This window comes from Callionymus lyra, chromosome 10 (genome assembly GCF_982586985.1).
Source record: "Callionymus lyra chromosome 10, fCalLyr1.hap1.1, whole genome shotgun sequence".
Lineage (NCBI taxonomy): Eukaryota > Metazoa > Chordata > Actinopteri > Syngnathiformes > Callionymidae > Callionymus > Callionymus lyra.
The window spans coordinates 18,774,739-18,829,246 of NC_141827.1; the positions used below are offsets into that span (position 1 = coordinate 18,774,739).

The following is a 54,508-nucleotide window of genomic DNA, read 5'->3' on the forward strand; positions in this document are numbered from 1 at the left end:
ATTTGCTTATTTCGGGTACAAATATTTACACAAGATTTTGTTTGCTGGTCTCCATAGTTACCAGTTTCTGTCCGGCTCGCGTCAACCTGCTTCTAAAAGTGATGTTGTTGCGCCCCTTGTGGCTGATCACAGAAATGCATTTATTGTAAAGAAGCATTTATCAGAACCAGAATCACAAAACTTTATCTCCAGTAATGTAAACACAACATAGGATGTTTTTGTATATTGTAATGGAGAAAAAAAAAAGATTTAAACATAATAAAACTACAACTTCACGATAAACAAACGTGAAATCAAAAGGAAAATATTGATACTCCTGTTGTGTTATCAGTTTTATCTTGCCCTTTAAGTATATACTTTATTGAATATTGTTTTGATTGTTTAAGCGCTTTGTGACCCTGGTCTGGAAAAGCGCTATACAAATAAAAAATACTTACTTACGTACTTACATTTGAATCGATTAAAAAATTTTTTTTGTTAGTTTAATCCTGATTTGTGGAAAAAAGAGACATGAATGAAGTAATTTTACTAGTAAATGTTTTAAGAGAAAACTAAATAAACCTAGTTAAACTATTGCCCAACTCAACTCGAAGTTTATTAATTTAGATTAAAGGCTTTTCGCTAAACTTGTTGTACTTTAGTTTTCTATTGACACTCTTTTCAATGAACTTTCTAAGTAACGTCAGCGTCAGGACTGCAGCGCCATCTGTCGACAGATGATGGTCAAGGTAACACCAGACTTGAGGGACAAAAGGCTCCATCATGAGAGAACTTTTTTAAGCGTCATCTGTGAAGCTCGATCTCCAGCAGAGCAACAGCCTGGATCACTTCTGTCACAGTCAATCATCAACCTGGATTCATCTCCAGTTAATCCTCTGTCTGCAGGACACAAGATGCTGTCAATCATCGCTGAAGCCAAACCACGGTTAAAGCCAGCACACAATCTGTCGTGCGCGCATACTTTGCTTTATACGGCAATGCGAACATTTTACAAATGATTTGATTTTTACAAATTATATTTCCATTAATTAAATTGAAAGATAATCTGTCACATAATTTCACAATAAAAGCCATTTGAAAGTGTTCCTTTGAATCTCAATGCGCGCAGTATTCATGATATTCTGATGTGTACTTTCAGAATAAAAGCCATTTGAAAACACTCGTTCAATTGAAATTCATGCTGTTTTTAAATGTTTGTATAGAAAAAAAACTAGTTTGGCATGGCTGAAATGAATGTAGACTGAAGTAGACTACTTGGAGAATGGACTCAGGAAGTTTCATGACATTCTGATATGTACGTTCAGAATAAAAGCGCTTTGAAAATACATTTGAAATTTATGCTGTTTTTAAACGTTTGTATAGAAAAAAAACTAGTTTGGCATGGAGGAAATGTGTGTAGATTGAAGTAGACTACCTGAAGAATAGACTCAGGAAGTTTAATGACGTTCTGATGTGTACTTTCAGGATAAAAGCCCTTTGAAAATACTCGTTCAATTGAAATTTATGCTGTTTTTTAATGTTTGTATAGAAAAAACTAGTTTGGCATGGCGGAAATGTATGTAGACTGAAGTTGACTACCTGAAGAATAGACTCAGGAAGTTTAATGACATTCTGATTTGTACTTTCAGGATAAAAGCCCTTTGAAAATACTCGTTCGTTCGAAATGTATGCTGTTTTTAAATGTTTGAATAGAAAAAAATAGTTTGGCATGGCTGAAATTTATGTAGACTGAAGTAGACTACCCGAAGAATAGATTCAGGAAGTTTAATGAAATTCTGATGTGTACTTTCAGAATAAAAGCCCGTTGAAAATACTCGTTCAATTGAAATTTATGCGGTTTTTAAATGTTTGTTTGTTTTTAAATGTTAAACTAGTTTGGCATGGCTGAAATGTATGTAGACTGAAGTAGACTACGTAGAGAATGGACTCCTGTCGCTCTTCAACAATCTTTGTGTTGTAAAATGACAAACAACCCATTTTTACATCTGAAACTGTTTAAGTTACGTCAGAGATTCAATAACCTTTTTAATGAGTTTATAGGAAGAAAAAAAAGTGCCATAAAGAGAAGAAAAGAATCAAGAATGATTTTCAACAGAACTTTCATCAGCATCAGGTAAGAAATGATGACGACACATTATTGTTTGACCCAAAATGACACGTTTTAATGTCAGCATCACAGTCATCCTCCGGATATAAACAACCAAAATAAAAAGCGCATGAAAAATCCATCTCAGTATAGCGTTGCATCAGTGATTCCTAAAACCGGTTCTTGTGCAACAACGTGGTCCCATAGAGTATTGTTGTTTTGCTAATTTTCACTAGTTCACAGGTTTATTTTTTAGAGTAAACCTGACTGAACGAGCGTGTAAGAGTCACAAGATTATGTTACTTTGGAGAAAATCTGAATAGTTTAAAATAAGACGGTAACAATCCATGAAACATAAATTCTATTATTATCTGTACTGTGGCCTGGTATCTAATGGACACCGTAGACGAGTCTCATAATCTGGTCTCTGCGTCCGTCGTCTTCTCCTCCGGGAGACATCTGCCGCACACTGTGATGGAGTTGAAATCCTGGGAGATCTGCAGCAGCGTCTTGCCTTTGGTCTCGGGCAGCAGGAAGAAGATGTACAGAGAACCCAGCAGGCAGTTGCAGGCGAAGATGATGAAGCAGAGCGAGTCCAGAGCGTTCTGATCAGACCAGTGTTAGATTACCCATCAGCCTTTGAGCTGCTGCTTACTTTTACACACTATTCTACAAGATCATGTCAGACCTGATGTTGAAGACAGTTTGTTAAATCTATATTTTTCTGCCAGTTTCTTAAAGTATAAAAGATGTTGGCTCCTTTTGGACTCAGTTTGACAATTTTTTTTTATTTTTCTGTTTTCTTCTTCTCTAAACGTCCCAGTGATACACTCTTATATCTTGTCTTGTTCTTCAACAGGGACAAAATGTATTTTATAAAAAAGCTGGTATAATTTATACCATTGTATTTACAGTATACAGAAATATGAAGGAAAAATGTAAAAAGAAAAATGAGTAAATGAGTAACAATAACATTTTTATGTTTACTTATATTGAAAAACCTGAGAATAAAATATATATTTACCCGTTTTTCCCTTCAATAAACATGAGGCAAAAAAATCATTAAAAATGTTGGGATAATTCTGCCAATCTATTTATTATTTTATATACACTTATTATTTTAGTTTTGGAATTTATGTGTTTGTCATTTCGTTCAAAAAAATAATAAAGAAAGAAAAAAAAGTTAGGATTTAAAAAAATAAAGGATTATGAATACCAATCGATACAAAATCAATGAAAGTGTTGTTTTTTTTTAGAATTCTTTTAAATAATATTAAATCAGAAATAACTTGACTGAAGTCTTCAAACTACCATATCACAACAAATATTTCTACATATTTCAACTGTCCTAATGAGCTTCTCCTTTTCTCTTTGTCTCCACCTGCCTGCACTCTCTTCTTCGCCTCCTTCACTACTCTGGATCAATGACTCCAGATTGTTTTCGCACTTTATAATTCTCCTCCTTGAACTTGACTTACATTTAACTAAGTGTGACATTTCAACAGTGACTGCTTCCCCACAAAAGCTCCGTTTTACTCACGAACATGAATGGAAAGACGAAGCCCATCACACCGGAGGTCACCCAGCGCTCGATCCCGACGACCACGAAGGCAGACAGGCGGTCGGACTGGAGGAAGATCTCGCTGAAGAGAGCCGGCGTGACGGTCGCTGTGTGAAGCAAGAACAAGAAGCTGAAGCACGTGTTTTGACACGTGTCTGTGAACTTGCGGATCATACAGGGGCCTCCGCAGAAGAAGACGACGAGCAGGAAGATCAAAGCTCCACTCAGGTACGAGATCCAGGGGTCGGACCCCTGCGAAGTAAAAGTGTCACATGACTCTCTTCTCCTGGGAATCCATCTGACTAAAGCTGATTTTGAGCAGTTTTTATTTACATTTTTAGCATTGAACATCAGATTTACTCTCCAGAGGATTTTTTTGTTGTTGTTGAGAATATTAAATGAATTAAAATTACAGACGTATGGAGGTATTTGGATGTTTTTAAGTGTCTTTTTGGACAAAGATGAAGACGAAGACAAGTGAGCTCCAGTCGCTACATTAACCTTGAGGAAGAACGGAGAAGAGCAAAATCCATCGAGCAAAATCCAGGAGTCTGGACGAGGTGGAACCTCCCCAAGAGATCCATCACATGGAGTGAACTGTGGCGGCTGGAGTCCTTCTTGATATCCTTTCTACTCCGAGCAGTGGATGACACCTTACTGACCCCAGTACATTTGCACGGGTGTGGGATGAGGGAGGACTCCGGGTGCAAGGTAGACAGAGGTGCCGCCATGACAAAGTGTTGGCAGTGCTTGCAGATATCCTAGAGCAAGAGAGGAGGAAGAAGCAACCAAAGCAAGACCACTGCTGGGCACCATCACCCTCGTGAAAGCAGGTCAAAGACCTGTTGTCCAGAGCCAAGCCAGGCAAAACCTCCTGCAATCAGCACAGCGATAGGAAATGGAGGTTGACCTTGGGAAGAAACTTTCCCAGAGGCTTGACTCTCCACCACTCTAAGACCATGTGGTCTCCAGAGGGGAAGAAGATCATCCCGGTGGAGTTGACGGTGCCGTGGGAGGAGGGCTGTGAGGAAGCTGCAGAGAGGAAAAAAGCTAAATACCAGCAACTTGTCCAAGACTGCCGGGATAAGGAGTGGACAGCATGGCTGATGACGATGGAAGTGGGATGCCGAGGGTTGGATCTATTGACCAAGGTTGGACTGAAGAAAAGCAGGAGTTTGCAGGCTTGGAGAAGCGTCCGAAAGAGCCACCTGTTGGCTCTGGCACAAAAGAGAGGGCACAAGCTGGAAGCCTGGGGAGAGGGGCAGTGACTTGGCCAGTCACTGCAGACCCACCAACTGGAGTGCGTTGTGGTTAAGGGTCGAAACGCCCAGAGAAGGTTGGGGACCACCTGATGACCTCTCTCCCAGGCCAAGGCTTCACCCATTAGAAATGGATGTATACTAGCATCGCAGAAGTATAATTTAACTGAACATATAGTTTCAACTAAAACTCTCAAAAGAACAGATTTCTCTGGAAAAAATCCCAACCCTTAGTTGAAAATGGATGAATGAATTTTGGGTGAACTACACTTTAAGTTTGGTCAAGGTTATGTCGGTTGACATCATGACCTATGAATATAACAGCATTTAATGAAATTAAATATATATTTAATATATGTTTGACATTTTATTCATAAACCCTCACCAGTGACAAAGAGAGAAAAAATAAAGCTATTCCATTTTTCAAAAATAGTAACTGAGGTAAATACTTTCTTATCATATTATTTTATTTTATTTATATCTAATATATGATCAAATAATATAGTATTTTGACATGAAACTTAATCACGAATAATTAATCAGGAATCACGCATGAACGTGATCAATTCCAGAAAGGACGAGATCGTCTGTGTTTATCTGTTGAAAATGAACAGATCCAAATGTTCTACTATAACTTTTGGAAGTATAAAGAATTGTTGCAGTGCACTCTGGGTGTTTCTCACCTGTATGTTGAGCAGGATGGTGAAAACCACCCAGATGGCAGACAGGACACCGTAGCCCCCGCACAACAGAGGCTTTCTCCCAGTTTTTTCGATGAGCAGGCCCTGGAGAGAATCACAAAATTTATGCGTTCGTGTCCTGAGAAGTTAATGAGAAGCACATTGACCTGATAACACCAGGTTAAACATTTTTATAAAATATAACACTTAGTGTTCTGTATATTAACTCGGGTTCAAGTTGTTATCAGGAGGTAGAATTTTAATGAGATTAAATTGTGCTCTTCTCACAGTTGAAAACAGATTCAGAAACAACAACAAAACATGACAGAATACCTTTTTTTCTTTTTTGAAATTTTTTAAATATTTATTATGAAAAGGCTCTATTAATCTCCTTTTAATATTATTAATTCGGTGCCTAAAATAAAAAAACACTGTATGACTTTGATTTAAATTAAATGAAAGTGCAATTGTGGAAAAATGGAAGCAACTGTAAATGAATAGTCGGTGGACCTGGAATGGAATGAATGATTATTGGAGGGGAAACGATGAGTCACGGTGAGGTGTTCAGGTCGACTCACGCTACTGACGGAGGTGCAAATCTCAGACACTCCCAGTCCAAGAGTAGCGTAGCGAATCTTGTCTTTGGGAATCCCGGCCTTCAGGAAGATGTCGTAGGAGAAGGTGCTGACCTGAGGAGGAGAGACGCTCTTGAAGGGGATCTTTGTGAGGACGGTCCGAGGACGGAAGCTCACCACAGGCATGCCCGACAACTGGTTACACAGCACGATGACCAGGACTGTGATCAGCTGCCATCGCACCGTGCGGTCCCTCAGCAGGCGCAGAGGACTCTTTGACTTGGCGAAGTCGATGGCGGCCTGCTCCAGCAGCATCTCGTCCATCTCCTGCTTGAAGTTCCCTTTCCCCCACAGACTCTGCAGCGCTGACAGATCCAAATGACTTGTGGTTTGTGGCTGCAGCGTGTGACGCCTCACCTCTCCTGCAGCCCTCCTCGTCGCCCTTCTCTATGAAGAGGTACCTGGGAGCTTCAGGGATGAAAGGCAGCAGCAGCAGGGAGAGAACCGAGAAGCACGCCGGGACTGCCATCAGGACGTTCCACAGATGCTCCTGACCCAGTATCTCGCTGCAGATCAGATCAGACGTTAATTTTCCATTCTCTCTGTTGTGTGTCCACTTCAAGATGTTCACACACATGGGCTGGAGGGTTTTGTCTGCATGTGTGGTCTCTGGGTCAAGGTCAATGACCTCCCTGGCTTCCATAGATACATATACAGTGGTGGAGGTCGTTCACCTTGACCCAGAGACACCACAAGGGATACCACAAACACATTTATTTGCAGACACATTGAGTCACCACTGAGATAACGCAAGGGTTAAAGCCGTACTATGTAACATTTTAACGTTACTTTTTTTTCCCCTTTAATGCTTGATTTTGATTATTTAAAGGACGCACTTTACTACAGAACTTGGTTTAAATGACCAGTCCAGTGTCTGCTGTCTACACTGGGAACTCCCGCGAGACTTGGAGTGTTTTCCTTCTTTGTAGCATGTTAGCCTTTTTAGCTTCTGCTACAAACAGGCTTAAAATATTCATTAATCATTCACCCATTTATTTTGTGCCGCTTATTCCCTTATGGGGGTCGCGGGTGGCTGGAGCCTATCCCATTTCTTCGTGCGAGAGGCGAGGGACACCCCTGGACAGGATGCTAGTTTTTTGCAGGGCACACTAAAACACAACCATTCACACACACTTACAAACTCCAAACAGAAGGTTCACAAGTTGGCTCCCTCCCGCCTTGGAAGCGAACTGACATGTACCACCGTCCCAGCCACTTATATGTAATTAATTCTTTCAATGTTTCAGTTTCTGGCCTTGGTAACCCTGATTTTTAATTTTCAGTTTTTGGGTAAATCATTTGCATTTAGGTGTTTCCCTTTTTTGTAACTTAAAGAAAGTTTATCCCTTATCTTAACTGCCCTTAATCTGGTCTCTCCACTAGAGACATGCAAGGTTCAGTTCACCATGAGCGTTGATGGAAGCCTGCACACCTGAGTCCAAAGAGTTGTCCCGCCAGCTTTCCAATACTCATGAAGGTCGAGGACGTCATCGTCACGTTCCCTCTGATGCGTCGCGGCGACATCTCGCTGAGGTACATCTGGTGACAGTACATCCCCAAACCTGCAGGTCAAAAAAGAGTTTGCAAAAACGCTTCTCGGCTCGGTCACGACGGCTCCGTCAGAGCTTACTTGACGAGAATCCGTACAGGATCCTCGCCGCGATGATCATCTCGAAAGACTCGACTGTTCGACTCAGCAGCACCACGGCTCCGGCCGTGATGGACACCAGGCAGCAGCTGATCATCCCCTTCTTCCTGGTGAGGAAAGACAGAAAAAGCACTGACAGAGAACGAAAAGAGAAGTGGTTTCTTTCTTTCCGGTTTTACCTTCCAAACACGCCTGTGACGAACTTGATGCTGACCGCGCCGAGAAGTCCGCCCACGGCGTACAGGGAGACGATGAGGGACCAGATGGTGGTGATGGTCTGCTGGTGAGGAACCTCATGGTATCGCTGGTACCAGCTGCTGTTGATAAAGTTCTGTATGAACTGGAGTGAAAGATTTGGGACAGTTCATCGTCATGCAGCTTCTGCTCGCGAGGTCAAGGGTGAACCTCACTTTCAAAACCCATGGAACCACAGAGAGTGAGGTGACGGCAAAACAATCCAGAAGAGTCTCACCGGGGTGGGCGAGCTCAGGCTGGTCAGCTGAAACCCGGCTTGGAAGGTTCCTCCCATCCCCAAGATGACCATGAACAGCAGAGCCTTTCCACGAGTCTGCGCCACAAAAAAACAAACTTTCTCGGTTTTAATCTGGTGAATAATAATTTAATGTATAAAATATATAAAAACACAAAAAAAAGAATCCGTTGTAAAACTGGATCAAAATATCAGGTATTATACTAAATGTGATCAATTAATCATGATGGAATATTTAAGCAAAATAACGCTTAATATTAACAGAATATTAAACATTTTGACACTTACTTAAATAATCTAAAAGTTATTTTTAATATTTGTTGATAGTTTGGAGCCTGACCATGAATAGATCTGAAAGTAAGAACAAGAATTTTAAAATGGATCCTGAAAGAAACTGGCAGCCAGTGAAGAGTTTTAAGGATCAGGGAAATGTGAGTTATTATATTATTATAGAATGACATTTTGCGGACACACAGGAAAAATATTAATACATTTAAATTACTTTTGTCTTAAATATTACTTCAGTACTCCAGTGATATGTTTATGATAAGAGTCAAAAGGAGAATATTTATGGAAGAATAGCAGTGCAATCAGAATATTGAACGGTTGACTTTAAGATTTTCAAATGTCGTAACGTTGAATTTATCAAAATGTTGAATTTGTTATTTGCTTTTGAATTACTTGTTTTATACAATTTAATATTTTTTCACACAAAGAGTTGGTGTTCTAATTCCATCAATGCAAAAATACATTTTTGAATAAAAGTACAATAAGTAGCTCGGTGCTGTTTGGATATTGTCTGGTGGGCACTGCTATACCAGCATTTATATTGAATTTGAAAGGCCACAAATTAAAAAATATTGAATCTAGGTAATATTTTTTTAATGAATGGAATTACAATATAAAACTATGTTTAAAAAAAGGCAATTCATTTTGAAAATATTCATGTTCATGAATTCAATGATTAAATCCGAACAAATACAACAATTCAATGTTCAAATTATTAAATTCAATATTTAATTTAAATACGGAAAAACTACAATATCAAAAAAAGAAAGATTAAGTTAAACCATTCTGATGTCTACTTCCATACATACTAAAAACGACAAACAAAAAAAACAAAATCTCCAAAAGTCCAGACCAGCAGCTCAACTAGATCAACCTACACTGTGAAGGTAAAGTCAGTCACTTATAATCATGGAAGATTTTTGTTACTTGACTGTATCTGGTGTTTTATGTAGTCTTGTGAAATTAGGTCCTGGGTTTTTCGCTGTCTCTGTGTTTTTCCAGCTATACAATTGTTCACAACTGTACTCGTATACATGTTAAGAAACATACTGTACATGTATATTATCTGAGGGGAATTAATGGCAGCTGTGTTGTGTAAAAGTCACTAACAGAAGTTATGATGAGCTAGTGAAATGGGCAAGGATGAAGATAAAAACCCTCAAAATCAAGAAGCCTCTCATAACTAATAAAGGAAAAACTAATCATATCTACGTTGCTGGAGGCGAGCAAATCCCTCTCCTGGCCAACACGCACATCCAAAGCCTAGGGAGGCAGTACAACGCGGATCTGTCGGACAATCACGCAGACAAGGCAGCACGGAAGCAACTCTCCGAAGGCCTGGCAAACATCAACAAAAGTCAGCTCCTTGGAAAGTATAAATTGTGTTGCTACAACTTCACATTGTACCAAAGGGTTAGGTGGCCACTAAAGATGTGCGAAATTCCACACTCAACAGCAAACGCAATGGACAGCCTAGCCAACTCCTACATACGAAAGTGGCTGGGCCTGAATTGTTGCTTCTCTGTCACAGGGATGTTCAGGGCAACTTCGCTGCAGCTGCCGATCCGGTCCATCACCTTGAGCTATAAGCAGGAAAAGGAGCTGAATGAATTCTCTGACCCTACAGTGAGGAATGCATCTTTACTAGACCGAATGGGCCACAAGTGGCAAGCAGAGCCAGAGGTTTCGAAGGCCATCAGCAGGCTCCAGCATTAGGAGATAGTTGGAAGGGTGCAATTTGGGAGAGCAGGGCTGGATTGGAACAGTTCTCCACGCCTCTGGTCCAAGGTCACAAAGAGGGAACGGAAAGCCATGGTTGTGGAAGAGGTGTCAAAAGTAAACCAGGAGCAATATTCCATCAAGGCCATATCACAAGGCCGCAATGAAAGGTGGACCACTTGGGAAGGAACCATTAGGAGACTCATCAGCTGAGTCGACCTGTGGAAGATGCCCCAAACTAGAACCAGCTTTCTGCTCAGGGCAAGCTTGCCATGTCCAAGAAAACTCCACCAGTGGTTCGGCAAGGAGGAGAGCTGTACTCTATGCAGTGCACCCAAAGAAAGCCTACAGCACTTGTTGTCAGACTGCAGATTTGCTCTGATGCAGGGCAGATGGCGCCATGACCAAGTCCTAATGAAACTAACCGAAATCCTAGAGAACTGCAGACAACAACCAACCCAAAGACAAACCGCTTCCTGTCAGGTTTGTGAGATCAGGGGAAAGCAGAAGTGACACCAGCCGACAAAGCCCTTGGTGCGTCCTTTCTCTGGCAAGAGACTAGAGCATGAAGGTCGACGTCGGCAAACAGCTACAGTTTCCCCACAAAATTACCACCAACTCACTCCAGCAAGACATCGCTTTTGGTCTGCTGCTGCAACGACTGCCATGCTTATAGAGCTCACCATCCCTTGGGGAGAGGGAATCCAAGCCGCCCACGAGCATAAAGTAGTTAAGTACGCCGAGCTAGCTGCACAGTGCAGAGAGGCGGGTTGGTCCACTACCACCTACCCGGTTGAAGTAGGCTGTAGGGGCTTTGTCCGAGCCTCAGCAACAAGGCTGCTTGGGGACATGGGAACAACCGGGGCTAAGCTTGGAAGGGAAACCAATCTCACTCACCCTGAGGAAGCAGAAGACACAAGCTTCTGGCTCTGGCTGAGAGAAAAGGACAATAATTGGGGGGTCAAGACAATAACATCAGCTCCGCCAAAAGAGCGACACTCAAATGAGTGGTGGTCCCCGGCTGATGACTCTGCAGCTGACCCAAGGCGCTGCAGGAGCCGGTCAGGCAAATTTGCCCAGCACATATAACACCACATCTGTAAAGTAAACTAAAGTCAGAGCATCGGTTTATTTTCCACCAGAAAGTTGTCCAACTATTTAAAGGATCATCATGACAGAGACTGAAATATTTAAAAACATTCTTCAGAGTTTTAAGTGGCACGACCTTCCTGTGTTGTTGTTTGTGTGGTTGTTTTGTACAATGTAGTCTTTGCTGTTAAAGCGTGTTATCATTAACGACTGTTGACTTTTTATTCTTACAGAAAATAAGAGTAAACACACAAACTTTGACCGACACAAAAGTCATTGAAGCTCCTGCTAGCTAAAGGACTTGATGTCAGACATTTTACAATAAAGATTCTTGACATGAATTAAAACTTTATTAACCTTTTTAAACACTTACAATAGTCAAAATAAACATACAGAGAATGACTGTTAAGCTGGTGAAAATATACAGAAATTGTATCGATTTATTCTGACCTACTGTTGTCATGTGCGCTGACTCGTCTAAATCTAAACTGATCTAAAACTCGTTTTTTCACAAGAACAGAAAAGTACTGTAACCAAAAAAGAAAAAAAAGTATTGATCTTACCAGCTGATGCAGCAAAGACTCCATTCTGTCCTCCGCTAGGACTCTACAGTCCGGGGTCCTTGGACCCTTTTATGCATCAAAGCTGCTTATCATTAACTTCCCAAAACATTTTAACTACAGGAGCGAGCTACGTGCGGTCAACATGTATCGCCCTCGTTCAACATTGTGTTCTTGTTAGCAGAAGAATCTTGTCAACACACAGTTCAGGAGACATGCCTAAAGAACATAAGGGTGTGTATTCACTTTTATTCACCAATAATGCAAAAACTGTTGAGATAAAAACAGAAATATTGTAATAAGAGTTACATTTCATACCTTTTTTTTAAAAACTGAAATAATTATCAACACACGGTTTTACTTCTACTTCACTCTTCACCGTTCACTCCTAATTCTCATTCATTCTTAATCAGATTGTATATCAATTATTATTATTATAATTAATTATATATAAATATTTTAAAGGGGAAAAATATCTATACATATTTCATATATTTTACAATTTACATAAAATACACATAATGAAAATAAATGGTTATTATGCCATTAAAAAAAACATATAATGTTTAATTTGACATACATTTAATTTACTAAAATAAAATATTAAGCACGACGAAAAAAAACAAAAAAAAAACAATACTTAATAAATGGTCAAATAAAAGGAACATGTATAATTTTTGTATAATTTTGATCTCATGAGGGCCACATAGATGGAGTCCCAGGGCCGTGTGTGGCCCCCGAGCACCACTTTGCCAAGGCTTATTAGCTGATGAAAAATTACAACATTTAATTAAATTAAAATTACAAAAAAACTTTGACCGACACAAAAGTCATTGAAGCTCCTGCTAGCTAAAGGACTTGATGTCAGACATTTTACAATAAAGATTCTTGACTTGAATTAAAAAAGTGCTCAACATAAAACATTTTATATTTAGAAGGATTCAACTAAAATTCAAATTATAAAACGAGCTAATCTATGAAATAAAATAGGTTATCGACATTTCAAACCATCGTGCCAAAGAAAAGGGGATTTTTGTTGTTCTTTATTCATTTCATTTATTTCATAACCGTCTACCGGTGTCATGTAACGTCCCTCTGACGTCATTTCTGCCGTTTCCTGTCAAGTTACTCCTCTGACTCCGGGCTAATATAGGTGTAATTTTAACTCCAGCCGCTAGAGGTCAGTAGGTAAACTGCAGAAAGGCGGTGTCTCTTTTCCGCTGCTCGTTGACGCTCCAGCGGAAACTACATTGCGCTGTTTTCCGTAGTCATCGCAGAGTAGCACACAAAGAAAGACTTACCTTTTTTCAAGCACTTGCCATATTTGAACCAAAATGCCGCTTGAGAACCTAGAAGAAGAGGGTCTGCCCAAGAACCCTGACCTGAGGATAGCACAGCTGAAGTTCCTGCTGACCATGGACGGACACCGGGAAGACGTTAAAGTCAAGACGGAGCTCATGGATGCTATCAAGGCTAACAGTGAGTAAGCGCTTCCCCGCGACATCCACACTCGGACCGATTGTATGACATTTTCAAAATATGTACAGGTTTGTGTTTCGCATTGAAAGAGCAGGACGATCATAGTGTTAACGTCGACATAACTCAACCCGCTTTTATTATTAAATCGAACATTGATATTAATTCGCTTTTAACATGTCGCAAGTGAAGCTAGTTGACACGTCGCTTGTACATTTCGTTCATCTCAGGATATGTATGTCATTCGTACCTGGACCATTATAATGTGAATTATACACCTTAAGATACGTTCTGACGTCACAATTTTAGGAATCTGGTGTAGATTCAGTAGATTTTCGCCTTCACGACAGTATGGTGTTTTTTATTTTTTATTTAGTTGAGCTAAGCTATCTGAAACATGCCACAAATAATGAAAACATGATTTAAGTGTCTATTTAATATATCTTGGACCTCTATTGTACAACATTTAAGATTAAATCTTGTTTACAATTACCACGAATTACCCTCCGATGTGATTGGTCAGTCCTGGAATTTTCCACTTCCAAAGGAATCGTTGTATAAACAAAGTGGTGAGATTACAGCCGGCGGGAGGAGGAGTAAAGACGATTATGTCTGTCATAATGGACTTGCTGAGATTTCAGACTGGGGAGAACTTTATAAAGTAAAAACATTTAATAAAGATTGTCATGATGAGGGTCTTACCAAGACTGTATTTTAAGATGGTTTGTAGCGGAAGCTCCCATTTCCTCAGGGTAAACGTTACATGCGCACTGACACCGGCAGAGCCAAGCAAGCGCAAAGTAAAGACTTGTTAATGATTTTGAACAATTTCCCATGTCAAGGCTTCAATACAAGATGGACGTTGCAGGCACGCTGTGCCCATATCTGGTCTGACCACTTTGTTTAAAAAAAACCTTGTTTTTATGTTAAACTGATCTAAATGTACAGATTAATTGAAATGTCTCTCCATTTCATATTACAGCCATCAGTTTGAATCTAATTTGAAAGAGTACAATACATTTTAAGTTTTTTTTCCGTAGACATGGCGCCGTACTACGAGACGCTGTGCAAGGATCTGAAGTGGCAGCTGGACAGTGACCTGCTCACTAAAATGAAAAAGGCCAACGAGGAGGAGATTAAGCGGCTGGACGATGTGTTGGAAGATGCTGAGAAGAGCCTGGGAGAGAGCGAGATCAGAGATGCAATGATGGCCAAAGCAGAGTATCTGATCCGAATCGGAGACAAGGTAAGGCATGATTTGTGCTCGTCCAGTCTTGTCAGATGTTCTCCCTCCCATGGTCAACATTAAACAGGTGGTCTAACAACTTGATAACAAAACATTTGATGAAACGAGATTATTTATATAATATATGGCTGCTTGATATATCTGAAAAATATGGATATCGCGTCCGATATCGCGGCGCAGCTTGCTAGGCTCGTTTGCTATTGCGAGGCGGAGAAATATTGGAAGAACTTTACATCACGCTGTTTTCAGCGTTCTTATAAGATCGTGGAACTTCCAAACAAGTGTAAACCTGTCCATCTTGCTATATGCTAATGAGCTAAGTTGTTACCATCATGTACCATCAATATCAATATGGCACTCATTTCTAATATGCAGTCCTAAGATAATATACATTTTATTAACTTAAAAATGTATTTAGTCTGTTCATACCTATTCTCAAATGAAGCTCTAGTGGTCCGCTGGTTGCTGACCGTAATGACCTGGACAATTCTTCTCCACAGGAGGGCGCTCTGACAGCATTTAGAAAAACCTATGACAAGACCGTGGCTTTGGGTCACAGACTGGACATCGTCTTCTACCTGCTGAGGATCGGCCTCTTCTACATGGACAGCGACCTGATCACGCAGAACTCTGAGAAAGCCAAGAGGTAAACATCCTCGGCCTCTAAAGAAAGCCAGAGATAATCATGTCAACTCTCCGCAGCCTGATCGAGGAGGGGGGTGACTGGGACCGGAGGAACCGTCTGAAGGTGTACCAGGGTCTCTACTGCGTGGCCATCCGGGACTTCAAACAAGCCGCCGAGCTGTTTCTGGACACAGTTTCTACCTTTACGTCCTACGAGCTGATGGACTACAAGACATTTGTTACCTACACCGTCTACGTCTGCATGATCGCCCTCAAAAGACCTGACCTGCGCGAGAAGGTAGGTGGAGACAAAGTGACATATTGTAGTCCTAGTGATTAACAGTCTAGTGTTCTACAGGTTATCAAGGGCGCAGAGATCCTGGAGGTCCTGCACAGTCTGCCGTCGGTCCGTCAGTATCTGTTCTCCCTCTACGAGTGTCGCTACTCCACCTTCTTCCAGAGTCTGGGTGAGACACAACACACAAGCACTTTGTTGTGGAGTGTTATTGACCCTGTCCATGCGTCCACAGCGAAAGTGGAGCAGGAGATGAAGAAGGACTGGCTCTTCGCACCCCACTACCGCTACTACGTCAGGGAGATGAGGATCCAGGCCTACAGCCAGCTGCTGGAGTCGTACCGCTCACTCACGCTCGGATACATGGCTGAGGCGTTCGGGGTCAGCACAGAGTTCATCGACCAGTGAGTTTCTCTATTCCTTCTCAAATTATGCAGACAACCTGGATACATTTTTAAGCAAAAAGAGTCAACAAGCTGTAATCATCAGTAGCAGAGATCCCAGTTCTGATGAATTTTGGCTACTTTTTAAATCCCCCCCAAAAATTCATTTTATCAGTAAAATGTTGCATATACTGTGGAAGTAATGATACGTTTTTGGTAGATTCAAAAAAATCATAGACATGGTACAGAAGACTCCCTTTTCTCTTCTTTTCACATTTGAAAGTACTTGATGCATGTTATACTTCTGGGTTAAGTCTACATCTTCTAGAAGAGATCTCTGGCTGTCGTTGATGGTAACTTGGGACCACATGCTTGAGTCACAGCTAAAATATTAATTTCTCCAGTAAAATGTTAATGTTATTTCAAATCTTAAACCTTCCATTTCATTTTTTGGGTGAAAAATTAAATTAGTTTTAAATAATCAATAGAAATGGCTAATGATCTAATACATGATAATAAACATTAAACGTTTTAAACAGTCAAGAGTATGATCGTGATAATGGAGACGGAACATTGCGCCGCTTTTATTTTGAAAGCCATTTTATTTCCTCTTTCTTAACGCTGTTTTGGGGGATTTATCGTAACGTTTAGCGAGAACCTTAGATTATCCATGCGACACTGTTGCTTAATAACTACGACTGGATTACTCACCGTAGTCTGTACCTGAGTGAGTAGTGCGTTAATGAAAGATGGACCCGCCTCTTGTTGCTTCTGATTGGTTAATATTACGTAGCATCTGTGATTGGCTGTATTTCCGCAATAAGGACAAACGAAGTGTGGCGCGAGACTTGTTCTCAAACCAGTTAAGCAGTTTTATATGGAAAATACCTGGAAAAACTGCATATCTAGGATCCCCGTGGAAGACGATCAAGTGTGTTGTGAGAGCCGATCATGTGTTCATCTGGTTCTTCCTTCAGGGAACTGTCGCGGTTCATCGCTGCCGGACGTCTGCACTGCAAAATTGACAAAGTCAACGAGATCGTTGAAACCAACAGGTGAGGGTTGACGACCACTAGGTGTCGCTGGCTTCACACAAAGCTCTAACATCTTGTTCTTTCAGGCCCGACAGCAAAAACTGGCAGTACCAGGAGACCATCAAGAAGGGAGATCTGCTGCTCAACAGAGTCCAGAAGCTTTCCAGAGTTATAAACATGTAACCACGACGACAGCCTTCATGTTCTTCTGTGTGTGTAAATAATAAACTTTGTCTAACAGCCGCTCGTCTCATCAAGAACCAGTCGGAGGCAGAGTTTCGTATAAATAACAGTATAAATTATTTTATTTACACAAAGTTGTTATAAAACAAATATACTATACAATCTTTCTTAAATATTAATTCTAACATGTTTGTTCATGAACTACATAGCAGCCAACGCACGTCGAGCTGAAGAGGGTTTTCTGACAAACAAATCTACAACGATGGATTCCAGCTCGCTGACACGTGAGCTGCGTCTCCCTATCGTCACGTTCCCACGTCGTGATGTCGCGTCCCAATAAAGTCTGCGGGTAAACAAAATGTCCCGGAAAATGGCCGCCGTCACGCGTCTCCTCCGGGCAGTTCTGGTTTGGTAGTCAATTTAAACTCTAAAACATTCAAGTAATAAGATTTGAACACAAACCGTTGGGATGACGCTAATTCAGGCACTTTCTTATTTTTGAGATTTGAAATGAAAGTATCGAAGCGGCTGACTGACGCTCTCGGATCACAAACCCGCTCTCCAAATCCTCTGAAACCCAATCGGGTCACAAGTTGTTGATGTGTAGGCAAGATGTACTAAAATGCACCTTTTTAAAAAGAAAAAAGTTCCTCCCGTCTTCGTGCATCGACTCTAGAGATGCTTTCGGACTGTTTGTCGTCGACTTGGCAGTGAAACACTTCGAACCCACGTTTTTCTGGTTTACTAAATAACGACTTTCCGCTCTGTTGTACCAAAACACCTGTAGGAAAATTGCCTGTGCAAAAATACATATCGACTATTTACAATTAACAAAATAATTCTCTCAATACTCTCCATAAATATATAATGATATATGTGTAGACTTGTGTACACAGACGCTCGCGCCAGAGAAGCCAGATCCCTTCACCTCCACAGGTACTGACATCAGTTGAGGCTTCTCTCTTTTTTTCCTCCGTTTCCTGCTTCAATGAGCCCATGAAACATACCTTTGAGCACAAACGTCCACAGGAGTCTTCAAAAATGAGTTTGATCGATCGCGTCTTACAATCTGTCAATAAAGCCAACGTTACATTGAGTGTCGGCGTTCAGATTCTGTTAAATGTCGAAAGAATGTTTTTAAAAAGACAGTCAACGGCGCCAAAGAAAAGATACATGATACTGAAATATGGGTTCCGCTCTGTACCATGTCCGCCGGCCGAACAGACGCGTGTCACTTCCTGTGCCGTGCTCAAAAGTGTGTTTCAACGGCCCGGGTCTGCAGTAGAATGCTCTGGTATCGGCTCAGAAAAACAACATCCTCGTGGGACAGAAGGGAAGCTTTCAAGATTTGGGATGCTTGGACATCCTCGGCGGCGGTCAGAACTTGATGATGCATGGATCCATCGTCACGGCAACTCTGCTTATTCAGTCAAACATGCGACATAAAAAGGTGATTGATATTGATGTATAAAAATCACCACATCCATGGGTCATTTACGACTGGATACATTATTAAAACTATTTTCAGGATAAAAAGGAAAAATTAAAATACGAAGCCTCGTGAATTCATGGTTAAACGTAGAATGGAACTGACTGATTAGTTTGGCGTCCCCAGTTTCTGCATTACTTACTTTATCTTAGCTTCTCACTTCAATTCATTTAAACATGATTTCAACATTTTTTGAATATTTTCTGTATCTATTTGTCAGACGTAGGCGAATACTGGTTCATATTTATCATTTTGATTATGAAAACCTTCAGAAACTGTGCTAATGTGTGGAGTGGTATTGTTTGGACCCTTCGTTATTTGAAGACCACTCCTCCTGTGTCTTTAGAATATTATTGTTAATCGAATTATTGTGAAATGTAGATGGGACACCATGCAGTTCTGACCCTAATTTGATTCAAAACTCTTCTTTTTTCACGAAGCCTTCACATGTCGGCGATCCTTGAATCACGGGAGAGTTGCCATGTCAACATGCCACGGAAGTCTTGTTCTGGTTCCGAACTTGCAAGCGACACACAAGCTCACGCTGCTTTGCCCTGGACTTCCTCGCAAGCACTTCACAGAATTTCTGCCAAAAGTGGTTTTCAAAGCCGACGGCGGGGTCGCGAAGAAGGGGTGGGTGCGGAGGGGCTGGGTCAAGGCGACTGCTGGTATGAAAGGACGATCGCCCGACTTTGCCAGCAGCTTCAGCACAGCGACCAAATGTGTGTGGTTCAGTGTAAAAGAAATAATAAAGCGGTAACACTTGCATAAAAGAGTGGAGATCCAGCTTAGCAGTTTCTCACTGACATTTCTCGCCGCTCCTGGTCAGTTCTCTGCTCCCGTTCTAGGCTTCGGGAATCCACCGGGTCCCTAAGTAGTCCACAATACTCACATTCACGTAAAGGCGACGCTCCCCCTTTTCTCTGCGCTCAGCCCTTTGCCCGTTAAGGAAACTGCGGCGCCGGCAGACTGCTCCTGTCGGACGGCCGCAGTCCTCGGAATACTGGGACCAGTGGTAGGTCCGAGGTTGGCTCATGTCCCCCGACACACGTGCCTGACGGGGAGCGAGGACCACGTTGAAATCAGCAGACATCCCAGATCAGCACCACCCTGAGGATTGTGGTTGCGTTTCCATTTGTCTCTAAAGGCCTCGTGCTGACCAGAGGAGATCCACGACCACTCTGGCATCTTCTTCGTCCATCTTCTGCACACAGATGCAGGACGCCGCTGTCAGGGACGAGCCTTTGGCTGGAGGAAAGACAACCGTCAATACTTGTGACATCTACGCTCAATTGTCCAGTAGAAAAAGCGCAGTTCTGGGGAACATATTGTTCTTTGACTTTGTTCATGTAGCCCTAGATTTATTTGTTCTATTAACTCAATAGTCACTAGAGAGAGTCGCTATAATGCTGATGCATGGACATTGCTTTTTTATTTCATTAAATAAGAATAAAGTCAAGGGCTTGAATAAAGTATAATGTTTATTTTGTATTACCGTATTTTCTGCACTTTTAGGTGCACTGGATTATAAGGTGCACCGTCAATGAATGGCTTATTTTAGAACCGTTTTTTCCACAGAATAAAAGATACAGTCAAACGTTTGACTGCGGTTGCGTTATGCATCCACTAGATAAAGCTGTGCTAAAGGGAATGTCAACAAAACAGTCCAACTTTTAATAAAGTCCAATATTATTAAGTGTTCTGACAACTCCGTTCACTCGCATGGTAACGATGTTGAAATGATGTTTAAAAGGCTTCAAGCATCAGCTCGTGAGACTGGTGTTGTGAGCAGACAAATGTTGAGCGAGCAGCAGAGAAGTTGAGCGCGTGTATGACAGCTAGAGCGCGTGTGTATGACTGGTTGAGCGCAGCAGAGTGATTTTGAGTGTTCAACAACCAAGACACACTCGCTCAAACCGGTGGCATTAATATCACTCTATAGATGTCCGCCATGATGTGAAGTGGGTCATAAATCCCACCCCGTGATCACGCAATGACGTAATCCCGCCTACGGCGTGTCGGCTCAGTGTCATAAACGTGTTTGTAAACAAGTCACCCACCAACTAATGTTCATATATAAGGCGCGTAGGAACAACCTGTAGAGGGCAGGGCACACATGAAGCAGAACTTTTGAGAAAGTGATGAGAAATTATTAAATATATTGTAAAACAATTAAAGAGTTTTCGTTATTCAAGAGCAGTTTCTGAATCAAAATTAATAGATTCAGAACCTTATGAATCTAAATTGAAACTATTTAGGAATAATACTGTTTGGTGCATTATTAGCAGTATATGTCATACACATGACATTACCAAGAGTTACCAATCTGATGACTACTAATGGGGACTAATGAGTCAAGCGGCTCACCTGATGTAGATGTGAGTTGTTGGTCATGGTTGGCGCCCCGGGAAGGTTCCGCCCGTGCTTCCCATGAATATTGTTTATGGCAGGTGACTTGGCCACCTTGGGTCTCCCCGTTCCAGGACCCCCTCCTCCTACGCTGTTTATGCTGCTGGAAGCTGGAGAGCACTTGCGCTTCTTGCCATCTGAAGAGTGGTGGCTGAAGCTGGTGTGGTGGTCCGACTGGTGGTGCACAAAAGGCCCCAAAGACAGAGTGGAGTCGCTGCTGTTCATTACGCTCATACGCTTGATTGACTCTGCAGGGCTTCCGGAGGGGGGACCACGTGCCGGGGGCCCCGAGGTGCCGCCCGGACACCCAGATGCTTCGGCCTTGAGGCTAAGGGAGTTGGTGCGAACACTCGGGCCACAGTTGAGTCCGACACTGTGGACCCCGCTGTGGGATGAGGACAGTGACGATGAGGAACCAAGCGGGCTGTGGTGGAAGGTGCTCCCTGAGCTGCCCACGTTTGCACAGTTCTTTTTGAAGGGCGAGGTGGTGAAACTAGCGTTAGACGAGGAGGAGTCAGAGGAGGCGTGGGACGAGGGCAGAATAGAGCTGTTTTTTCTCTTCTTTCCCGAACTGAAGTTGCTACTGTTGTTCAACGCCCCACCGCCACCCGCACTGGCTGAGTTGGGGATGACGGGCGTGGAGGAGCCAGCGTTTACCTCTTTGGGTTTGAAGGACATGGATGACCTGGCTGTGCTGCTGGACGAGCGGGATTTGGCCGTCCTGCCTGAGGCGGGAGATGGAGCTGAAGAGGACAAATGGGCTGAAGGCATCTGCGGCGACGAAGACACTAGTCGGGCCTGCGTGGTGCCGTAGGCTGGGTGCTCTGCGCATCCTTGCGGGGAGCTGCGGGCATTTAAAGTGGTCCCGTAGGAGAGCAATGACTTGCCCTCGTAAGATTGGCTGTAAGGAGTCTGGGACAGGGTGGTGGGTGGTCCCAGGAAGCCGGAAGAGGGGGTGCTACTGTGGGAGTTTGTGCTTGTCCTGTGGGTGGGAGTGAAGGAGGAGCTGTTCTCCAAGGCCAAGGGAACTTTTCTGTAACACAGTGTTGATGGTTAGCAAGCGGGAGCGCCGTCAGCATCTCCAGCAGACTTACTTCCACATCTGAGAGTTGAGATACTTGTCAACCATTGTGGTCAGGGCGCATCTGGCTCTGTCCCACCGCCGGTCAAAGGAGTAACATCCTTTTCCTAACAATCGACTTCCGAAAGTACAGTACTGCACAGAAGGAGATTCAAATGAAGGAGATGTAACATGTGGATCAACTTCAGTGATTGGCTGATTGACACTTACAGATACCGGTCGAGGGTGATAACCTGAATAGTGACAGTCCAGTTTGTCGGCACTCTCTTCCCGCTCCTCGTTTTCTCCCTCGTCGCTGGATGGCCGGGAAAAACCATCCACAGCACTTTGGGTTTGGGACTCATGGGATGCTGCAGCTTCCCCCGGGGTGCTTCCCCCGTGACTGCTGTTGAGTCTGGAGGAGAGAGTTGAACATAGTAAGATCTGAGAAACATGGAAAAAGAACCAGCCACGGACTCTCACCTTGGAAGACCAGGGCTGTGAAATTTGGGCTTGCTGGAGGTCAAAGGCTTATTGGCGTCTGGTGTCGGGCCGTTGCCATGCGCCCCCTGGTGGGCATCATGGGAAGGGGCGACGTGAGGAGCGGGGATGGGGTCCCTGAGAGGGGGGGTCTGCTGGGATTGGGGTGGGTGGATTTCTCGCTCTCGTTCTCTGGCTCTGTTCTTGTGCTCTGCCAGCAACGTGTCGAAGCGTTTCCTCCGCCCTGGCACCGCTCGACGCTGGCTTAAGGAATGTGTCTGGAGGGACAGTTAACGGGCACGGAATATAGGTTTAATTCAACAACTAGATGACATCATACCACCTGATATACAGTAGAGCTATAGATTAAAACGCTAAAAGATCATAGTTTTGTTCCTACATGTATAATGAAAGCGTCTAACTGATTTGTACAACATGTTAGATAGTTACGATGTCTTTATTGCAGTTGCGCTATGTAACCACTAGAGTGTCCTGTCTCCATTCAAACCCCTCTAACCCCATTACATCAAGACACTCCAGTAGTTATCAGACAAAAGCGTATTTTTGTATAACCACTTTAAATAGGTACCAAAATATAGCCAACATAACAGATTAATGACAGAATTGTATTTACCATTTTTGAAGTCACACTTTAATCATTTAAATTGCTCAAAATAATTAGTTATAATTTGGTGTGCCTTATTTATTAATTATAGTTTGTACTTACTGACCTAGAATTGTTTTTATGTGGACACAAATCTGTGTTGGTCAGCTACGAAGTTCCACAGGAGTTTTACTTGGCAAGGCTAAATATTAGTAATCTGCTGTTTTTTTTAGGCATCTTTATGGAGGACGTTAGTTCCTGGGTGATCAGTTGCTTAATAAAAATGGACCTTCATTTTTGTCTACAACTCTGAAAAGGAAAAAATTACTTTGAAAATAATCCCAACCCTTAGTCGACATGAAGGCGAGTAGAAAATAGGCGGGGTTACCTTGCATGTTAGAGATCTTGTGCATGGTTTTCGCGCCGTCACGTCCAAAACCCCGCAGTGAACGTCTGGATTGAACTCACGCTCTGAAAATGGTGTTTTAAAAACAGAGGGTCATACATCGCAAACAAAGAAATAATGGGTCCCATCTCACCTGTCACTTTCTTGGTGAAATGGCGCCTGTTACTTGTACTGCTGCCACCGCTGTCTGGCTTCTTGTCGGAGGGGTTGGATGTGTGGCCCTTGCCATTGGGGATCTGGCCAGGGGCCAGTGAGGGGGGCTTTGGTATGGAGAGGCAGTTAAGGCCTGGTTTCAGGGCTGCTGACGACGACGACGACGACGATGACGATGATGACGACGCAGAGATGATGGCGAGGGTGCTAGTATTGGAGCTCACAGTGGTGCTAGAGGAGGATGAGGCGGGGGTGGGGGTGGAGGTGGAGGGGGCTTGCACCAGCTTGGCCGAGGGGTCCACATTCAGATGCATCTTCTCCACCTTGACCGCCGGGGTGAGGCTGGAAGACATGGTTACAAAGATGAAGAGGAAGCTGAGAGTTAGAAACAATGAGGAAGGTGAGAGGCAGCAGACAAACACGTGGGCAAGCCTGGAGAGAGAAGACAATACCCATGTTGGAGTCTCCTGAAAGTGACGAGAGGGAGGTTTGCATGACGCTGATCTAAAACATTCAACTCCGACATAGAGAGGAGCAACTCATCCAAATAAAGTAATTGGACATAAGGGCTGTGTATTGGTAAGAAATTGGCGATAGGCTAGGAATCACAACACATTTATCTATGTATCATAGATACATGTGTGATGATACAATATATTGCGATACTGTAGTAACAACGATATATTGTTACTTTTAAAGAAATAAAACACTTTGCTGCAGTGAAGATGTGAGCCGCTGCTTTACCGGCGCCGTGACGTGACGTCAGCGCAAATATATATATATATTTTTTTAAATGTCGATACAGTGCTATTGAATAGCAATACAGTATTGTGCATAAAAATATCGCAATGCATCGTTATATCAATATTTTCTTACACCCCTACTGTGCATGACTTCTCTTATCTGCTAAATATATTGGTATAACCTATATTTTGGTAAAGGTATTTTCCTCAGAATTTAAAAGACTGAATTTTTTACGTTGTGTTTAAGTAGTAAGTGATATTGCATTTATATAACAGTTGCAACAATTAAATCTAAGCATGAATTAAGTTTCCAACTGAATAAATATGAAATGTGTCGTTTGAGAGTAGAAAGTGATCAGAAATCAGATGACAAATCCTTACGAATAGAATTGTTTGAATTGAAAATTTATTTTCAAATTGAATCGTAATGGACCATATGTACCATTATTATTATTATTAATGACATTAGTTTACGATTTAATGCCTTTTTCATGAACTCGCACTCAATAAAAACGATTATGTAATAAAGTGACTGTCTATCATGTTTTTATGATCTAGGGTACTTGCTAGCGGCATTTAGCATAGGGGCCCCCTACGCTGTGATTTTAATCCCCTACGGTGGGAATTGGGCCCCGACGCTCTTTCTGAGATTTTCTTTATTTCACAAAATTTGGCCCTCAAAATGCAGGAAATAGTGTTTCAGAGTGTTACAAATTAAACATTTCCCAGGGGTGTGTCATACTCACATCTTGTCTGGCTGGATCCTGAAGGGAGGGATAGCTCTTCGCTGAGTTCCTGGCAGCTTCTCTTTGGCTGGTTTGAGGATTTTGGGAATGGAGGAAGACATCAAAGAAGAAGATAGACTGGAACCGGCACTGGCACTTCGGCCAAGGATGCCGGCGGTGAGCGGTGCGGACACCGTGTTTGACGACAGCCCCGACCCCAGTCCGCTGCCACTGCTCCGGTTCCTGCTTGCCACGAGAGTGGGCGTGGAGGCTGGTTTGCTGGCCAAACTGTGTCTCCTCTCTAGGACGGAAAATAGAAGCTACTTGCAAAAATTTCAACAAAGTGCAATTGTGTTTACAATGTAACTTAGTCCGTTATTTCCTGCCAAAATTGTCCATTTCTTTCAATCCGAGCTTCTGAAACAGCTTTGCCGACTTCAGGCCCAAATAAAAAACAGACAATTCTGATACGATTGTATTTTGAATGAATATTTCAATTAGGAAAAATTAAACCGAAACTGAACACTGGCATTTTCATTGGTACCCCGACTTATGTGCCCATAGTACAAGGGTCTACTTCTAGCTCTGGGGTTTAACTTACTTGCTTTATTCAGTTGCGGGACAATGTAATTCATTTCAGTTAAATTCAGTGCATTTCTGTCATCATGCAGTCTCAGACAGAAAAAAGACTTTGCTTAGGGGTTCACACTAGCTGTTTTCACTGAAGCAGCGGAAGTGAGAAGAAGTTTGTAGCTATAAAATGTAGCCGTTACGCTGTGCAGTAGCTGAACTTTCAACTCCATAAAAACGTCCTCCAGCTCGTCTTTCTTAAGAAAGAGCTTTCATCGCAGACAGAAAATCATCATCACTACAGCACAGACACTTTTAAAAGGAAGCTTCTAAATGTCAAAGCATTATTTCCTGGCCAAGCTGAGCAGAGACATTAACAAAACTGGATAATACACACTAAAGGTTTGAGAGCTGAAAATAGACTGTTAAAAACACTCCACCAGAGTCCTTCCATCTGAAAATAAATGTAAGTGGGTATTCTCTGAGTTGCCATATTAAGAACAGACATTTGAAGTGATCGTCGGTCGAGGGAATTGTTGAGATTTCCCTTCATTTATCTAGCCATGCACACAAATCCTGTTTCTACAAAGATTCCCAACCACAGATTCCAACTAAACTAAACTAACTATCAGTTTCACAAAGTCTAGAGTCTTGGCCAGCTCTCAGTTGGACCCCAAAGTAGAGAGGGGCATACATAGAAATGGCAGTGACAAAGGCAGGAGTTAAATATACTCCCGTCATTGCAGGGGACTTTTAGTGGTCGTCATCCTGGGTCATTTTAACTTTGACCTTTTTTTATCCTCGTTTTCTTCTCTGGTTTTGAGTTATTCTAGTGTCTTCGCTCAACTTTTTAACTTTCCCTTGTCTACAGATCATCCGTTTATCTGACATCAACTTTCACAACAGGAAGATAATTACTTTGAAAAACATTTTCCCTTGCTACTTTTAGAAGTGGCTTGGCTCCTGGCTAGCACCGTTTCTGCAAAGGAACTTATTGATAATGAAAAGACAACTGAATGTATTCTAAAGAACATGTGGCATCTACAAAACCATTTTGAAACACTGTGCAGAATTTATTTTTTATTATCATTCCTTTCACTATGAATAAAGCACATAAACATAATTATTTTAATAATAATACAATAACATTTTGCTTATCACCATGAAGTAAGTAGTAATACAAAATACATATACATTAATAATAATATAATAATAATAAATAAAGGATGAGAGAAAGAATGAAAGAATGTATTTTTTGAAAGATGGTTTGGCAAACATTTATTTTTTTAAATGCTAATAAGCGAATCAGATTAAACGAAAGATGAAACATCATTTCACCTTAAATATTATTAAACTAAGGAGCAGTGCTCAAAAAGGTTCTGCCTTTGATGTTTTCAATGCTTCTGGTGAGTCGTGAGGTCATCCAGGGACACAAACGGCTCAGCATCACCATAAAACTACTTGACATGCCGGCATGGATCTGAATTTTATTAAAGCACCCCACCCATTGATTATGAGTTTTGTTCCGTAAAAACAGGAAGCTGCAGTAAAAAGGATGTATATACTTGAATTTAATCATACTTGGGACTATTTCCGATCTGCAGCATACTGAGAAGAAAACAAAATGCACGATGCATGTGCTCCCTCTTGTGGCCGACACTGCCGTTGTCAGGATGCCTTTCATAACATTCTTTAATCCAGGCAGTCTAGGTTTGTTATGGATTTTAATTGCAGTAAAATTGTTTTTAAAGAAGTTTTAAAAAAAATGTTTCTGATGACAAGTTGTATTCTCAATAAATGCTAGTTGTTCGATATTGCTCAGGAGTTTGGGAATTTTTTACTTTATAACATGTAATAATCTAAAATGGCATGAAGGAGTAACCTGAGATGATGAATTTAAACCATTTAAATAAAACAACATGTTTTTGTGTTCTGGATTTTTAAACTTTTCCATCATCGCAGCTAAGAAGCCTGTTTATCTCTTGATGCCACTGTAGGGGAATCTGGTCTTTGTTGTTGCTTTCAGTTCGCACTTTTTCTAGATAAGCTTAACAGTCGAAGAGTTAATTTGAAGGATGATGTCAAATTCTATCAGAGCTTTAGGAATGTAAATAAAGAAATAACGTTCAAAACACTGATAATGGCATTAGTTGTAGGAAGACAAATGGGTCAGATTAAGCTCTCAAAACATGATTATCCATAGCACCTGAAACCAGACTGTGTCTTTTCAATTGAACTCAAGACTCAACGAGTGGGTCTGTGAACAAACACAAAGGTTCAACGACGACAGGATCTATACATAGGCCCAGGTGAAACCATTCAGGACTGTGGTCACTAAACTGTCAGCAGCAGAAATCCAGACTCAGAAATGTGATCCCTGCTTTATCTCTAAAACAGTGCAGTACTGGAAAGACAGAAGAGCACATCAAATATTGACATTGTACACGCACAAAAGCTCACACACGAGGCCATGGTTGAAGTAAATCTGCAGATTGACTTCTCATGTGACTCGGTAAAAGCAAGCAAAATGTACCAGAAACATTTAAACAATACATTCAATTACAAAATGCTGCACATTTTCAACATTAGGTTCAAAGGAGATACAAACATACAGTTTTGTAAGAGACATACCATAGTGTGCTTGGAAGGCTTGGGGCTTGATTACTTGCCCACAGTGGCTGCACATCACCAGGTAGAAGTCGTCGTGAGCAGGACACTGGCCGAATATGGGCATGTCTGCAAACAGAGACAGTCAAAATCAAATTAGATGACATGCAAATAAAACAGTCCATTGACAAACGGTTATTAATGACGATCAAGGGTGATGGAGATGTGAACCTTACAGCAGAATTCAGTTTTTACGTTACGGTTGGCAAACATTGACATGTGTTGAGAAGATTTTCATGCAAATCAATGAATACTTTAGATTGTGTCCTCATGACACTGTCTTGATGACAAACCTTGAAGAGGTACGTTTAGTGACGGTCACATCTTTGGTCGAGTACGGTATTTTTTATTTGTATTAATTCTACTATCTGAAAATTAAAAAATTTAACTATAACTGATTCAAAATAGAGAGCTCAATTTCACAGACTTAAAGGTTTATCTAATAGTATACTTATTAGATGAATAGTAAAATCTATGAAACTCAATGCCTCTCTCTCTCTCTTTTCTCCCTCTTAACATGTAACCTATAGATTTTATTTCACAAGATTCACATTATTTGTATCATAGTTGCATGTACTGTGACTTCCACTATTATCGCAGGTATTTCAACACTGAGCAGCACGATGAACCATTTTGTAGTAAACATTGGTACCCTTATCTTATACTAATGTTACATATACCTCCGAGTTAAGAGGCTGAACTATTACATACACTTGCACCTTTCCAGGTCATTGACATGATTTGGGTTGGTTTAGGACAACTTCAGAATCAGAATCAGAATCAGAAAACCTTTATTAGTCCCGCGAGGGGAAATTCGGTTTAACAACAGCAAGAGAAATAAAAACACCCAGAAATAAAAACGAGAAAGAAAATCTAAATAGAATAAAAGATAAATCTGCGCTATATAATATATACACAATCATATTTACATAAATAACAAGAGGTGCAGTTAAATAGTTATCTTGGTGTGTTCTTGTTGTGGAGTCTGATGGCAGCAGGGAGGAAAGACCTGCGGTACCTCTCCCTCACACACCGGGGATGGAGCATCCTATCACTGATGGAGCTCCTCAATGCCCTCAGTGTGTGCTGGAGAGGGTGAGACAAGTTCCTCCTCATGGAGCCCAGCTTGCTCCGCATCCTCCCTCCAGTCACTTCCTCCACAGGATCCAGGGGGCGCCCTAGGACGTAACCGGCCTTCTTAATAAGGCTGTCCAGTTTAGCCCTATCCTTTGCTGTCATGCTGCTCCCCCAGCAGACCACACCGTTGAAGATGGCAGAGGCCACTACTGAGTCATAGAATGACTTCAGGAGTGGCCCCCGGACACCAAACGACCTCAACCTCCGGAGCAGGTAGATTCTACTCCGCCCCTTTTTATAAAGAGCAGCAGTGTTATCCACCCAGTCCAGGCGGTTGTTGAGGTGAACACCCAGGAACTTGTAAGTCGTGACAATCTCAATGTCCTGTCCCTGGATGTTCAGTGGTGAGGGGGAGATGGAGGGACACCGCCTGAAATCCACAATCAACTCCTTAGTTTTGCTGGAGTTGATCTGAAGGTGGTTTTCCAGGCACCAGTCAACAAAGTCCTGGACAAGTCCCCGGTACGGCCCGTCATCCCCGTCCCTAATGAGGCCGACGATGGCGGAGTCTTCCGAGAACTTCTGCAGGTGACTGGTGGGAGACAGGTGTTGGAAGTCTGCAGTGTACAGTGAAAAGAGGAACGGTGCTAACACTGTTCCCTGGGGGACCACTACACTGCACAGTACAGTCCTCGAAACACCATCCCGGGTCCTCACGAACTGTGGACGGTTGGTGAGGTAGTCCACAATCCAGTCCGTGAGGTGAGTGTCCGCTCCAGACAGCTCCAGCTTGTCCCTCAGGATGTTTGACCTGATGGTATTGAAAGCACTGCTTAGATCCAGGAAAAGGATCCTCACAGTGCTTTTAACTTGGCTGACTAACAATCCTACTGACAATCACTGTGCACAAAACTTTGATTAACTTTGTGGCCATTTTTGCATATAAATATTATCTTGTGTTCAAGTTACCACGTAGGTAGGTAATATATAAAATGCTCCTGAAAAGAGGGAAACATGCCACACTCGTGGACACACCTTTTGGATTCGCCATTGAGGGAATAAGAGACAGAAATGACTTGAATGTGATAAGAATTTATCCTGGCACTGAGAAGCAGAACCTTCCGAATTAAGAAGGCTAATTAATAGATTGCCCCGGGCAATATGGCAGAACGAGCTGAGAGGAAGAGACGAGTGGCCTGTCTCTTCAGCGCACACTTCACCGAGGCGTTCAAGTGTCCTCCAAGCATCACTGGAAGAGGGTGAGGGCCATCAGGCACAAGCCGTGAAAAGGGTTCTTGTGTTTGTGCCCGTCTTGAACCTCTTTTGCGTCGCAATGGGGTTGTTGTGTTATTTGTTAGAAGTTGCAGAAAACAGTTATTTGAAAATAAGCACAATATCGCGCCAATTTTCATCCAATTATAACGCCAAATTAGTTCCCTCTGTATTTCACTGATGACTTTTGAGCACAGCATTCATTACTTCCTTATTTACTGTAGCTAACTCGCAATCAGCACTACATTTAAAGTGAACTATTGGTTACCATCCTCAGAAAGAACATGCTGAACAAGATACTAAAAAAGATTTAGTAATGACAAACAAATGGTATAATATGCTGCCAATACATACACTTAAGTAAGTAATTTATATTTATAGGGCGCTTTTCCAGACCAGGGTCACAAAGACCTTAAACAATCAAAACAATACAAAATTAAATATATACTAAAAAGCTCAAGATAACACAGAAAATAACACAGGAGTTCCAGAAAATCAAGGAAAAGCCTGCACAAATAAAAATGTGCTTGATGGATCTACGGACTCCTTCAAGAAACATCTTAAGACAGAGGGAGAGGAAGATCGTTCCAAAGCTTAGGAGTCCTGGTCCTCTGGTCCTGAACCATGTGCGAGGAACAATCAGTAGATTCTGATCCACAGACCTCAGAGCCTGAGCTGGGGTGTAAGTCTGGATCAGATCACTGATGTAAGGAGGATTCTGACCATGAATAGATCTGAAAGTAAGAACCAGAATTTTAAAGTTGATCCTGAAAGAAACTGGAAGCCAGTGAAGAGATTTAAAGATCGGGGAAATGTGAGTTCTTCTACTTGAGCGGGTCAGAATTCTCGCTGCAGTTGCAGGCGAGACAGCTCCTTCTTGTTAAGACATGAAAACAAACAGTAGTCCAGGCGAGAAGTCACAAACGCATGGATTACAAGCTCCAGATCATGTTGTGACAACATTTTCCTAAGTTTAGAGATTTTTCTCAGTTGAAGGAAACAGTTTTTGTTCAGTTTCCTGCAGTGTTGAACTAGAGACATGTCTTTGTCAAATACAACAACCAGGTTTCTCAGGCTCAGTTTGACAGTCACCCAAGTACTGACTCAATCCTGGAACCTTATCATCAGGAGCAATAACCAGAGTTTCAGTTTTGTCCACATTTAGTTGCAAAGTGATTTCACTCAGCAATCGTTTGATTTCTAGCTAACAATTGACTAAGCTGTTCAGCCTCCGGGGTTCGGTTGGATCAAAAGAGCAGTAGAGCTGGATGTCATCAGCAAAAATGTGGTAAGAAATATAATAAATAAATAACATATGTTTTAACATGTGTTCCCTAATCTAAAATGTTACTTTTTGTGTTGTCAGCGGTAATCATGCAGTTGATGTTTTCACTTTATTTACAAAAGCAATTTTTGTCAAAAAAAACTCCCATATAAAAAATAGCCTAATCCCTTCTTCTTATCTCGATGATTATGTCTTCACATTTGGATGTTCATACCGTCGTCTGAAAACCATTATTTATTCTGTACACCCCTGACAATGACCAGCAGAAGACGAGAGAAAGTCAGCCGTCTGACAGACCTCTCAGAGTTAATAGCGAGGAGGGGTTGTGTGGCATTCAAGGTTTAGAGTGTGTGTGCTAATTGTCTCAGTTTCAAAGTGACACCACAGTGAGTCGCAGCAACGAGGTGAAGTCATACACTTGTAATACCCTCCACTTGGCATGTGCACACCAGTAGTGCAGGAATACTCTTTTATGGACACACGTTTATGCATCTGCCTCGACAGCGATCAGATCTGTTGTCCGGACTTCATCACGAACGTCGAGCAAAATATGAACGTTAAGAGAGTCATTTTAAAACCACCACACCAAATATGTTCAGATTTCAGTTTATAGCCAAACTCAACACTAACAACTTGAATCTCTGCTCCTGAACCAGTGCTGCACAAACCAAGCCTTTGTTATTCAATGCAACGTCCTGATTTATTTTTCGCCAACAGGTGACCTTTTCATAATGTTACGACTTAAGATCAAGACTGCATATTGTGTTGATGTCAATCATCCAAACAGCTTTACCTATACTAGATTTAGCAGCATCAGCACAACTTATTTGGATCCAGCTTAAGTTAACAGTAGCGTTTCAAATCCAATTGATCAAATTCCAGCGCCCCTGGTTCTGAAGACTTTTTTACTTGCCATTTGCTTACAAAGATCAAAAAATATTCCTTGTTTTTTTTTTTCCACTTTGTTCTCTCCGATATACTCAGTTATAATCTTACTCGTCAACCTCAGCATCTTCAACTCTGGCTCTTTTAACTCTGCTTTTCTGTATCTGCGGTCTCAAATGTATACATTAGGGGAACTATCAATACTGTCCTCTAACAAATAACAAAAAAAGTATTACATCAGCAATATGCTTCTCTTTGCACAAACAAATTATACCTGATGTTGCGCAAAAACAAGTAAACAAATTAAGGTTCTAAAATGTTTATGGCAATTTCAAGCGCCCTTTATTGTAGCCCCTGGGACAAGCGTTTATGTTCTTTTATTAAACATCTTATTAGATTTTAGAATCATTAGCCCGGCTTATTAAATTGAAGCACATGTTTTATTGGCCAATTTGTTTCCGTAACACTTATTTACATTTTTAACCATTTTCTGCCATGGAAATCATCATTAGGTAGGAGCTTAATGCATCTTCTTCAAAGTGTGCATTAGAGTGAAGCACATTATTGCATTTAAGGTAGATGAGCTCATGCGAGTGCCACATCTGAATCAGCAATACGCATTGAGATAGCACATTAAATAACCAGATATAGTTTAAAGCAGGATAGCAAACAAGAACTTCTCTAAGCTTAAATAAAGTCACAAAGAAGGTTGACAAACAACTGCTACTACAACCTGGACACAGATTCACCCGCACTTGTATCACATGTTAGGTTTGCTTCTGAGGACTGTACCAAACAATGTAACACTGGAAGTAAATACATATGTTGGGTTTTTTTCCCCTCACTTTTCTCAATAGCTCATAGTAATTAGCAACTAGAGAGTTGAAAAAATTGAGACTTGAATCTAAGGGTGATTGTTTTCACTCCTTGGGTCACCAGTCTTTGGAATAAGCTGTCAGAGGAGATCTGCGACACATGATGGACATAACACCTTTTATAAAACACGTCCGAACACAATTTTTATAGAATCTCCTCTGATGCGACTTAACTCTTAACGCTTTACTGCAGATTTATGCTGACATAGTACTTAATGACACACATGGACACACAAGTGTAGACATTACTTTCTTGCCTCTTATCGTTTACGTCGTGCTTTTAATGCATTTTAGGAAATATATTTAATTTAAACAGCTCTTAGAATACAAATATTTTACCATTTTATTTACTTAAACGTTAAACATCATTAATAGTGTCAATTAGGTGCTATTGATTCATAAACAATGAGAAATACTTAATGAAGTTATTAATAGGTGCTGCAGAATGGCTGCCTTGGTGCTTGGTTCTTTTTTTCTTTTGCAAATTTTGTGTTATCTTATTTTTATTTGTTCAGGCTTTACCTTGATTTTCTGGATCTCCTGTTGTGTTATCAGTTTTATCTTGCCCTTTAAAGTATATACTTTATTGAGTATTGCTTTGATTGTTTAAGCGCTTTGTGACCCTGGTCTGGAAAAGCGCTATACAAATAAAAATTACTTACTTACTTCATTTTTTTTAAATTCTGTACTGCCACTGATAACAAAAGATACTGATTCTAATTTTAAATGTAATTGCACAAATTTACCATTATGGCTTAAGACTTGCATCATGAATTCAATTAAATCGGTACTAAAAATATGAATGTAAATTCAACGTCAAGTGATTTGAGGAAAATAATTACTAGGTAATTCAAGTTCTAAATAAAGAAGACGAGAGATACATGATAACTAGTGTAAGGGCAGTTTTTAAAGTTGTTTATCAAAGTGGTGGAAGGTTTTTAATTCGATGATAGGATGGAAGTCAAGTGTTGAGTCATTTCAACTGAAGAGAGGCTGAAGTGACGACACCAGTAGTTTCACATTTTTTGCCATCACCGGTGGGACGTTTGGAGCGCGTGTGAACGTGCAGCGAACACCTCAGAATCAAAACACACACTCGGCCCCGGACGGAGCGTCACTCACCTTCTCTGCACAGACGCATGGCTTCTCGGTTTCTACCCAAGTCTTTGAAACTTTCCTCGGATTCGGCGCCTGAAAAAAAACGACACGCGGACAGATAAATAGTTGCACTTGCTACCAGCGGCGTCTTCTTCATACTGTCAACATGCGATCGGCCGAGAGGGAAGCGCCACACACACACACGCACGCGCGCGCACACACACACACACACACAGGACTCCAAGCTCGCTTCCGAAACACACACGCGTTCGATCCGCGACGGAACTCACCGTCGCCGCCGTGGAGTTTCATGGCGTCGACCCAGCTGCTCCACGGCTGTCCCAGCATTAATTCCGGACTGGGCAGGGATCTCCGCTCCGCAACAGTCGCCATTGCTGTGGAGCCTTCTCCCCGCTGGATCTGCTTCAGCTGCTGCCTGGCCGCTCGGCGCTGCTCCCCTCTGACGTCATCCTCGGCCCTTTCCGACATTCTTTCCGCTACAATGTAACAACACAAGAGTCAGGGGCGGGGCTTGGCGATGATCGACAGCCAGGCCGGCCCCGCCCCCCCGTGTGTGGCCACTTTTGTCAAGCAACAAGTAGCACTTCTGAGACATGACTCCGTACCCGAGACGCTTTTATGTTAAATTGAATTTGTTTAAAAAAAAAAAAAAACAGAAACGATATCAGAAGGGCAACTCATTTTTAATGATTTTGATTTTATTTTCATAGGGGCAACTAACGTCTTGATGCAAGTGCGTCTTAAATTGTTCTTGGACCTCTATTGTATTCGTCAGTATGTGTCGGTCTGATAAAACTATCCTTTAATTTTAAATATTTACATAGAAAATGCGCGTAAGCCCCACCCACTTAAAAAAAAACAGCTTTGTATTTCTGGAGATTATACCGGTTTAGCATAACCACGCCCACTTTGCTTTGATTGGTCATGAATTGGGTTTTGACATCAATCTCCACCTTCAGGGGACTTGTATAAACAAAGCGAGAACTGACGGAAGAAGGAGCGAAAACCAATATTACGTCATAATTGACTCGGCTCTAGGAACCCCTTGTTCGCCCAGATTTCAGACGGGGGAGAACTTCATAAAGTAATAACTACAAAACATTGTCATGATCCTTAAAACTCTTCACTGGCTTCCAGTTTCTTTCAGGATCAACTTTAAAATTCTGGTTCTTACTTTCAGAGCTATTCATGGTCAGGCTCCTCCTTCCATCACTGATCTGATCCAGCCTTACACCCCAGCTCGGGCTCTGAGGTCTGTGGATCAGAATCTACTTGGTTCCACGCACACGGTTCAGGACCAGAGGAGAGAAATCCTTCCAGGCTGTTGCTCCTAAGCTTTGGAATGATCTTCCTCTCTCTCTGCGCTTAATGGATCTACTGACTCCTTTAAGAAAAGTCTCAAGACGTTTTTATTTGTTCAGGCTTTTCCTTGGTTTTCTGGAACTCCTGTTGTGTTCTCAGTTTATCTTGCCCTTTAAAGTATATACTTTATTGAGTATTGTTTTGATTGTTTAAGCGCTTTGTGACCCTGGTCTGGTAAAGCGCTATACAAATAAAAATTACTTACTTACTTACATTGAAAATGCGCCAAAGCACCGCCCACTAAAAAAAACGCTTCTTATTTCTGGAGATTATACCGGTTTACCATAACCACGCCCACTTTGCTTTGATTGGTCATGAATTGGGTTTTGACATCAATCCCGTAATCTCCACCTTCAGGGGACTTGTATAAAACAAAGCGAGAAGTGATTACAACTGACTGAAGGAGGAGTGAAAACCATTATTACGGAATAATTGACTCGGCTCTAGGAACCCCTCGTTCGCCCAGATTTCAGACGGGGGGATAACTTCATAAAGTAATAAAGACAATAAAACATTGTCATGATGAGGGACTTACTCCATCTTGGAGAGAAAGACGTCAACATTTGAAACATGCGAGTCAGGAAAGTTGGGTTATACATTAGTTGCGCTTTAATATAATTAAAACAAATATTGATAGCTATGGCTTAATGGGACAGCAGGGGGCAGCGATGTTTAGGAACGTCCAGCACTGCTAGCAAGAGCAAGAAAAGCTATTACTGTTTAAAAAAAATCCTCAAGATGGTAATTTGAAACCCACAAAAATAATATAATGTGCTTTTGGTCCCATTATCAACCTTTCCTAAAAGTTGTATTGGGATTTATTATTCGATTCTTGAGTCACAACCTTTCTGGAAATAAAAAAAAAAAGACTTAATCATTTATTGTTTTTGTTCCACTTATCATGGATTAAGAGGCCAACAAAAAGAAAACCAGACTTTCCTGTTGTCAGAATAAAACTCTGCGTCTGACGCAAAAGAGAAATTGTTCTATATCCCGAGTCTCATTTGGATGTCCGACGTAAGATGGAAGAGCCCAACCATAGTGTGGAGAAGCGTCTGCTCAATATTCTCCGTCAGATACTGGGACCGGATTAGTACCAGGGGTAGAATCTCGTTTCTACCCTTTGCCTTCGTTAATGAATCTCTGTGGTTGTTCATCAGCCGAATGCTTCCAACTGTTGGAAAGTGGAGCATTTCTAAAGAGTTCCAGAGGCAGGGTATCACTCCATTCTAGTTTTGCTGCTTGCCGCTTAGGAATACCGTCAATCTCGTCCAGGCCAGATGTTGGTCAATGAAAGTCAATCAATTTTCAAAAACAATTTTTCATTTGCCCTCGTCGTAACCGGCGCCACGGTACCGAAGCAGTGAAATACAATCTTTGTATGGTGAACCCATCGAGTAAAAAAACAACAACCCAACAGCATCTCAGAGGACCATGACTTCTATGATAAATGCTTTCTGGGCGACAGGTTTGGCTCCTCCGACACCTCCTCTCCTGAGCAGTCTCCCATGAACCTTTGAAAACTCAGAACAGCAGTATGTTCCCAGATATACACAGGAAAGTTCCCAGGTTCAACCATCATCAGATGGGTCATAGTGAGCAGCATCCCTGAATAGACCTCGATTTGATTTTTGGCAACTCTAAAATTAGAAATATTTGTCTAAAAATAACTTTCTCATGTCGCTTATGTTTTGTGTAGAAGCGATACAAGGGGGAAGGTAAAGCTTTACATGGGTCCTCCTATAGGTCACGTTGAACACATTTAAATGAAACAGGGGGACCCCACAGACTCGAGCCGTTGAGTTTAGTGCTCGGGTAAAAGAACCAGCATCTTCCGGGGCAATCCACAGCTGGGTCATATGTTGACACTATCGAAGTAGATGAATCACTGAGCGTACAGGAAGAACATAACAATATCCGCACAGCAACAGACTTTAAACCATAGCATGTTTGCCGGAAGCAGTTCATGTGTTGGAACCTACTATTTTTTGACATGCGACTTATTTTAGTTCATATATATTAAGATAATATAGGTTTGTGAGTTACACATTGAAGTGGCCTGTAGCCAAATCAATTAAGGACAACTGTGGCTGGTTTGACCTGAACTTGGAATCACGTTTCCGAGCTTCAATGTGAGGTACAATGAGTACCACGTCAGACTGTAGATGTTACTTCAAGGCCTTTACGCCGAGTGCATCAACACTAACTGTGGGTGATAAATGATCAGGCAGTAAAAAAATAGTGAACACATTTTTCAGGTATGTACTAAATTGTGAATGCAGACATTTTGGCTATTCAGCGCCAATTAAAATCATAAAACCGTAACCTTGATCTGCGCTGTGATGAATTAGGAATATGTCTTTATAACTTTAGCACACACATTTTCTGGGACTCCGCTGTTTGCCTTTATGTCGTCTTGGCCATTAAGAATTTTTAAATCTGTAGTGGATTAGGAATAAAGTGGGAGACTTGGTTCACATTGACCTATATTGACACATCATCAATGAGAGCCAGGACCCACCAAAAACGTTCTAACAAGTTGACTGAATATCCAAAAACGGAACAGATAACTAGTACTTGAATGCTCCACACAACACACCACATGTTATTGTTAATATATCGGTGTTTTCGTCATTTCTCCTCAGATAGATTTTCTAAACCAGTTGTAAGGGATGTCAAGGTATACAATCTTTTTGTAGTCGAGGGTTGTAACAACCATGTAACCGGTTGCATGCTATACAACCACTAGAGGGTCCTGACACAATTCCAACACCTTCTATTTCAAACGCAGTATCTTTGCGACTAAAATTCCCGCTTTAAATCCTTTAATTTCGTAGTTTTAGTTCTGGTTTTGCTTACTGACGTCGAACTGATTGTATTTGTATTCATTCCACGAGGCTCCATGTGTGTTATGAGCAAGACTAAACTTGTGTCATGTATAAGTGTCATTAACTTTGATTGAGCGTCAACGCACTCCTGACACGGTTAAGTCCACTGACTTCACACATACAAAACTGAGCTCGCTCAGCGTTCATTTAACTAGTATTAAACACAAAATCACTACTTATTGATTTGAGGCTGATTCCAATGATGAGGAAAACGCGGCTCCATCCTAAGGAAAGGTTAAAAATCTGAGTTCATAAAATTAGGTTTGTCGGTTATTTAAAAAGGCCATGGTAACCATAACAGTTGAGAAAAGTACCATGGTTATCATTTTTACTAGTAATCGTTACATTCCTAGTTTGTTACATTTGAAGAGACGTGGTGATCTTACCTTGTCAAAATAAGGGAAAAAAGAAACACGCTTTCAATCCAAACAGCCGATCTGCATCAGATTGTCTGACCTGGTTCCGCCGCACAAACAGGAGGTCTAGAAATAAAGACCACACAGACACGCACATACAGACACACAGTTAATCAAAATGCATTCTTATTAAGTTAATAAAACCACACCAGCCACACAGCTAAGCTCTGTTTTATCTGAATTCTCACCCGCTTAAAAAGTTGGGAAGTTGGAAAATATATTGGTTGATTGAATAAAAATCTTGTCAAGTAATGCTAGAGTCTCAAAAAGTTGCAAAAAATATAAACAAAAGTCATCAACTGAAACTACAGTAAATGTTTATTTAACACAAAAAACAACATTTCCAACCATCATTCTGTTAGAATAACACATTTATACAGCCATGTTATCTTACATTTTCCGACTTTCTACCTTTCATTAGGTCATTTTTAAAAGTTTAGTCCTTGAATGTTTTAAGGGTATTGGGAGGATTTTACAGGTTTAATCAAATAATGGAGCCAAACACATAATTGTGATTATGCTTTGTAACATAAATAATTTTACGTTTATGAACTATTGATAATATTAATTATTAAGTCAATTTTCTATATAGACTTTGCCAGATTAATCTTCTATCATAATAATTTTAGAGCTAAATTGTGTGCGTGTCAGACGGAATACATGAGGAGCTTTGCCAGGCGAATTCATCGCTGTCATGACTACATTTCTAAATACATGTTCATGTTTGTATTTTACAAAAATGTTTGTAGTAATGTTGATTTTGGTGAAAGTAAGTAAGTAAGTAAGTAAGTAATATTTATTTATATATTGTAAAGCTAAAATACGCAACAGCAAAGTTGCCTACACTGGTTTTAAACAACAACAACAACAAGTGAGAAGCTAATTATTAAGTTAATTATTTATTTTATTTGTTTATTTAAAAAAAACAACTTTCAGCCAAGTCTGAAAATGACTGAATACACACCTATAATGAATGTTTACCGTAAACTAGACCTTTCTTTGCAATCGATCGATATTATGGCGAAAATCAACACTTTTCCATTTTGAAAGATTCTGACAGGTGACTTCAATCTTTCTCTGTGACTTTGACTCACCAAAACATTGTGGATTTGAAAGTCTGTAGATCAATGTACACGTTAAGATGGGAAAACAGACCTATTTTTAACATTAACCCACATTTTACATTACTAAAAACCATTCACCTTTACTTTCGGTTTCATCCCGACTCAAATAAAATGGATAATAATTTGGGATTGTGATGTGGCTTTAGGAGGGTTTCTCACATGAACATAAGATTTACATGTATTTTAGGGTTCACAGCATTAACTTTTTAATTGAGTTATTGCAATCTCTTTAACCATTGTGAGGGCGTCATCTTTTAAAACATAAACATAAACACACACACGTAAATATATGCGTGTTTATATTTTCCTTGATTTTCTGGAACTCCTGTTGTGTTATCAGTTTTATCTTGCTCTTTAAAGTATATACTTTATTGAATATTGTTTTGATTGTTTAAGCGCTTTGTGACCCTGGTATGGATAAGCGCTATACAAATAAAAATGACTTACTTACCTATATATACATATTATACACTGTATATGACAGAGACCTATTTTGACATTATTAAAAGATAACAAACACGACAAACTATTTCCATATATGCTTTCCTTGGGGCACATTGAAGATAAATCGAAAACCACACAAAGTTGGTTGAGGTAAGATTAAAGTGGTTGACTAAAATAACTTTAAAATCAGCTTTATTTCTCAATTATTGAATCATCGGTGGCTGCAGACCTATCAATTTATCAGATTTAAAAATGGACTAGTTAACTCTAGGTGAGGTTCTGCAGGTAATATTTATGTTGACTTCAGTGATTTTGCAGACGCTTTTCGCGTAACTTAATAAGAGTTAGAAGCTCGCGTCGGCCTGCATCGGTATTTTTTTTAATAGTGAATTACCAAGTTGTTTTTAAGACAGTGGGCGGAGACCAGGTTACGAGGAGAAACCCACGCGTGTACCAAGAATACCGTGACAACTGCTCACAGAGAGGCCCCGGGTGAGATTTGAACCCGGAACCCTCCTGAGGAAAAAAGAATAACTGAACAGTGCTGCCCTATTAAAACGGCGGCTGCTTATCTGTGATGGATCGTTTTCTCGGGTGGATGAATAGATCCGGAAGTAAACAGAAGAGCAGCAGAGTCGCTGGATAAGCTTCACGAGTGTCGTTATAGGAGCTGCTAGCAGCCATAACTAGCGCCTGCTCGCCCAGAACAAGTCATTAAACAGTCGTCACGGTTCGACAGCAAGTTCACTCTCACCGAGTTTCTGGATGTTGCCGGTGTCGACCTAACTCCGGGCGGATACAAATCGGCCAGATGCACCGAGCGAAGGTGACGGGACGCGGTGAAAAAGAGCGAAAGAGAGCTCAGCCTCTGTGGAGGTCTTCAGTCGGAGCGTCCATGTCTGTTTACCAGACTGCATTCTGGGAAGGAGACGTGATTGCGTCAATGCGAGCGTCGTTTCGAGACTACGTTTGACATTTTGATTTTTAATTTCAATTATACTATTGTGAAAAAACACTTGGATTTAGTTTATGACACAAAATGTTAAAACGATAACGCATATAAGAGGATTTTCATTGTAATTGGACGTATTCGAATTTCCGATAACTTTTTTGTTTTGTAATTATAAATATAAAACTAATATATATATACAAAAATATATAACTAAAACGTATAAATATATATATTTAAAATAACTACACTAACTTGTTTTGTTTACAACAATAATGTTCATAATAATGTGTTATATTAGTTTACAATGGTTATCAGTTCCAACATTATAAAGTGCAAACGTGCTCTATTTGTAGCGCACATGAACATTCTATAACAGTTGTGACTATAGATGTTTTTTTTGGTTTTTTTAAGAAAATGCCTCGCAGGCACTATCAGTGGTCGGGCAAGCTCAGCGATGGTAACCCCTGAGATAAAAGAAGTTACAAAATACTCAGTTAGAAAAAACAAACACACAATTAAATAATGCTAATAAAGTCAGGTGTGTTATAAGAAACCACTTTGAAAAAACATTTAATTTATTATTTTTTACACTATTGACATAGTAATATTATTTGAAAAATAAATTGAATTGTTTTCTAATCAAAATACAGTATTAAAAAAGGCTACTCATTAAGTGATTTTTACTGTGTATACACTAAGATAAAAATATGTCTTTATTTGTCCCACATTGGAAAAACGTACGATGTAACAGCAGCTCACAAAAACAATGATTACCATACAAACACATCAATAAAGTTCCACCTTACCTTACCTTATTAGGGCATAAGGTTCACATATTAAAAAAATAACAAAAACAAAAATGGAAAAATAATAATAATCGTATAAATTAGAACAATAATAGAATGATAATAAAACAAAAATGATAAAGTAAATCAAAATAAGTTCACCAAATAAGTAAAGTATATGGTATAATAATATGGGTCACTAAGTGGTCGAAAGTCCCTTTGAAGGTTTTCCGGATCAAGATAGAACCTCAGTCACCCAAGATACTCTGGCTGGAACCCCTCTCAGAGGAACACCCCTATATTCCCTCTTTATTCTGAGGAGAGGGAAGTATTTTTACTTCTCTTTACTGCGAATAGCCACGCATATTTATGTTACAACCCCATGTAGTTTATTGTATGTTGTCATTTTGCAAACATGATTTAGGCTGACAAAAATGTAAAATGTTTTTTTTTGTCAAAAAATTTTTTTTTTTCAATTGAATCAAATCCTTAAATCCTTAATTTTATTAAGGTATGAGTGTGTGTGTGAATGGTTGTCTGTTTTTGTGCCCTGTCCATGGTGTCCTCTGCCTTTCGCCCAACGAAACTTGGATAGGCTCCAGTCTCCCTGAGACCCCGATAAGGGATAAAGCGGTAGAAAAAGAATGAATGAATGTAAGTGGGTAGAAAGTGTCTCTGATGTCCTGGTGAAAAGCACAGGTTGTTAAAAGTTTTCCTTTATTTTTTAGTAATTTGGTTTATTCTGTGATGTGTATGTCATAGTATAATTAAATTTGTTTGGACTTTCTATCTGAACAAGGAGCATAATAAACCTTCATTATTGTTCATCATTAGCTGTTTATACCACTGTTTCTTTAAATGGTACAGGCAGATAAATGTACTGGCACAAATAGCCCACGTTCACCAGCCACTAACTGGTATATACTATTATTATACTACATTTAAAACCTTGAGTTTAGTATTAAGTCCTAGTTTTAATCAAGAATAATACAACGTATTGTTAAAAATATAATTTTAATTTAGCCACGTTGTCTGTAAAAATGTACAATGACATTGACACATTCATTATTAAATACATTTGAAACATTGACCAATTTTAACGTTTTCGTGAAATGGGCAGGTTTCGTAAAAATGACTTTGAGTAAAGATCGAGCTCTTTGCCAGTAGGTGGCAGTAATGTACTTTAAGGCCAACGTATTTATGTTTACCCTTCTGTACAGTAGGTGGCGGTGTTTTCTTGTCAAGTCTCGACCTCAACTAAACGAAGAAGAATCTCCTTCGCCAACAAAACCAAAACACTCAACTATTCTATTTTAAAAGTTCGTCATGGGAGCGGTGACCGATGGCGAGTATTTTTTAAATCATTTTCGTTTCAAGCAAATCGCTACACATTAATAACGACCCAAGCACTCCCGTTTCCTTTTGTTTCAAGGCGATTACACTAGCATGTTAGCTGTTAGCTAGTCTGTGTTCTAAATGTCTGTATGTCTGCATCAGACGAAGTTATCCGGAAGCGACTTCTAATCGACGGGGATGGAGCCGGAGATGACCGCAGAATAAACGTGCTCCTGAAAAGTTTCACTAAATGGTGCAATTCGTCCGTGAGCCAAGAAGAAGAGTGAGAGAAACAAGTGCCGCTCAGGTGACGATGGAATATGGATCATTCATATTTTTCCCCCGACAGATTCACACAACACCAGAGAATGCTGGCCATGCTGGCGCAGTGCGAGTTCTCCATGGGCAGGACCAAGATGGTCTATGACATGAATCTGTGTGAGATGGACAACTACGAGAAAATCTACTCAAACATAGGTCAGTAAGTGTAAAGTTAATATTCTAAAGTGTGAGACTAGGCTGTCAGTTGGTCGACTCACCCATGGTCCATTCGTTTCAACATTTCTTCCTCATAACAGAACAAAGCATCACATCTGCACACGAGAAGATTGGCGAGTGTAAAAAAGAAATCCAGCGAGCCAAGAGAATCCGAAAGAATCGCCAAGGTGAGGAAATATTAAACAATTCCAGAAACAAGCACTTGCTACTCGACTAATAACTCCACAATTCCTTTATTTGTTGCTCGAGGTAAAATTCCAGGTTTACAGCTGTAAAAAGGAATGCAGAAGAAGAAATGAAACAATAGAATATTAAAAAACTTGCCTTTTTCTTTAAAATTTAGAAATACTGTGTGCACTAAGTTCTGTGTGTTCTATATATGTCCATTAGCTGAAGTACACACAGTTGCCCGGAGATTAATATAAGATACAAAACAACGAAAACTATTATAAACAAAAAATGCAATGGAATTGAGTTGACAGACCTCAGGATGCTATCGTAATAGATTCTGAAAAAATGATGCAGAAGCTGCTGAAGGCTAAAAGAAGGTAAAAAACATTGTAGGACTTATTAAAAAGCTGCAACTCGCTCCCTTTTTTTTTTTTAGGTCTTGCTAACAAGAATCTGTTATGCCAAAGTGAAATAAGCACCAGTATAAGATATGATTATGACTATGATTTAATTCTGACGGGGTTCGGACAAGATAAGCTTCTGCTTCTCCTGCTCTTCCCTTTCAGGACATGCATGTAATATGTGAACTACGATGAAGTGTGATGTTGATAATTTAAACTGACATACCCAAAATAAAAAAATATTCATTAATTCATTCAACATTACCGTCGGCCGAATACAAATTTCAAACTTTGTCATTGGACAAAGACCATATCTATTTACAGTTATAATGTATCATCCTGCACCCCGCATTCTTCATTAGCTGCCAGCGTGCCACACACCGGCCTGGCGTGTATTAGTGTCTACATAGTTTTTGATCGTCGCTGCACAGACTCCATCTTAAGGCAGAAGAAAGAAGATAAAGTAGGGGAACATGTCGCGCTGTGGAAATTTTTGGACCTTGTGACATGTTGGTAGTGGGGTGATAAAGAGATGTATTGTAGGCAAGCTTTCAAATATAACCCAAAGTATCTAAACCTAAGTGGATGTTTTTAAAAATTTTCAGAATATGACGCTCTGGCCAAGATCATCCAACAACATCCTGATCGACACGAGACACTCAAGTAAGTGAAGTCACTCCTAAATCTTTTGTTGAACTGAAATGTAATCAGCTGGATTAATGGTGGTTTAATATGGCTTAGTCACAATTATGCAGCTTCACTTTATTACCTGTTATGTATTGTGATTAAGCTTTAATCCAAAAAACAAGTTCAAAAGTTAGTTGGATTCCAGTTTAAGGGAACTCTTTTAGTGTTTTTTTTCTATGCACTCCTGTTACCTCCCACAGTCTCAAAACATACGTAGGTGAATCTGTGATTCTAATGTCTGTATTTGTGAGGTTGTTTATATATTCCCTGCACCTGGCTCAGGGTTATCCTGGCATAAACTTCTACTTTAGTTGTATTTTCAGCAGTTTAACTTGGTTTAATTTAAGAATCTGGAAGTTTCATCTTTGTGTATATGTTCCATATTCATTTTTTCAGTTCGCTGTGAAACTGTTCAGTGAATTATGTTTGAATATCATGGCCATTAAAGGAAGTTTGTTGATCAATTGTTGAAATAGTTTTGTGGATTCTGTGTGCGCAGGCAGCTGGAGTCTCTTGACAAAGAGCTGCAGCAGCTGTCCCACATCAAAGAGAACGTGGATGACAAGGTAAAGCTGGATCATTCTGATCTCTACAGTCGTTCTATGTGACTTTAATCTCTACTTCTTCCCTCCTAGTTGGAGTTGAGGAAGAAGCAGTTCCATGTGCTCCTCAGCACCATCCAGGAGCTCCAGCAGACGCTTGAGAGTGAGTTCATGTGAGCTCCAACTTTATTATTAATGATGAAACTGACAATGTTTCTCATAGATGACGAGAAAATGGAAAATGAAGACAACAACCAAGAGAGCATCGCTGACAACAGAGAATAACCCCCCCACCCTGATACGCTATCCCAACGCTTTATCTTCAGTTGATTTTTTTTTTTTTTTTAAGGTGTTTTTAAATAAAGTTGACAATTGTTGCTGTTTGAGCGTCTGCCTTATATTTCCCACAGGACACAGTAACATGTTGTCAACTAGTTTAGTAGAGAGTATTGGGTCTTTAGGCAATGTCATACAAACGGCAAAGTTGTTTGAGGGAACACTGAAAGTTGTTTATCCACTCTGACACCTTGGCAACCGTGGTGGCAACATGACACCAGGAGCCAGTTGTTCAAAGGTAGTCTGATGGGATTTTAGTAATTTCATTGGATCAAATCTTGGAAACGGCTGAAAAGAGAATAATTCTGAGATTAACCTGGAGGAAGGAATCCAGTACTGGTTTCAATCTGGATAAAACCTTCATTTTGTGTTGCTCAAAACATTTTTAAGATTTGGGAAACTTTGATCCAAATAACCAGAGTATGCTCAACCCAACAGGGGGTTATGCTTTCAAGAAGGAGATGTAGCAACACTTTAAAATTGGTCAAATGATCAACTTGTATGATTAGCTCAACATACTTTTATTTGTAAATTCCTCTTGATTTGTTCAGCTGTTACAGTGAAGTAAAGTAGACTACCAATATAGTAAAGTAAAAATAACGATTGTCCCCAAGAACAACAAAACATGGACCTGCAAACTACAATTTAAAACAATTGCATCGATTCAGTCAGTCCATTATCCTGACAGAATGCCAGATCACATCCGCTGGTCTCTTCTACATGGATAAAGAACTTTGAACATTCGTCATTGTGTTAACTTTTAGACATTTTATAATTCAAGACGTTTTCACTATATCCACAAGTTTATTTGATTAATTGTTATTTGTTGTGGCTCATGAGTGATCATTAAAAAAAACAGAAGGAAGTGGACGTTTATGTTACTTTTGTATTTAGTTTAAAGTTAAAATAATTAATAATAAATGTTCTTTACTTTGTTGGTACAATAACATTTTTAAATGTTTTCCCATTTAGAGCAATGGAAGTTCGGTTTAGATATTCTTAAAGCATTTTCAAGAACAATTTTGAATAAAAACTGTATATCTGGATCAGTCTGACATAATTCAAAGTTTCTTAAATGTTTTTTCAAAGCAACAATTGATTGAATAATATATGTCTTCTTAATCATCCAAATGTGGGCTACTAGCAATTTTTTTGAGCCTTTAAAAAACAACATTTTACGCATTTTCGTAACAATCTTTTGCGCTCACATGGTGCGTCTGATATCATTCTTAAGTATTCCGACCTTTTTTTCCATTTTCGGACACGTCGATTTTGGGCCATTTTTTAAAGTTTGAGAAAAAAAAATCGGTCGAAATAAACCTTTTTTCGAGCCTTCAAAAAACGACATTTTACGCATTTTCGTAACAATCTTTTGCGCTCACATGGTGCGTCTGATATCATACTTAAGTATTCCGACCTTTTTTTCCATTTTCGGACACGTCGATTTTGGGCCATTTTTTTAAGTTTGAGAAAAAAAAATCGGTCGAAATAGACCTTTTTTCGAGCCTTCAAAAAACGACATTTTAAGCATTTTCGTAACAATCTGTTGCGCTCACATGGTGCGTCTGATATCATACTTAAGTATTCCCACCTTTTTTTCCATTTTCGGACACGTCGATTTTGGGCCATTTTTTAAAGTTTGAGAAAAAAAAATCGGTCGACATAGACCTTTTTTCGAGCCTTCAAAATACAACATTTTAAACATTTTCGTAACAATCTTTTGCGCTCACATGGTGCGTTTGATATCATACTTAAGTATTCCGACCTTTTTTTCCATTTTCGAACACGTCGATTTTGGGACATTTTTTAAAGTTTGAGAAAAAAAAATCGGTCGAAATAGACCTTTTTTCGAGCCTTCAAAAAACGACATTTTAAGCATTTTCGTAACAATCTTTTGCGCTCACATGGTGGGTCTGATATCATACTTAAGTATTCCGACTTTTTTTTCCATTTTTGGACACGTCGATTTTGGGCAATTTTTTAAAGTTTGAGAAAAAAAAATCGGTCGAAATAGACCTTTTTTCGAGCCTTCAAAAAACGACATTTTACGCATTTTCGTAACAATCTTTTGCGCTCACATGGTGCGTCTGATATCATACTTAAGTATTCCGACCTTTTTTTCCATTTTCGGACACGTCGATTTTGGGCCATTTTTTAAAGTTTGAGAAAAAAAAATCGGTCGAAATAGACCTTTTTTCGAGCCTTCAAAAAACGACATTTTAAGCATTTTCGTAACAATCTTTTGCGCTCACATGGTGCGTCTGATATCATACTTAAGTATTCCGACCTTTTTTTCCATTTTTGGACACGTCGATTTTGGGCCATTTTTTAAAGTTTGAGAAAAAAAATCGGTCGAAATAGACCTTTTTTCGAGCCTTCAAAAAACGACATTTTAAGCATTTTCGTAACAATCTTTTGCGCTCACATGGTGCGTCTGATATCATACTTAAGTATTCCGACTTTTTTTTCCATTTTTGGACACGTCGATTTTGGGCAATTTTTTAAAGTTTGAGAAAAAAAAATCGGTCGAAATAGACCTTTTTTCGAGCCTTCAAAGAACTACATTTTAAGCATTTTCGTAACAATCTTTTGCAATCACATGGTGCGTCTGATATCATACTTAAGTATTCCGACTTTTTTTTCCATTTTTGGACACGTCGATTTTGGGCAATTTTTTAAAGTTTGGGAAAAAAAAATCGGTCGAAATAGACCTTTTTTCGAGCCTTCAAAAAACGACATTTTACGCATTTTCGTAACAATCTTTTGCGCTCACATGGTGCGTCTGATATCATACTTAAGTATTCCGACCTTTTTTTCCATTTTCGGACACGTCGATTTTGGGCCATTTTTTAAAGTTTGAGAAAAAAAATCGGTCGAAATAGACCTTTTTTCGAGCCTTCAAAAAACGACATTTTAAGCATTTTCGTAACAATCTTTTGCGCTCACATGGTGCGTCTGATATCATACTTAAGTATTCAGACTTTTTTTTTCCATTTTTGGACACGTCGATTTTGGGCAATTTTTTAAAGTTTGAGAAAAAAAAATCGGTCGAAATAGACCTTTTTTCGAGCCTTCAAATAACTACATTTTAAGCATTTTCGTAACAATCTTTTGCGCTCACATGGTGCGTCTGATATCATACTTAAGTATTCCGACCTTTTTTTCCATTTTTGGACACGTCGATTTTGGGCAATTTTTTAAAGTTTGAGAAAAAAAAATCGGTCGAAATAGACCTTTTTTCGAGCCTTCAAAGAACTACATTTTAAGCATTTTCGTAACAATCTTTTGCGCTCACATGGTGCGTCTGATATCATACTTAAGTATTCCGACTTTTTTTTCCATTTTTGGACACGTCGATTTTGGGCAATTTTTTAAAGTTTGGGAAAAAAAAATCGGTCGAAATAGACCTTTTTTCGAGCCTTCAAAAAACGACATTTTACGCATTTTCGTAACAATCTTTTGCGCTCACATGGTGCGTCTGATATCATACTTAAGTATTCCGACCTTTTTTTCCATTTTCGGACACGTCGATTTTGGGCCATTTTTTAAAGTTTGAGAAAAAAAATCGGTCGAAATAGACCTTTTTTCGAGCCTTCAAAAAACGACATTTTAAGCATTTTCGTAACAATCTTTTGCGCTCACATGGTGCGTCTGATATCATACTTAAGTATTCAGACTTTTTTTTCCATTTTTGGACACGTCGATTTTGGGCAATTTTTTAAAGTTTGGGAAAAAAAAATCGGTCGAAATAGACCTTTTTTCGAGCCTTCAAATAACTACATTTTAAGCATTTTCGTAACAATCTTTTGCGCTCACATGGTGCGTCTGATATCATACTTAAGTATTCCGACCTTTTTTTCCATTTTCGGACACGTCGATTTTGGGCCATTTTTTAAAGTTTGAGAAAAAAAAATCGGTCGAAATAGACCTTTTTTCGAGCCTTCAAAAAACGACATTTTAAGCATTTTCGTGACAATCTGTTGCGCTCACATGGTGCGTCTGATATCATACTTAAGTATTCCGACCTTTTTTTCCATTTTCGGACACGTCGATTTTGGGCCATTTTTTAAAGTTTGAGAAAAAAAAATCGGTCGAAATAGACCTTTTTTCGAGCCTTCAAAAAACGACATTTTAAGCATTTTCGTAACAATCTTTTGCGCTCACATGGTGCGTCTGATATCATACTTAAGTATTCCGACCTTTTTTTCCATTTTCGGACACGTCGATTTTGAGCCATTTTTTAAAGTTTGAGAAAAAAAAATCGGTCGAAATATACCTTTTTTCGAGCCTTCAAAAAACGACATTTTAAGCATTTTCGTAACAATCTTTTGCGCTCACATGGTGCGTCTGATATCATACTTAAGTATTCCGACCTTTTTTTCCATTTTCGGACACGTCGATTTTGGGCCATTTTTTAAAGTTTGAGAAAAAAAAATCGGTCGAAATAGACCTTTTTTCGAGCCTTCAAAAAACGACATTTTACGCATTTTCGTAACAATCTTTTGCGCTCACATGGTGCGTTTGATATCATACTTAAGTATTCCGACCTTTTTTTCCATTTTCGGACACGTCGATTTTGGGCCATTTTTTAAAGTTTGAGAAAAAAAAATCGGTCGAAATAGACCTTTTTTCGAGCCTTCAAAAAACGACATTTCAAGCATTTTCGTAACAATCTGTTGCGCTCACATGGTGCGTCTGATATCATACTTAAGTATTCCGACCTTTTTTTCCATTTTCGGACACGTCGATTTTGGGCCATTTTTTAAAGTTTGAGAAAAAAAAATCGGTCGAAATAGACCTTTTTTCGAGCCTTCAAAAAACGACATTTTAAGCATTTTCGTAACAATCTTTTGCGCTCACACGGTGCGTCTGATATCATACTTAAGTATTCCGACTTTTTTTTCCATTTTCGGACACGTCGATTTTGAGCCATTTTTTAAAGTTTGAGAAAAGAAAATCGGTCGAAATAGACCTTTTTTCGAGCCTTCAAAAAACGACATTTTACGCATTTTCGTAACAATCTTTTGCGCTCACATGGTGCGTCTGATATAATACTTAAGTATTCCGACCTTTTTTTCCATTTTCGGACACGTCGATTTTGGGCCATTTTTTAAAGTTTGAGAAAAAAAAATCGGTCGAAATAGACCTTTTTTCGAGCCTTCAAAAAACGACATTTTAAGCATTTTCGTAACAATCTTTTGCGCTCACATGGTGCGTCTGATATCATACTTAAGTATTCCCACCTTTTTTTCCATTTTTGGACACGTCGATTTTGGGCCATTTTTTAAAGTTTGAGAAAAAAAAATCGGTCGAAATACACCTTTTTTCGAGCCTTCAAAAAACGACATTTTACGCATTTTCGTAACAATCTTTTGCGCTCACATGGTGCGTCTGATATCATACTTAAGTATTCCGACTTTTTTTTCCATTTTCGGACACGTCGATTTTGGGTCATTTTTTAAAGTTTGAGAAAAAAAAATCGGTCGAAATAGACCTTTTTTCGAGCCTTCAAAAAACGACATTTTAAGCATTTTCGTAACAATCTTTTGCGCTCACATGGTGCGTCTGATATCATACTTAAGTATTCCGACCTTTTTTTCCATTTTCGGACACGTCGATTTTGGGCCATTTTTTTAAGTTTGAGAAAAAAAAATCGGTCGAAATAGACCTTTTTTCGAGCCTTCAAAAAACGACATTTTAAGCATTTTCGTAACAATCTGTTGCGCTCACATGGTGCGTCTGATATCATACTTAAGTATTCCCACCTTTTTTTCCATTTTCGGACACGTCGATTTTGGGCCATTTTTTAAAGTTTGAGAAAAGAAAATCGGTCGAAATAGACCTTTTTTCGAGCCTTCAAAAAACGACATTTTAAGCATTTTCGTAACAATCTTTTGCGCTCACATGGTGCGTCTGATATCATACTTAAGTATTCCGACCTTTTTTTCCATTTTCGGACACGTCGATTTTGGGCCATTTTTTAAAGTTTGAGAAAAAAAAATCGGTCGAAATAGACCTTTTTTCGAGCCTTCAAAAAACGACATTTTACGCATTTTCGTAACAATCTTTTGCGCTCACATGGTGCGTCTGATATAATACTTAAGTATTCCGACCTTTTTTTCCATTTTCGGACACGTCGATTTTGGGCCATTTTTTAAAGTTTGAGAAAAAAAAATCGGTCGAAATACACCTTTTTTCGAGCCTTCAAAAAACGACATTTTACGCATTTTCGTAACAATCTTTTGCGCTCACATGGTGCGTCTGATATCATACTTAAGTATTCAGACTTTTTTTTCCATTTTCGGACACGTCGATTTTGGGCCATTTTTTAAAGTTTGAGAAAAAAAAATCGGTCGAAATAGACCTTTTTTCGAGCCTTCAAAAAACGACATTTTAAGCATTTTCGTAACAATCTTTTGCGCTCACATGGTGCGTCTGATATCATACTTAAGTATTCCGACCTTTTTTTCCATTTTCGGACACGTCGATTTTGGGCCATTTTTTTAAGTTTGAGAAAAAAAAATCGGTCGAAATAGACCTTTTTTCGAGCCTTCAAAAAACGACATTTTAAGCATTTTCGTAACAATCTTTTGCGCTCACATGGTGCGTCTGATATCATACTTAAGTATTCCGACCTTTTTTTCCATTTTCGGACACGTCGATTTTGGGCCATTTTTTAAAGTTTGAGAAAAAAAAATCGGTCGAAATAGACCTTTTTTCGAGCCTTCAAAAAACGACATTTTACGCATTTTCGTAACAATCTTTTGCGCTCACATGGTGCGTTTGATATCATACTTAAGTATTCCGACCTTTTTTTCCATTTTTGGACACGTAGATTTTGGGCCATTTTTTAAAGTTTGAGAAAAAAAAATCGGTCGAAATACACCTTTTTTCGAGCCTTCAAAAAACGACATTTTACGCATTTTCGTAACAATCTGTTGCGCTCACATGGTGCGTCTGATATCATACTTAAGTATTCCCACCTTTTTTTCCATTTTTGGACACGTCGATTTTGGGCCATTTTTTAAAGTTTGAGAAAAAAAAATCGGTCGAAATAGACCTTTTTTCGAGCCTTCAAAAAACGACATTTTACGCATTTTCGTGACAATCTTTTTCGCTCACATGGTGCGTCTGATATCATACTTAAGTATTCCGACCTTTTTTTCCATTTTCGGACACGTCGATTTTGGGCCATTTTTTAAAGTTTGAGAAAAAAAAATCGGTCGAAATAGACCTTTTTTCGAGCCTTCAAAAAACGACATTTTAAGCATTTTCGTAACAATCTGTTGCGCTCACATGGTGCGTCTGATATCATACTTAAGTATTCCCACCTTTTTTTCCATTTTCGGACACGTCGATTTTGGGCCATTTTTTAAAGTTTGAGAAAAGAAAATCGGTCGAAATAGACCTTTTTTCGAGCCTTCAAAAAACGACATTTTAAGCATTTTCGTAACAATCTTTTGCGCTCACATGGTGCGTCTGATATCATACT

General features: G+C 39.9%; 4 protein-coding genes and 1 pseudogene across 6 annotated transcripts; 3 read left to right on the top strand and 2 right to left on the bottom strand.

Annotated features, from left to right (window-relative positions):
* Window positions 1-2,164: 2,164 nt before the first annotated feature.
* On the bottom strand, window positions 2,165-12,048 carry slc2a9l1 (solute carrier family 2 member 9, like 1). 3 transcript variants are annotated; one of them, XM_087800831.1, is made up of 12 exons: window positions 12,019-12,048; window positions 8,342-8,437; window positions 8,049-8,209; window positions 7,852-7,976; window positions 7,654-7,783; window positions 6,579-6,727; window positions 6,339-6,526; window positions 6,165-6,275; window positions 5,590-5,691; window positions 3,824-3,899; window positions 3,627-3,754; window positions 2,165-2,691 (listed from the first exon to the last, which is right to left on the bottom strand). In XM_087800831.1, exons 1-12 carry the CDS (start codon window positions 12,040-12,042, stop codon window positions 2,500-2,502), a joined length of 1,482 nt encoding a protein of 493 aa, XP_087656957.1. In that variant the 5' UTR covers window positions 12,043-12,048; the 3' UTR covers window positions 2,165-2,499. The 3 variants fall into 3 exon arrangements, with proteins under 3 accessions (XP_087656957.1, XP_087656955.1, XP_087656956.1); XM_087800829.1 differs by lacking the exon at window positions 12,019-12,048 and having other exon boundaries at window positions 8,049-8,186; window positions 8,342-8,431; XM_087800830.1 differs by lacking the exon at window positions 12,019-12,048 and having other exon boundaries at window positions 8,049-8,183; window positions 8,342-8,379.
* On the top strand, window positions 9,791-10,879 carry LOC148070839 (uncharacterized; annotated as a pseudogene).
* A 1,217-nt stretch (window positions 12,049-13,265) lies between the features above and the next one.
* psmd6 (proteasome 26S subunit, non-ATPase 6) lies at window positions 13,266-17,316 on the top strand. The gene is made up of 8 exons (XM_087800198.1): window positions 13,266-13,494; window positions 14,532-14,737; window positions 15,238-15,383; window positions 15,440-15,659; window positions 15,720-15,828; window positions 15,892-16,060; window positions 17,017-17,094; window positions 17,160-17,316. The coding sequence occupies exons 1-8, from the start codon at window positions 13,350-13,352 to the stop codon at window positions 17,254-17,256; spliced, it is 1,170 nt and encodes a 389-aa protein (XP_087656324.1). The 5' UTR covers window positions 13,266-13,349; the 3' UTR covers window positions 17,257-17,316.
* Window positions 17,317-17,349: 33 nt separating this feature from the next.
* On the bottom strand, window positions 17,350-42,211 carry atxn7 (ataxin 7). The gene is made up of 13 exons (XM_087800197.1): window positions 42,064-42,211; window positions 39,712-39,807; window positions 35,345-35,551; window positions 35,079-35,147; window positions 28,527-28,631; window positions 25,347-25,626; window positions 23,838-24,199; window positions 23,687-23,769; window positions 22,698-22,972; window positions 22,446-22,629; window positions 22,249-22,370; window positions 21,113-22,187; window positions 17,350-19,993 (listed from the first exon to the last, which is right to left on the bottom strand). The coding sequence occupies exons 3-13, from the start codon at window positions 35,541-35,543 to the stop codon at window positions 19,976-19,978; spliced, it is 2,772 nt and encodes a 923-aa protein (XP_087656323.1). The 5' UTR covers window positions 35,544-35,551; window positions 39,712-39,807; window positions 42,064-42,211; the 3' UTR covers window positions 17,350-19,975.
* Window positions 42,212-44,268: 2,057 nt separating this feature from the next.
* thoc7 (THO complex 7) lies at window positions 44,269-47,061 on the top strand. Its single transcript, XM_087800570.1, has 8 exons — window positions 44,269-44,391; window positions 44,544-44,664; window positions 44,731-44,858; window positions 44,960-45,046; window positions 46,057-46,114; window positions 46,638-46,704; window positions 46,774-46,843; window positions 46,904-47,061. The coding sequence occupies exons 1-8, from the start codon at window positions 44,373-44,375 to the stop codon at window positions 46,963-46,965; spliced, it is 612 nt and encodes a 203-aa protein (XP_087656696.1). The 5' UTR covers window positions 44,269-44,372; the 3' UTR covers window positions 46,966-47,061.
* Window positions 47,062-54,508: the final 7,447 nt, after the last annotated feature.

Bases quoted from the DNA above. Each gene is read 5' to 3' on its own strand.
- slc2a9l1 (XM_087800831.1), bottom strand. From the start codon at position 12,042: ATGGAGTCTTTGCTGCATCAGCTG. The intron at 8,438-12,018 runs GTAAGATCAATA...TTTGTGGCGCAG, and splicing joins AGTCTTTGCTGCATCAGCTG to ACTCGTGGAAAGGCTCTGCT. The intron at 6,276-6,338 runs GTGAGCTTCCGT...TCTCCTCCTCAG, and splicing joins AGTTGTCGGGCATGCCTGTG to GTCAGCACCTTCTCCTACGA.
- psmd6 (XM_087800198.1), top strand. From the start codon at position 13,350: ATGCCGCTTGAGAACCTAGAAGAAGAGGGTCTGCCCAAGAACCCTGAC. The intron at 13,495-14,531 runs GTGAGTAAGCGC...TTTTTTCCGTAG, and splicing joins GGATGCTATCAAGGCTAACA to ACATGGCGCCGTACTACGAG. The intron at 14,738-15,237 runs GTAAGGCATGAT...TCTTCTCCACAG, and splicing joins TGATCCGAATCGGAGACAAG to GAGGGCGCTCTGACAGCATT.
- atxn7 (XM_087800197.1), bottom strand. From the start codon at position 35,543: ATGTCGGAAAGGGCCGAGGATGACGTCAGAGGGGAGCAGCGCCGAGCG. The intron at 25,627-28,526 runs GTATGTCTCTTA...TTTCCGTCCTAG, and splicing joins AGCCTTCCAAGCACACTATG to AGAGGAGACACAGTTTGGCC. The intron at 24,200-25,346 runs GTGAGTATGACA...CATGTCTTCCAG, and splicing joins AGGATCCAGCCAGACAAGAT to CCTCACCCCGGCGGTCAAGG.
- thoc7 (XM_087800570.1), top strand. The intron at 44,859-44,959 runs GTCAGTAAGTGT...TCCTCATAACAG, and splicing joins GAAAATCTACTCAAACATAG to AACAAAGCATCACATCTGCA. The intron at 46,844-46,903 runs GTGAGTTCATGT...TGTTTCTCATAG, and splicing joins GCTCCAGCAGACGCTTGAGA to ATGACGAGAAAATGGAAAAT.